At 39.5% G+C, this 72,089-nt stretch overlaps 1 protein-coding gene and 1 long non-coding RNA gene across 2 annotated transcripts in view; one reads left to right on the top strand and one right to left on the bottom strand.

Annotated features, from left to right (window-relative positions):
- Positions 1-12,627: 12,627 nt before the first annotated feature.
- On the top strand, positions 12,628-51,158 carry LOC122178004. The gene is made up of 5 exons (XR_006178217.1): positions 12,628-13,158; positions 13,254-13,635; positions 36,272-36,505; positions 46,334-50,368; positions 50,559-51,158. It is a non-coding gene; the product is annotated as an uncharacterized LOC122178004 (long non-coding RNA).
- A 20,495-nt stretch (positions 51,159-71,653) lies between these two features.
- The window catches only part of MYO16 (myosin XVI), a 258,883-nt gene continuing 258,447 nt past the window's right edge, over positions 71,654-72,089 (bottom strand). Inside the window, exon 34 of the mRNA XM_042867357.1 lies at positions 71,654-72,089. This exon is cut by the window's right edge and continues 208 nt beyond it. Within this exon, the coding sequence (XP_042723291.1) occupies positions 72,064-72,089 (26 nt within the window). The 3' untranslated portion in view covers positions 71,654-72,063.

The raw sequence follows: 72,089 nt of genomic DNA on the forward strand, positions 1-72,089 counted from the left end.
CCGATGTCATTTACCTGGACCTGAGCAAGGCCTTTGACATGGTCCCCCACCACATCCTCATCTCCAAATTGGAGGGAAGTGGATTTGATGGGTGGACGACCCGATGGATAAGCAATTGGTTGAAAGGCCGCAGACAGAGGGTGGTGGTCAATGGCTCTATGTCCAGGTGGAGGCCGGTAACAAGTGGTGTCCCCCAAGGGTCTGTCTTGGGACCGGTGCTCTTTAACATCTTTATTAATGACATCGATGAGGGAATTGAGTGCACCCTCAGCAAGTTTGCTGACGACACCAAGCTGAGTGGTGAGGTTGATACGGTGGAAGGAAGGGATGCCATTCAGAGGGACCTCGACAGGCTGGAGGGCTGGGCTCGGGTGAACCTGATGAGGTTCAACACGGCAAAGTGCAAGGTTTTGCATTTGGGCCGGAAGAGCCCCAGGCACCTGTACAGGCTGGGAGGAGTGGTCCTTGAGAGCAGCTCGGCAGAGAAGGACCTGGGGGTCCTGATGGACGAGAGACTGAATATGAGCCAGCAGTGCGCTCTGGCAGCTCGAAAGGCAAATGGGATCCTGGGCTCCATCAGGAGAGGGGTGGCCAGCAGGGACAGGGAGGTGATTGTCCCTCTCTACTCGGCTCTTGTGAGGCCCCATCTGGAGTACTGTGTCCAGGTGTGGAGCCCTCAGTATAAGAAAGACATTGAGATTTTGGAAAGGGTCCAGAGGAGGGCGACTAAGATGATCAGGGGGCTGGAGCACCTCCCCTATGAGGACAGGCTGAGGGAGTTGGGCTTGTTCAGCCTGGAGAAGAGAAGGCTGCGGGGTGACCTCATTGCAGCCTATCAATACCTGAAGGGAACCTACACCCAGGAGGGGAGTAAACTCTTCAAAAGGGCTGATAACAGCAGGACTAGGGGAAATGGTTTTAAGTTGAAGGAGGGAAGATTTAGGTTGGATGTTAGGGGGAAGTTCTTTACTAGGAGAGTGGTTAGGCCCTGGAACGGGCTGCCCAGGGAGGTTGTGGATGCCCCGTCCTTGGACGTGTTTAAGGCCAGGTTGGACGGGGTCCTGGGCAACCTGATCTGAATGTGTATGTTTGGTGGCCCTGCTAGGCAGGGGGGTTGGAACTACATGATCCTTGGGGTCCCTTCCAACCCGGGTGATTCTGTGATTCTGTGATTCTGTGCATTCACTCCAAGCAATGTATCATACCAAAACACGCATTGCAGAGAAGGCTGCAACCCATTCTTGTAACTGAGATGATAGTCCTTCCCACAATGTCAATAAAAGACAACCTGTGCTTGATGTGCCATGCACAGGTTCTTCTTATCTACTTAGATAGTTTGTTACTATCAAGTAACAGAGGGGATGCTGTGCCAGCTAACTCATATTCCCTGCTCTGAGGAAGAAGACAGAAAACAGTGGCAGCTAGTGCTGACATTGCTGGATTACTGTGTCACCCAGCTCATGTTCAGACCCTTTCATTCAGCCTTCAGTTGGGGATGTGGCAATGGATGGTTGGGGAGATGGTGCTCTCTCTTACTTTCAAGTATTTCCAGAACTCCAGTGTTAGATCATATGGGTTTTGGCTCTTAGCCCTATAGTGATGCTGGTACACTGCTAATAGTGTCAGAAAGTAGACTCATAGACCACTCTTCTCTTCAGCTCAAGGAACATTTAATTATTCTGCTCAAAAAGCTTGAATAAAAGTATTTAAGAGCAGTCAAAGAAATTAAGCTTATATTATAGAAAACATGCAAAAATTAAAATGAAATGCTAACAGGTGAACTCTTAAATGGATGTTTGAAAGTTTCCTAAAATCAGAACAGGTTATCTCTGCCCTTTACTTTCATTTTTATAAAAGAGAAAAAAGAAAAAATATTTTCCAATCCCTGAAAAAAAGAAAAATTGCCCTCCAGTACATGAGGGGAGCATACAAACAGGAGGGGCAACAGCTGTATACGAGGTTGGATAGTGATAGGACAAGGGGGAATGGTTTTAAACTGAGACAGGAGAGGTTTAGGTTAGATATTAGGAGGAAGTTTTTCACACAGAGGGTGGTGACACACTTGAACAGGTTGCCCAAGGAGGCTGTGGATGCCCCATCCCTGGAGGCATTCAAGGCCAGGCTGGATGTGGCTCTGGGCAGCCTGGTCTGGTGATTGGCGACCCTGCACATAGCAGGGAGTTGAAACTAGATGATCATTGTGGTCCTTTTCAACCCAGGCCATTATATGAAAAAATAGTTTTCCATTCAACTGTGGAACATTAATAAAGCCTTTTCTTTGTTTACATGAGCTAAATAAAAATTAACATTATTTGCACATTGACATATGAAAAGACTCCTGTCTCTTCAGATAAGCGTTTATGCTAGCCCCCTACCTGATAACTATTTAGTAGCTATTCTTACGAAAGAATTCTGTTATTTAAAAACACAGCAATGCATCCTTTTTGTGGTCAGATCCTTCAGGAACCTGTTCTCTTTCCTTTATAGCAAGGCAGCCTTGCTGGCATTCATTTTGCATCATGGAGAGGATGCAAGCTGTCCCTTCCAAGAGCCAGAGACTGCTGCAGAGGTATAAAGGTTTACCCCTACCCCTACCCAGGAGCAATCACTTACAGGACTGCTTTCATTCCCCTCAGACAGAACCAACTCATGGGCATTTGTTTCTACCTCAACCTCATTGTGAACTACCTGGCACTTGTATCCAAAACACTTCAATACATAGCATTATTGCTAAACTTTATCTGTGGGTTGGGTAATGAGGCTTTGCTGCACTGCAGTTCTCTTTATTTGGATACTGAAGTGTGCAGAAAGTGGGTTTCTGTTTCTAAGTCAGATTAAAGGTTAAAGAAGATTTTCTTATCCATCCCTTCTTGGCTTTGAGGGCTATTCACACAGACCTATTGTCATACCAGTCTCTCTGATTATTCTAGAAAATATTTCTGATGAGGTTGAAATGGCCATTGGTTTTCAAGTCATTGTGTTACAACACTGCTGTTTAGCAAGACTTTGTTATTGCCATGAAAGTGTGGGAACATCAGGAAGATCAGAACAAAGGCGGATTTAGAACAGACTGCAGATATAAAAATCTATTAAAGACCTTCTCTCTCTTTCTTCTTCAGAGTGAAAAATCAATGAAGTGGTATAAGCCAGATAGCACGAAATGTACAACTTCTAGACCACCAATTTATGCACAGAGTGACCTTGACCTGTATACATCTATTTAGCAATTTCCTATCACTAATTTATTATGCACCTCTCCTAACCACATAGAAAAACAAAATTTCAGGGATGGATATGCTTCGCTTCCTTTCTTTTAAAGAAACAGTTTGAGCGCCAAGTAGAAGAATGTAAGTTATTACTTACAACAAAGGGGGAAATAATTTTGTTCACAATTCATAGTCTGACTAAATAATGATTTACTCTCTAGGAGCTAGTTGGAGAATACATTTAGGAATCATATGAGTCTGAGCTTTCTGAAAATGTTATTACAGTCTGTACTTTTAGACCTTTAGCCTCACGTCGTTTTCTGTGATATTTTCATGCACATTTGATCATAATAAGGAGAGGAAAAAAGAAAATACGAAGATAGTTTGCCAACCACATTTAGTTCTGAGAGAAGTAAATACATCACAGTCTCAGTTTGTCTATATATGAAGTGCAATCAGAAAAAGATATTGACTTCCTTTTACATGAGCCAGGTAAGAGACAAAAGTTAACCATGTTACTTAGGTCACACAGTGGAGTCACAGCTGAGTCTGAAGTAAACCTTAATAAGAGTTTCAATGCTGGTTATAGCGAGCAAGCTTTTAGTAAATGTATGGGGGAAAAAAATGGGAAATCCTGTTTTCCTAATTCTAGTCAGGCCTTTCCTGACTTTAATGACATGAGCAAGATCAAGTTTGCACAAATGCTGTGTAAAACTCTCTCGATGCCCAGGCACTAGTCCAGTCCATTGTTTTCCATGGCTTATCTAGTCCTGCAAATTCCTCATTTTGTTAGAATCTACCTTTATTTTGCCTGTTTGGAGTAGTGAGATCTGTCCTCTCAGTAACATATTTGTTGTGGGCCAGTTTTAGTCAGTAATGAAACCATTCTTTCCTCGAAGAGCTCTCCAGGTGACTGAAAATACAGGGAGGTATCAGCTTTCGTACATAATGCATTGAACAAAAAAAATGAATGGAGACAAGGATTTAAATCCATTATTCTTGTTCATGGCCAAGTGCTCTACCCACTGGAAAAAGGCCTTTAATTTTTTCCTTTTTCAGTTGCATTCTGGGCAAAATAGTGGTTGAGTATCAAGAGAAAAGGTATACATAATTTTCATTCAATACAAGCAATGGCCTGTAATTTAGGAAATACACTGGACTTTCGGAAAATGATACTTCAATACTAACAGATTAACTAGTGCCTGAAGTCCAGAACTTCCTACTTCCAGAATGAAACATGCTCAGCAAAAGACAGAAATGTCAAATGTTGAGAGATGTTGAAAGGTATTACTTCTGTCATACAACCACGCAGGCGAGCAGACAAGTTTTCACCTCACCCTTTTGACAGACTGTAGAATCTGGGAAATTCAGTTCTCACAGATTAAATGTTTCCTCACCCTCCCCTACAACATCCACTCTCTCCCAGGGACACCTGCCTGAGATAAGGCAAAGTTTAAATGAGGTTGCTTGGCATACTGCCCTGTTCAGGCTATTCTGCTAAATACAGTGTTATGAACTTACAGGAGCTCTGGTTAAATTTGAATATCAAAACGTCTTGATGTTATTGTGTCTAAGGTAACAGAAGCTGGTATTTATCAAAATCAATTATATTTCGAGTGTGAACACTAAAAATAACTGCTTGGGCTTTATCACAGAATTATAGAATCATAGAATTGCTCAAGTTGGAAAAGACCTGAAAGATCCTCAAGTCCAACCACATTTAACATTTTTCACCAAACTGATTAAGTAGGTGGTGTAAAACACAATGAAAGGCACTCATTGTAAGTGCAATTCCTTCCCAGAACAAGTTTTCAAAAGTGTTTCAAAATCCCTAGTAAGAAGTATCTCCAAAAATAGCTGCCTGTTATTGATCCTCCATGTTCTAAATTGGGAAAGATTCCCCCCTGCACAGGTGCTACGGAGTCTCTGATGCTTGGGTGCAGAGTGTTGAGAACTACAGCTAGCTTCAAGTATCTATCCCTTCTTAATATCCCCAAATCTGCTTGGAGGTCTGCCCTCAATTTCAAGAGGAGCAGGATCCAGCTCCCTAAGGCCTCCCGAGAGCTGCCCTGAACTTTGTGTACAGTGTGAGTGCATTCATACAGAGCCCTGTCACTCCTATTCAGTACCCTACACCAAACCCCAGGGAAGTTGTTTCTGGGTCAGTGTTATGTGCAGTTGTTCCAAAGTCCTGGCCAGGAGTACAGAGGGGACAGATTCAAGACTTCCCAAATATTTTCAGATTCCCCTCCTTCTGCATGCAGGTTAAAATCTGGAGAGGTTTTCTACCCCACAAGCTGCCACAGCTTCTGCTGCTATTGATTGGTAATCCCCTGGCTTGGGGAATCTAAAATCCCACACACCTTCCACTTTTTCTATTCAAATACAAGCAGCATGTAAAAAAGATGATGTCTCTTTCTGCCTGACCCAAATGCAGTTTTGCAGGAAGAGCAGCACCAGGCTCACACTGCTTACATTTTCATGCCAGCAGAATGAATGTCATAAACTAGTTCTCTTCAAAGCTAACCACATGCAAAAAGCCAGTCTGCATCGGCTGACTGGAGACAACAGGTATAAATAACCTCCCATGCCCTAGAAAGCAAGAGCCAGGAAAGGCTTCTTGGGTTGTTTTCTGCACATCAGCCTATGAGCTGAGGGTATTTTAATGCTCTGTTGATGCCACAGGAGCTGATAGAAGTGGGGACAGATTACACTGAGAAGGAGGTAAACAAGTTGTTTACAGCTCAGCAGGGCTGCAGTGTATCCTCCTTACATCAGCTGAAAGACAGCGAGAGCATTGGACACTGGGCGGCTGATGGGAAAGGATCCCTGGAGCTGCAGAGCTCTGGCTCCAGAAATGTCTGTGGGGCTTCAATAACAGGAAATCACGTGTGCTGTCATTATCAGCTGCCGAGCGAGACAGATGCACCCAGATCAATATCAGTGTCCAATATCAAAGAGCTATTGTGGCGGTACTGAGTGGTTTGAACTAAGAAGAACAACAAAACTATTTTAAATGATTAGGCCTGGCAAAAATCCCCAGACTTTCTCCTTTCTGTTTTGTTTTTGTTTTTCCTTTCAGAGGCAGTGGATTCATCACCATTAAAGGAACTGAAAGTCCTCTCTGCCCAAAGTAGCTTTGATCATTATTGATCTAATTAAACTCTGTTTGCTTAAGGTTGCACTGGGAAAGGGCTGCAAATCAGCAATCTTCCTGATCTCTCCTAATGCGAGAGTATCTGTTCGCTCAGCTTGGGAATCGGCATGTCCTTCAGCACAGCTGAAATGAGACTAAGCTTCTCCTATTATGCTGTCTAAAAATACGATTTAGGAACAAAGCAAAACATCTTCAGGGCTTTTCTTCAAAGCAGGGCTTGGTGAGCTGAGAAATTCTGTACATGGACACATGTGCTCCCCTTGCTGACATCCTCATGCTTCCCCTAGGCTGTAGGGGTCTCAGTTGCACGAGCATTACGTGACACTGCTGACTTCTGCAGGGGGCTTTCTGTTTCTTGTCATTTGAGTTGTCAAATAAACTATATCTGTAAACAAGCATGCCATTTTAGCTTTGTTCAAATTATATACCAAGAGATGAAGTCTGGCTTAAATGGAGATATCTCTCTCTGGATATTTCAAACTTTTTATTTATTTATTTTGTGTGTGTGTGTGTGTGTGTAACAGCTAGTAGGTTAGGATATTTCTGAAGGATCATCTTCTCCCATGCCTTTGAAAACATCGCAAACTGCTGCAGAGAATTCAGTTGTTTTCAGGTTAGGGCTGTTCAATGGAAATCCACAGGTAGAAACAGGGAGCCTATTTCATGGCCCAGAGACACTTCTGTTACGCAAAGACAGCCTGGCGGAAGGACTCCTAGGATATTTTGGCCTCTTATTTCAGATAGGGAAGAATCCGTGACACACGAGAAATGCACTGAGGTGAATCACACACTTCTTTCCATTGCTTCAGCTGAGTGACTACTGGTACCTCAGAAATGAGCCAACAGTTTAAACAGATATTTGTCTTCTGCCAGTTCTGCGGGTAGCTCATCTGTTTGCATTACACACTCTCGCTTGTAATTGCTCTGCAGTACGTTTGCATGCATGTGTAAGCTGCTCACATAATCCCATATATTCCAATAAAAGCACTGTATAAGGATGAGATGCATGCTAGCCCATCCATACATTTCTCTTAAGTGCCAGTCAGGTACCTGAAGGGAGATAAGCAGGTTTGCAGCAGGAAAAGGCCCAGCTTTAACTTTATTCTGGGCTGGGGAGAGGCACTGGGGGCAGCTTGTAGGTGTCAGTCCCTTTGGCTTTGTGGCAGAAAAACCATGCAAGAAAATATTTCTCCAGGACTGGGAGGGGGCCCGAGGTGCCAGCAGACCCTACAAAGCCTCTCCACCATTTGTTAAGACTGTGTCCTCAGCAACCACTCTGATTCACCTGCCTGTGAAGCAGCCCTGCCCGGTTTTCAAACAGTGCGCAAGAGCAGCTCTTGCCCCAGCGTGGAAGGAGTTAAGGAGCTGTATTCCTGATGCCTGCAGCTGTTCCTGCGGCTGACAGGGTACGGGCCTGCTCCCGGAGAGCCCCCGAGAACAGGGCCCGGCTCGGCTCCTGTACTGGGGAAGAAGAGTCCTTCATGCAATTCGTCCACTGCCCTGGGGAAACACTGTGGAAGAAACCAACGGGGCGAAAAGGCAGGAAGGCAGCGGAGCCGGGCCGCGCCTCCGCCCGTAGTAAACAAGCGCACATGGGGCCGGCCCCCCCGCAGCCCGACGGCCGGGCTGGGCTGAACTGGGCTATTTTTACAGCCGTCTGACAGCCCCGGCTTCCTCTGGCAGATCCGCCGCTAATGCTATTAGCCGGCAGAGGAGAAGAGAAATGAAGCTGCTAAAATAACTGTGCAAGGCAGAAATAGATGGAAAAGGCATTTTAGGTCATGCAAGCCGTGCCCTGGCCAGCAAAGGTTGCTCCCCGCAGAATAAAGCTGAGCGCTGTGAGATCGGCTTTGTATTGATGCCCTGTGCTCCCTGCGGGAGGACGGTCCTTTTTCAGCCCAAGTTCTGGCTCTGCTTTTTGGCCGCGAGGAACCTTGACCCAAAGTCATTGTGGTATAAACTGGCACAGCTTCACTGTACCGTAGTAACTGCTTACCCGGGGCAAAATGTAGTCCCTTCTCCTTTTCTGACTGCTTTTATGACATGAAATCTTAACGCTCCATTATAGAGAGATGTTCTACAAGGGCACTAGCACAAAATGTAATAAAGCAGGCTTATTGTTTCCCAGACAAGTTATTCTTTTTCTCTCTGTTTAAAGCACTGTCTTCAATGTGTTCGCTTTGGCGAGGTTCAACTGTGAAAGTCACACTTGAGTCTGGATGCCCTCTTGTGATATTGGGTTTCAGGCCATTCATGTCTCAGAGCTTCCCAAATGCTGGCATAGCCACCGAGTGACCCTCTCATTCCTGAGATGCTTACATAGTCAAGTATTCCCAGGGTGACCTTCAGCATGTATCCTGCTCTGCTTCCCATTTATTTTCTTATGTCTTCATCTGGGAGGTCAGGGATGAGAACGGAGCCGGCCAGCTTGGCTTCACCACAGAGCAGCATAGCTGGGATGCCCTGAACTGGCCAGAGAGTTGGAAGGAGAGGTGGAAAATAACAGCTGAAATCCTAGGGTTGCTGAGAGTCCCTGCACCTCAGCTGAGGCAAAACCGTAACTGTAGCTACACCTGTATTACCAGATCTGAGGGCATTTCCACATTTCTGATCCAGGGTGTTTGCTCTTGTCGTGTCTTAACTCCTAGTTGCATCTAAGCAAGTAGGCACACCAGCCCTCTGCAGCCTGCTTCTGTGTGTCACAGAAATGAAGCCTTGTTGTTGAGGGCTGGCTGGTAATGATGGGACAGTCCTGGTAGCACTCATCTACCAGAAAGTCTTGGTATGAGTTTTTTATTTTGTCCCTTCTGTGGAAAGGTGAACAGATTAGCTTAGAATTGGCTGTTTAAGGCTGTTTGACTTCAGTGAGAAACAGAGGAAGAATGCATGCAAACTCAAGAGAAGGTAGGAGATATTTTTAAGAAGCTGTGCTTCTTAGCTTTTAGCTTTTAGTTAATGGTTTCTGCCTCCCAGCTGAAACAGTGCTTGACTATGTCCAAATTTTGATATGGTAAGACTGGGTCAAACAAAGTGTGCAAAACTTTATTTACACAAGGGTTTAAATCCTGTATCTTCAGCAGAGGAGGCAATTTCAAGTAGATTATAAGAAGCACACCTGCCATTTGAGGTACAGTGAATACACTTTGCTGCTAGCACATTAAGGTTATAGTAGCTATGCAGACAGAATTTATTCTAAGAGTGCAACAACAAACATAGGTATATGCTAGAGTATTTTACTCATGGGATAAGTTTTGCAGCTGTGAAATAAAAAAAAAAATAATAATAATTTTTTAATCTAATCATGTTTGTAAATGAGATAACCCTGTTGGGAATATTTTACCATGGAGTTGAAATATGAATTAAACGATTAGCAGTGTCAAACAGAGTACATTTGAATGATGCTTCATAGTATGAGATCTATGAAGTACGTAGAAAATGTGGGAAGGAGACAAGAACATTTCCAATGGGTGAAGATGAGAAACAGGGGATAGCACAGGGGCTCCAATGTCAAAGAGAAGGTTTTGATGAAGCAATTATGGACAGTACCAAGATGTTTGAATGAAGGAGAACTAAAAAGCAGGTAGAAGGCAGGGTGGCCTGAACCCTGTTTGGACATGAAAAGCAGAAAATTGAGGCAAGAGCTGTAAACAGCAAGAACTCTGAATGTCAGAACATGCAGAACATCAGGAGATTTAGAAAAGGATCTGGACTTCAGCTAAAGAGGAGAGAAACACTGAGATAATGTCTATGCTGAACTTATCAATGAGAAGTTACCAAGGTCCAAACGGAGAGAGAGAGCAAAGATTGAGGAGGCTGAAGGCAAAGAAGTGTATGGAGACTGGAACAAGGCAATGGATATTTGTTGCTGCTGCTGTAGGTGAAATGATGAAATTTTATTAGTACAGCAGAGGAGAAGGTGCAAAGGCAGTTCTAGTGGAGGAAACCATTGCTGAACTCCAGTATTCTTCTAGTGGCTCAGCATGTGGCAGAGGAGAAAATGCATATTGCTGATATTTCCTATAAGTCTTGTTCAAGATATCAATTTAACTGAAATGAAAGAATCAGACAAATATATGTATTTCTGTCTTTTACAGCCATTTTATCTATTAAAAGAGGGACTTTTGCCCTTTAACAGCATTCTAAATAGCTACTATGTCATGGCTCTTGCAGGCATCTGCTCAAACTGTATCCAGTTAAAAAACTAAATCTAGGAACAAACTGATCCCAGTTTCAGCTGGCTGACAGGTATGAATTCTACTTTAAGAAATGCCTAATTGCCCTCCTCAGTTCTGTTTATGGCCATCAAGTCAGGAAAACTATCATGTAACTTTCAAGCCATATTATAGCCTTTATATTTATCTAACCTTGTTATCTGCAAATACAATTAGAACAACAATGTCGAGCAGCAAAGAGAACAAGAAAAAGCAGCTCAGAAACCTAAAGTATGTAAAAAATATAGTAACAGACCTCATTACCAAATACTACCAGGAGTTATGAGGAGTTAAGTGTCTTGCTTTTCATTGGTTTGGCGGATAAACTGTGTTGTTTCTGATATATTATTTTCAGTAAGCACAAAACAAATATAAAGTCGCCGCTCGCAGTGTTGCTTCCCACCTCATCAGATCTTGAAGAAGCCTTCCAAGCTTCTGTCACTTATAAGCCATTCAGCACAAACACTGTTAGCATCAGTACAGGACAGCAGAATATGTGAAGGTCCAATAACAGCATTATGGTAGCATTTTTGGTATTGGGCAGTCCACTCAGAAATATGTTGCAGGTCATTTTAATCTTTCAACCTCCCAGCACTTTTGCAGGGGCAAACACCACAGGATGAGCAGCAGTATGCTGAGGAGTGCTGAGATTTACTTCCATGAGCTTCATGCATTCCTGCTGAGGAACGAGGCCAGAACCCACCCCGAGGTTGCTGCAGGGGCCTGGGCAGAGTGAGTGCTTCTGGCTCCTGCTGCAATATACAACCTTATACAGCAGCAAGCCTGGCATTCAGCGACTAAGCATCTCTAAACACTGTGCTTTTTTAAAAAGGTTAGCCAGGAAAAATAGTCTTGCTTGGAAAAGAGAGGCATTTGAAATAGAGGCCCAGTACCAAAGTTTTAGGTAATGACTCACAATGTCAGGCCAGATACATTTATTGTAACTGTCAAATAATTTCCAGTTCTGTATCTACTCTCCATTTGCCCAAGGGGTTGTGCGTGCTGCCAGACTCACTGGGGCAGAGGACCAGGGAAGAAATGGAGTGTTGCTGGAAGGAGAGCAGAGACCCTCCTGTGGGTGCTGCAGACACCATGGCACCCATCACTCTGCACCCCTTTCACTAGTTGGGCCACAAGTGCACCAGAATTTGTATTTCCTTTTGGAAAGCACAAGGCAAAACTTAAAAAATTAGGTAGGAATGTTTCTTCCTTAACTGTCCTTCTGTTTTTAATGTTCTCAGTGCATAGGTGACTAAATGAATATATAAAATAATGGATGTGTTTGTATTTTTTGTGCTGTTAAACATGATACAAATGGATAGTTGATGTAACAATATTCAAACATAGCATTGTTTTATCTGCTGTTGGCTTTCCTTCTGTTTTTTACATGCTTTCCTAGTAATTTCTACTCATAGCAATATGATTAAGCACCCGTTTCCCTTTGAAAAAGGAATGAGTGAGCCTGGTTTCCTGTTAACAACTACATAATTATAAATGCTTTATTAGCGCATTCCTAGAGTTGTACACATAATTTGTTTCCTCCATCCATCAGTGCCAAGTAAGCATAGTATTGATTAGTCTTTCGATATCAGAATTAAAGAATTCTGTTTAGCTGCACTTTATTTGATAGGTTGTAACTTAATGTTTCTGATAAGCTGTGGATTGGAAGTCATATAATATAAGAATGAAGAAGGCAGAAGAACAATTATTTTAGACACTTCTTTGCAGGACTGAACAGCTGAGGACACCATTAAATCTAACATAGTTTTGCATGAAAAAGGACTACATTAGGATCAGATGCTACCAAGCCTCCATGAGGGACATGACTATGAATACACATACTCAGATCCAGGACATACAAATGCTGCTGTGAGGAATTCTTTGTCACTTGAACTGCTGCATGCTGTGGATCCCATATTGGGGCAAGAAATGTGTCTATTTATATACTAATTAGATAACGGACCACTGGTAAGCGAAGCATAGTAACTCCTGTATTTAGCAAACCATTTTTCATGAAACCTGTCCCACTCCTGGCCTACTCTGGCCACCTCCCTCCCTGTGGATGGTGGCAAGGAGACTGAGCACAGCACTGCTGAGCCCCAGCCCCTTGCAGTGTCAGATGGGGCTGGAATGCTGCAGGCATTTAGGTCAGGAGTGAGCTGGAAGGGAAAGAGGAAGGATCATCTGCTTTGTGTGATAGGCCATCCCCAGGGCTCATCAGTGCCCCAGGAGCAAGAGAGCCTTCTGAGATCTTAGAGATTTCCTGGGTCGCTCGCTCCATCCTTGGCACAGTAGTGGGTGCCACTACTGTAGTGGGAGCCACCAGCAGTGCAATATTGGCATGCCTTGCCCTCACCATGGCATGAAGAATGGCAGTTCTAGAGGGCTGTGTCCTCTATTCCTCCTCCATGTGTAGCAGTCATGAAACTCCCACCCAGGCTTTCATTCACATGCTTATGGTGAAGTCAATCATGAAGATGGAGCTGGCTTCCAGTGTCCACGCTGTGCTCAGAGGAGGCTGCTCACACACAGGAAGCTCCCAGCTGGGACCAGTGCACATTTCTGTGCTGATTTTCATCAAGAGGTAGGTGCCGAAAATAACTTTCTAGCTGGGTGCCCATGAGGACAAGGTAGGAAGCCAGTCCATAAATCAAGTTAATACTTTCACCCTCTTTGCAGATTTATCTCATTTTAAGATATCCTGTACTGCAGAGACTACCTTAAATTGATCAGTGGGAACATCACATTCCTCTGGGACAGGAGCAAGTGTCTCATTGTTCCTTCACTACCGGTCTGCATCACTTTGTGAAAATGCAGTCTTGACTCTCAGCTTCCTGAAACTATCATGTACTGTTTATCACGTGCTCAAAGTAAAGCTGTGCACCTGCAAATTGACCTGAAAAGGAACAGAATTTTCTTTGCTAAGGGAAAACACAAGGAAGCCCATGTAACACTCACGTTAACCTGAGAGAAAGAGATCTGGTTAAACTGCAGACAACAGCCATCTTCTTTTTACTGAACATATTTTGTGCCTGAAAACAGACCTATTTCTCAGGACTCTGTAAGTACCAAGTAACTCTTTAAATAGCTACTGATCTTCATATCATGAGTTTCCCGTTCTGAAATCTGAAATGCCCTTTAATTATCCAGCTGTAGGAACATATAGGATGGCACTAAATTTTGTTTAAGTACCGACCATTGCCAAAAAGGAAGTCAAAATACATAATTAGGTTGGCATTAGCATTCTATAGCTGTGCAGTATCAAACCTCAGAGTGGCTGGGACATTCTGTGAAGGGCAAAGCTGTCTGGGTAATGTAGCAGAAACACTTATCTAATAGCGTGCCCTCCTGTGCCCTCTGTCAGGGCGCCAGCACATTAGTCCTATTATCAGCCAGCAAATACTGTCGGCTTCCACATTGTGGCTGCTGCCAAAAGAAACAGTCTTCCCTGTTACAGGAGCAAATGTCTGCGCACATAAATGAAACTGAAGAATAATTAGATTGCAGTGTTTCCACTGCTTGCTAATTTACATTAATAAAGATCCCACTATCTTTGAAGAATGTTTGGTTTATTTCACAGGTCAGGCATTTTCCCTAACACTCTAAGCAGACTATTTCAGTCAAATAGAGAAGAAATGTTGAGACAACCTCTCCTAAAATTATTTTTAAAAGTCTTACTTATCTTTTCCTTCTCCCACATTATGTATTTGTTTCACATGGGGTTATTACTTCACAGATTATGGGGTTTTGTTTGTTTCATTTTTGTTTTACTCAACAGTTTGAAAGGAATAGGTAAAACAAAAGATAAAAAAAATAAGACATACTTATCCAACCATCAAAAAAAACCTAAACCAAAGCAAAACACAACAACCCGATCAAACCAACAGTAAGGAAGTACTTAATGTATTTAGCTCCTTTATTAGAAACATATCACTATAGTCTTTCACCATATAAGGAACTAGACTTTCATATGGAATCTAAAAAAAATAACTAGATTTCTTGCTTTAATTGTTTTTAGTAAAGCAAATGCCAGAATGCTCTTTTCAGGAATAAATCCATCCACTTATTGATGAGCATTCTCATCAACATTGCAGATTAAAAACATCTGTTCACTGGAGCCAATGTAGCTGAATTTATGTTAGCTTGTGTAAACAATCTATGTACTATTTCCCCCATCACAGTAAAAATAAATCAATCACTGATCAAGGAAGATAAAAGCCAAGGGGGGGTGAATTTGATACATATTTTAGATTTTGCGTTTATAAAATGCCAAAATACTTGCCTGAAACTTAAAATAGTATTTATCTCTTCATTATTTTATAATTATTTATGACTCTTTATTACTTGTAGAATTTGCGCATGAGGAAAGATCACACAAAATCTTAATGTTTCACTCTTTTGAATTAAGTGCTGCCTATAGCTGTTTCTCTCCTGTGAGAAGTTCCTGGAACTGTTTGTGTGAAAAGAGGATTGTCCTGTGAATGAAAGCTGCCACATATCAGTCTACAAATTCCTGCTGCTTGACAGAAATTCATTCTCAAGTTCTACATTTGTGTCGAGAAAACTTTCTGGTTCTTTTGATGGGTTTATTATTTAAAAAAAAAAAAAAAAACACATTTATTTACAATGGTGAATTCTCTTCCAGCATTTTTATGAAGAAAATGGATTTTAAAATAGTTTGATACAATATTGCAGCTTTGTACACATACAGTTATGTTGTGACTTTAATAACATTTCTTTTATATGGTTCTGAGCATGTCACTACTGACATTACAGTTTACCACTACTGCCTTGCATGTATGTGGTTTCAAACCTGCTCTCACTAAAATAGCTGAGAAACATATTTTGACTTTTTGCTCTAATTTGCCTCTCTAATGTGAGCAAGCTGTGGATATTGGGAAAAAAATCCTCTATTTAAAAGTGTTTTCATTTATTTAGACATGAAGATGACTTGTAAAATGTCATAAAAGATTTAGCAATAACTGTCAAACTTTGCTAACATCTGGTGTTTTGGAGAAAAAAAAATGAAAGATGCAGTGAATTTCTGGGTAAGGGTAAACTCTCCTGAATGGAAATCTTGGGACGTCTTGCTCCCCTTGCAATACATACAACATCTTCCAATATTTTCTAAGCACAATGCACTATTGTTACTTTCCCATTAGTTCCTTTGTTGCCTGGTACAGTAACTATCTTGCTGCCTCTGAAGAAAGTCTGCTCATCAGAATTCTGTAGAGGTTGATAACTTCAGCTTTGTTAGGATAGCAGGCTAAAAACATACTTTGTTTATTTTTCCTTGGCGGAATAAATCTAGGAAGAAATCTGAGGTCTTTGTCAATGAAGATTCCATATTCACTAAGAAATCACTGGAAATGTCATTGAGAGGGGTAGTGTGAGGTCTGAGTTAACTCTTTGTTCTGCCCCAGACATTTGAAACATCCATGGACTGGCTATTTAATGCCAGTTTCCTGTATGAAACATGAGCATGAGAACAATTTTATGCATGCCATACTGCCAGTATAGCATGACATAATGTGCTGATGTGATGGGCAACACATCAGTGGAAATACAAAGGGAGAATGTGAGATAAACAGGTTTGTATTAGAGTATAGGGGAAAAATGAGAGCAGTAATTTTATTTTCTGAAGAGGAACTGAGTTAATATTTAGGAAAATCTATTTGCAAACAAGTATGTACAATCCTGTTATGTCCAGGCTGTTGATTTTTCCTCACCTATGAATATTCACGCAGTCAACTCTTATGCACCTGGAAAGGTGCTTTTATCAGAGCAGAGATCAAAAACCACGTGTGGAAGCAGGATTTCTAGGCAAACAAATGAAAGCCACACTCAGACCATCCCCACCTGAACACTGTGTACTGGCTGGTTGCTGGGTCAAGGATGCAAATGTCCTGTGATCAGGAGAGGAGAAAGAGCAAAGTGTGAATACCCATGGCTTTCAAAGCACCTCATGCACATCAGCCAGCTCAGGCAGCTGGTGCAAGGAGAGGTCATGTAACATAAGGACAATGCTGATGGAGTAGTAAAGTCCACACCTTTAGTACGTTTCAGCCTCAAAAGGCAGTATGGGCTTCCTGTGGTTTGGGACAAAACATCAAGAGAGGGATCAGCTCCTGAGCACAGCTGAGAGGGACATTGTGCCCCGAGGTCTTCACTGATCTTTACACTTTTGTGCCTCTCTGCCTGTGGGGTGAGATTGCAGCTAGTCCTGCATTATTGAAAGGCACAAGGTTTTGAATTCATCTCGTGTAATTATGGGATTATAGAGGATGCCTAAATTAGGAATGTAGCCACTTCACACTCCCTCCATGGGCTTCTCTGTGAGATATAGGCATTGTCTGTGGGCAGTCTGTATATGCTGCTTTCTTTGCTCTGTATCGTGTAGCATTTTTTAAGGACACTCTTTTAATCTCACCCTCATGCAGTCCACACTGAGGATGTCAGCTTTCATACTATCTCTTGCTTTCTCCCATACTCCCCAGATCAGCGTGTCTTCTTTAGGCTAACCCAAAAAACCTATTTTCAGTCTTTGAAAACCTTGTCTATCAGTAACTTAGATCCTGAAACAGCCTTGTGTTCTGCATATTTGCTTTAATTTACCTATAGAAACAATCCAAAATCTTGTGCCCTGTATGGTGCTGGTGTTTTGTTTGGTCTATTGCTTTGTCATGCCCCACACTTACTTGCCTGTCAGAGACTCATTCATAAGCTCAGTGAGGCAGAAATTACAGCATTTATGCATGTCACATATTTGTTAAAACAGCTAATGATGTGACCGGTCACACACAAGACAAGCAACCGAATGGTGAAGGGAGGAAAAACACTCTGAGACCAGCATTTGCACAACATCCAGCTCAAATATGGCCAGGATTTTCATTTGTTAGACAATTACTATAAATCCATAAAAATCAGGATCACTTCTTGCATATAAACAGCTAAAAGAGGCATGTCTGATATCTGTTCAGAATGAATAGGTTGACCAGCTGCAATCTCAAGTGTTTAGATTGGAAATCAAAGGTAATGTTGTGACCATGTGTAATGTCTTCAGATTTGTGTTTAGAAGCTGAAATTATGCAAATTTAAATGAGATTTTATGTGCAGGTTATAATGGTGTGGATAATCAATCATGAGCACAACTTTCCAATGGACTGAGTTGTTTCTCCGTCACTTGTTTTCAAATTGGCCATAGACCTCTTTTTTGAGCAGTATATCCAAAAGTTCAAAAGTTATGATTTAGATAATTATGGATCATCCAATCTGATTTATGCAGATGGTCAGAGTAAATTATCCTGATAGGTATTTGCAATCTGAAAATCCAGCTTTGGACTTCTTTCTCCCTTTTTTTTTTCCCCCAAAGGACTGTTATTTCTTGTCAAGTACATGAGCCTCTTAGAAATTAGAACATATGAAGAGGAGGTTCACATTCCCATTACTGAGTGATGCTCCATTATAAAGATGTATCCTATGTGCACTTCATGAATAAAAAGATAAAAAGGTATTTTCAGCAAATTGTCAAATTCTTAAGAAGAAGAGTCTTAAGAGCTTTTTTTTTTTTCTGGAAGCTTCACAAATTCTTGCAGCTTATGACTACAGGTAATTCTCATTGCTTAGCTGAATGAATCTTCTAAAGGTTCAGTATTTCTTTTCCAGTCTTTCTCCAGGTTATCTGTCTTTGAGGACTTAATGTGATAATGCTTTGATTTATATTGAAAATAGAGATTAATGCTACTGCATTAAAAAAAAAAAAAAACAGGGAAAGGAATGAAAAAAGTATATCTAAAATGTACCAAAATGCACATTAACTTCCAATGTACAAAATTATTTTTAATTTCTAGAGTTTGAACCAGAAGATCCTTACACTTGGCAATAACAAATAACAGAAATAATTATTTTTTATTCCAGGACTCAAAATATTTCAAAGAAAACAGAAAAACAACAACACAAGGATGCATTTCAGTGCCTCCAGCCCTAGAATTCGAGGCTTTTTCCTATAAACTGGTTGTTTTGTTTTTATTTTTATTTTTGGTGTTTTTTTTGGTTTTTTTTCTCCATATAACTGATGTAATAATGTCTTCCAACCACAGTTTCTAACACATTTTAATCATCCTTAAACTTTTGCCATTTTCTTGGTAAACGTGTCGCATGGGAGATAGTTTCCAGTACTGATAAATTTTCAGATACGGTATACAAGCTTGTCATTTTTTTTGTTACTGTAAGGACAACCCTGGCTTCTCATTTGGAGCTGGTATTTGACATTTCTAGTACTTTCTAATCTAAAATAATCAGTACAGAAAAATTTCTAAATGTTGAAAGTTTCTTAATTATACCAACGTGCTCTTGGCTGATCAAGGCTAGTTAATGGTATTCAAACAGGTAGTGAAAAGTTTTCATTCATTTCATTACCAAGTGTAAAAGCTGACAGAACAGCTTGGAGTTCAAGCTAAGAGTAGTTACCCCTATATTATGATGTTATTCTGTTCTTGCTACTATCTACCCTACAATGACAAAATCCAGACAAACAATAAATATTTGGAATATCTACTTTTTATGTTCACTATAGGGCATCTCTTTCCAGGAAATGTATTTTAGAAACCCATGACTTCAGTAGGCCAATGGAAAATTTGCCAAACCAGTGAATACATGTTTTCTTTTCCTTTCATATGAAGAAGCTGAGAGGTGTATATGACTTATGGTTCTTATGGTTGCAGTTAAACTAAACTTCATTTTAATAATACACATGCATTTTAAAAAGTTTTATTTCGCCGGAATTCATTCCCCACTTCAAAATCCATTACAAGTAAAGAAATACACTATACATAAGTAAGTCCTTCTCTATTGAAATCAGAGAAATATTGCAGAAATACCAAAACAATACTGCAAGAACATTTATTGCATAACAATTAGACTTTTCTAATAGAGCATTGCTTTTCAGAGCTTGTTTGCCTTTTAGCTTGACATTTGCAAGACATTTCAGTACTTTTCACCCAACAGCCGATTTTCTACTGAGAAGAAGACAGAACTATATATACCTTTCTTAACATTTTCTTAAAATAAGTTTTAAGGTGAAAACCGTACCATTTGTAAGTCGGAGAAGAGAATGCTCAAGGGAGCATTCCAGTAGTAGCCTTCCAGTACTTAAAGGGAGCTTATAAACAAGAGACTGTTTACACGATCTGATAGTGACAGAACAAGGGGAAATGGTTTTAAACTAAGAGAGGAGATATGTAGGTTAGATATTAAGAAGTAATTTTTTATTCAGAGGGTGGTGAGGCGCTGGCACATCTGTCCATGTAAGCTGTGGGGCTCCATCCCTGGAGGTTCTCAAGGCCAGGTTGGATGGAGCCCTGGGCAGCCTGAGCTGGTGGGGGGCTGGGACTAGGTGGACTTTAAGATCCCTTCCAAGCCTTTCTATGATTCTATGAACTAAAGTAACATGAATCTATTTTAAGACATGGATTAGTTATGTCACTTACTCAAAGCTGTAAGCTATAGGTCTGGTGAGAAATGCCTGCAGAAGCATGACCTAATGTCATTTTCCTCCTTTGTACAGGTAAATAGTTCTTATTAGTTGCACTGAAAGTAGTGGTCTAAGCCCTGAGGCTTTTGCTCTGCATTTAATCAGTTGTCAGTCAGGCAAGCCCCCTGGGAAGTCAGTGGGAGTTTGCCCGGGAAATGACAGGGAAGGAATTTATTAAAGCTCTTGAAATTGAAATACATTCATAAGATTTGCGGGATCAGGCCTGCAATTTAGCATGAACTATAATTGTTGATGTAAAGATGGCCATTCAGAAAAACTGCTGAAAGGTTGTTCGGGGGCAGCCACAACTGCAGGCAGTGTGCACCATGTCCCTGTGTGTTCTGGGAGCAGCATAACAAGAAGTGACTGATGCAGCTTGACAGAACGCCTCAAAATGAAGCAATGAGCAGGATTCAGTGAAAGGGTAATGGACAGATGGCTTTCACTTCCAGAAATTTAATGGTGATCTGACGTTCTTGGTCATTAGATATCTTGTTTAAAACTTTATTGAATGGCGATATTTTCTCTTTCGTGTACTTTAACAGAACAATAGTCCTGCTATTCTGCAGCCAGCAGAGCATGCCTAGGAAAAACCTCTGGTTTTCAGCTGAATGACTGAAAGAATGAATACTTTCATACCACATACACTTATTTTCAACAAAGGAGTTGCATGAGGGGAGGATTGTTCTTTTTTTTATTTTATTTTATTTTACTTTCATAAATATAAAATAAAGTACATCTTGAAACCCACTAGTGATATGTCTACTCACAATTCTGCAATAGTAAATTTGAATAGATATCCAAACTGCTACTATAAAACTATTTTTCCAAGTGACAAGTAAGTAAACGTATTCTATTTTCTCCTGAAGCCTCCTATTAAAGTATTTAACATATGAAAGGAAACTCTTTTTTCAAATAGACTTCTAGAAATGAGATAAAATGTTATAAAATGCATCCAATTCTTTTTTTCCAGAATGACTCCTCCCCCCATAGTAAGTTCACTATTCCTTTTATACAAAGAGTAATGTTCAAATTTATCCAGTTTCCTGTCTGAAATTTTAACTTTACCACAAAGTTCAGGCTACAAGATGGAAGAAATGCAGATATTTATACATTTGTATTTCTTTGTGTTTATTTATTTCAGCTGCTAGATAATCAAATGTTAGCATACTCCCAAAGTGCTCCTTATTTATATTTGTTGTCTTTAGATTTCATCTGCAGATTTCTGCTGCCCTATGGGAGTGCCAGAATATCAGCTGCTTTTCACACAGAGCAATCAGATTCAGAAGTTGGTGGGTGAATGAAATATCTTTCTTTCATGAAAACAGGAAATCCCGCTGCTTCTTTCATAAATCACGTTCAGAAGGGACTTCTGTATGTTGCTTGAAGTCTGAAATTGCAGTTTTAGTGAGTAACCTGAAGTCCTTTTTCAAAACATGAAAAGACATATTATTTCTGTGGTTTCTAATGAACTGGCAAAAGTCCGGATATGAATTTGTTTTTTATATCACTTTCTGATTTATGCCTTCTTTATTATTCTGCAGGATAGCTCACAACTGCACAAATACTAATATTGAATTTTCTCATTTTCCTCACTAAATCAATGTTGCTTTATTTACTAAAGAAAGATAAGATTGCTCCAAATACGTAAGTTAATATTATGAGATCTACCCACTCTTACAAACAGACACAAGAATAAAAGTTCATGTCTGTGGCCTATTGACTCTGGTAGAGTCTTTTTAAAGCATTATTTTTTACCAATGGATTCACGCCATCAGGCTCATTCCACTTCCATTACTTATAAATGGGACAAGGCTTATTCCATGACTTATTTATTAAGATCCCATGCTGTTTCTTGAGTTAGTAAGTGTTCAGGTAACTTCTGGAGCATTAAACAAAAGGGCAGATTATCAGCTCCACTTAGCTCCCCGACTTTCCCTGAAATACATCAAAGCCTCCCTCAGGGATGAGGCTATGGCTGTCTGCAGGCAGGAAGCCCTTGATGCCACAAAGATTGCTTCTGCCCTCCTGCACTGTGCACCCCAAGTTAGGCAAGCTGTCAAGATTAAATTATACCCCAAGAGTAGAGATCCATCCAGGTCAAAAACAGTCATGCAATAAAGCTCACTGGTATATGCCAGCTTTATCACCTGCTTGACAGAAGTTAGTCAGAGCCTGCTTGCTGCTACGTGTATTGGAACCAAAGGGTCAGCATAGGAGAAAGATTTCTTAGTATTAGGAAGAAAACATTAAAAGAGAGGTCACTGCAAATTTTAGAGGTTTTGAAGTACTCCCTTATAATTTCTGGTGATTTTTATTTTCCTTAATGATTTGTTATGGCTTCAAAGATACCATTACTACTTATAAAATTTAATTTTATTATATATATGGAAGCAAAGAAAAGCATTAAATCATTATTAGTACAAAGCTTAGCTCTTTCACTTTCACAGTGAAAGGTAAACTTTTATTTATTTCTTCATGCTTTTGTAAAATGCGTATCTTCAGCCCTGACTTGCAGGATTCATTCTGTACATCTCTTCTGTGCTGCCTCCTGCGAGGCTGGCAGGAAGGCTGCCAAAGGAACTGCTATTGTTTCCACATAGCATGACAACCTCTTCAACGGGAATAATTGGCTCAGGCCAAGAACTTGTTTCATGTATATGGCAGAATCACTGACCCAGGCTGGATGTGAACCAGCAGCCATATGATTTAAATAGGAGATGAACGCTGATCTCAAAATAACCTCAGCAATCTAAGCCAGGGAAGGTACAAAAGGTTGAATGCCTAGCACTGCAGAAAAATAAATATCCTGTTTTAGAAAGCAGACCTTCTCCCAGGAACCAAGCTTTTGTATATTGTCTAGTGTCTTAAGCTGAAGGATGTGCCCCTGCTAGTAAATACAAGGAAAACAATAAAATAGATTCTTTAATAAACCTTTGCCGTAACGATGTGACCAGAACTATTGCTGTGAGAGCATAGCCCTTCTGTAGTTAGACTGATGAATGCTGATTATGACAATGTCAAGGATATCAAGTGACTTATCATGTTACAGAGAAAGGCCAGCTGGAAAGGAGTTCTGGGGTAATACAGGTCCAAAACATGTAGTCCTCTCTTTAGCTTGTCTGCATATATATGTAGACATACAAGCATGCACACACTCATACACATATATGTATACTGGAGATCTACATAAATATTTACTTAAATACAGACTTGGGAGATGTGGCACACTGCATGTACACATTTACAATATCATGTATGATGTATTACAAATCCTATATCACATATGTAATGTGTTATATCCCCCAAGTTTAGCAAGTAGTCAAATCTATCTGCACCAGTATTTTTCTGAAAATTGTGTGCTTTGTGGAAAGCTGGGGCCTTGAGCAAAATTCACTTTGTAGATGGATTAAATTCAGTCTGAGGAATGGTTCCACATTCCAGTAGGCAAATAGAGTCAGAGGGGGAAAGCCAGCCTGCAGCCTGCCTGTTTCTGTGCACTAAGATGTAATGCTGGACAAGGTATGTCAGAACAAGGTGTTCCAGTAGTTTGTTGCTGAAAATTCAAGGGAGAAGGTATTTTTCTCACAGCCAGGTTTCAAAAAGGCCTTTGAATCTTAGAATCATAGAATGGTGTAGATTGGAGGGGACCTTTAAGATCACCTAGTTCCAACTCCCTGCTATAGGCGGGACACCTCCCCCTGCTAGACCAGGTTGCTCAAAGCCTCATGCAACATGGCCTTGAATATTTCCAGGGAGGGGGCATCCACAGCCTCTCTGGACAAACTATTCCGGTGTCTCACCACCCTCACAATAAAGAACTTATTCCTCATATCTAGCCTAAATCTACCCTCTTCCAGTTTAAAACCATTTCCCCTTATCCCACTGCTACCTGCCCTTATAAAAAGTCCCCCTCTGCTGCAGAACAGGAATTTCAGAAAATCTGCCCATGTGAGAAGCTTTTTATCTGTGGAAAAGAATATGTTCGGCTACCAGAATCCACTATATAAATTTCAAAGAAAATAATAGCTTGAGCTAAATGCAAGCCCAAAGCCCTTTCCATCTACTAATCTACTAATCTACATGTTTATAGTACAGGTAATATGTAAGTGCTTTTCAGAGCTAATCCTGTCAGCCATAGCATAAATGCGAAGGCCAATAAGATTACTTGAAGATGAAGCATGTTAATAGCATCACACAGTCAGGGAGTAACCAGATTATGAAAGGCAGCAACTGGCATTGATTTTATTTGCAGCTTGGCCCAAATGTCCCAAACTTGATGAGTCTTGTAATCAATCTTGTTTGAATTTCATATAAGATCTGATCACATCTGGAGGATAAGCAAGCATACAATTTCAAAAATTGGAACATTTGAAACACAAATGATGAAAAGGAAGAAGCCACAGTGTAAAACTTGATAGCAACATCCTCTTTGCCAGTCCTCAAAGGTATCCAGTAGGGTTCAAAGAATGAATACGTGGAAGAGTTGTGCAACAGACAACTACTTACAGAGAAGCCAGACTCCTCACTGAGTGTTTAGCCAAACACTCCCAGCTTCTCCATCAGTAGCTTGATTTTCTTCCTGTCACTACAGAACATGCCCAGTGAGGGCTGCATTGCTTTCTTGTTTTCAGTACAACTTTACATCTTTGGAAAGAAATCTTCCTCCCATGCAACAAAACTGCTTTGCAAATCAAAATGGAAGAAGGGAACTGAGGAAATAATCCTTCAGAGCAGCACTGTTGCTTCAAACCAAAATACTAATGTAGAAGGTGGGCGATTAGGTCTAAATCATAAACTCAGTGAAATTAATGCCCTGATTGCAGATCTGTGTGGCCTTTCTAACAACTGTCACACTGTGAGAACTGTTTCTCATTTCTATAATACTGATGTGAAAGCTCTTTACAACCTGTCTAGAAACAGAGAAGTATTTATCTGCAAGCTGGATGTTTTTGGAGGGTGTAGGGGAAGTGGAGATCAATAGACTGCATAGAGCTCTGATTTTCTGCCACATAAACCTTGAGTGGAAGAAAGCACTCTGTTTGATGAAGCTGGCTAGCGGGTCTAAATGAACAAGAAATTACTATATGCTCCTTTCACTGAACAGAAGCAGCTGACACATCCCTTGCTACAAAATTTTTCTCCTCAGACTTTTCAATCACGTTCACATTTTGTCAAAAAACATACGAAGTGTATCTCTTGAGATAATGCTATGCCTTTCTTCTGGTATAGCTACAGCCTCATATTTCCATGGTATTTGCAAATCCAATAGATTTTAATAACATTTTGAGTCTGTTCAATTTGAAATTCAACACTTCCCTTCTATTCCTGCAGCTAGATAATTTGTTTCAGTGATAATCAGCTTTTACCTAGAGTTTATACCGAATCCACCACTGCATTCATTTTGTTTGGTTATACTTCTATTTCATACTACCAATCGGAATGAAAGGGCAATTACATTCCCCTTAGGTTAATAACAGCAGAAACAAAAGAAGCTACCACATAAGAGTGTGCAGGGACTAAATAATGCAGTTCAGCAAATACCCTCTAGTGCTATGAAGTAGGAAGGATTGGTAGGATGTGAAAGTGAAGCACAGCAGAAGCGTGTTGAGTGCAAATAGAGAAATAGCAGCATGAAGAAAGCAAGAAGAGGGACAGGATGCTGGTGACACAATCATTGTGAGCACTGGGGACATGCTTCTGAAGATCCTCATGGGAAAAGTGGAGAAAGACTTGCATCTTGTGACAAAGCAACTGCAAACTGCTGACCATACAATGGTGTTGGGGGATATTGGTCTGGATGAACTTTTTCTACCTATAAACAGGTTTGAATAAAAGAAATATCTAACTCCATAATTAATTTTTCCTTACACAGAGAGACCTCAAACACTGAGTAACTGCTGGGAGTAATCAAGCGTTTATGCCAGTGTTCTCCAATTGCAATGTGAGCCCCCACTGTCTGCGCTCTGTCTCTGGAGCCACTCCCTCTTACAAAGGAGTGGCACAGATTTGGTATCATTCAGATTTGCAAGAAATTGCAAAACGTAACTTCCACTCAAGCATTAGCTCTTAATTTCATAAACACCTTTGGACTTCTCAGCTTTCTCCCCTTTTTGAGTTAGAACACCTGTATTTTTACTTACCTTGAAAACACTCCCAGAACAGGTGTTTAAGTTATGGCACACACTTCCTACAATTTTTTTCCCTCACTCTATTTTTGCAATAGATCCAAAAGTTTCATTTCCAATGAAACACCTTTGCATCATCAGCTCCTCCATGTCACACACCATTCTGTCAGAGTGCCCCTCTGCTGCCATCTGTCACATGGCAACAACGTGTAATGAGATATTGGTGGGAAGGTTCAACCTCTACTGCCATATTACCAACATCCACCTCTGACATTGTGGGCCAAGATCATAACATAGGAGGCATAGCTTTTGGAGCAGCCCTCATGTTATACCCAGTGCCTCTGTTGTAAACACTGGGGGAAATCTGGGACAGAAGGGGTCGCTGGATGCTTTAACTGTGACTGCCACCTTGACTTCAGTGTTTTACCAGTGCTCTGAAAAGTTGTGAGTTTGTGCCCTGAGGCATGTCAGTGCTGTAATTTTAGTTACACAGTTTTACAGAAGCTTTTCACCACTGCTACTTGATTTCCCAAACTAGTTTTGAGAAAACAGAGCAGAAAAAAAGAAAAATAGCCCACAAAAATTAACCTCAAAATCCACTTTTTTTTTTTTTCCTTCCTTTCAATTCTGAGGAATCATTTCATCACCTATCTTACACCCATTTAAGGAAGGCTTCTTCAAATACTTTTATATCTACTCCCATCTGACAACACAATAATGTGCATTATTTAGAGAAAGCAAAACTGCACAGAACATGGTACATGGGCCTGTGATGATTTCTTTGTTTCAGAATATAACTGCTTCTGAGTGTTTTCTTTTTTTGAGTGCTATATTAGAATAACAATGCTGGGACAGACTTTAGTGAAAGCTCAGGAACAAACTTATTATGTAGTTCTCTACTGAGACTGAATTTAAGCCACAAGCAATAATCTTCATATGTATTTTAAAATAAAGATAAGCATTTTGAGAAAAACAGAAGCTTACATGCATTTGATCTGTACTTTTACTGTCTTCTTTTTATTTCCCACAACCAGGAAAACATAAAACATGAATAATAAAATATTAAGTATAGTGTAATATTTCCACTGAATTGAAAAGCACTGGAAATTATATCAGTGAATTAGCATTTATATGACATCTGTACACCCAAAGTATTTGCTTGAAAACAATTAGCATATGCAGACTAATACTGGAAGCTCTAAGTGTAAAAGTCTCATGGGACATACCAGGAAAATGCAGAACAGATGGGCGGTGCGCCTAAAGAAAATCAGGTCTCCTCATTTCTGGATGTGCATTGAGCAAATTTTACCAGCAAATCTTGTATCCATTTCTGAAGCTGAAAGTCAATCCAAAATGCACTAAACATGGAAGAACAAAGATAAACGAGATTTAGGATCACTTTAGGATTAAGTGGCTGCTTAATGAAAGGAAAAAAAAACCAACCAAACTGATTTCCACTGCATTTGAATTTCAGGCAAGTAATGTATACAAGTTATTTACATATTTAGCGTTAATTTTTCCTGAATTACAAAATAAAATTTTACTGATAGAGGCATGCAGATTTTATATTGCAAAAAAACTATAAAAACCATTGTCAACAAATTCTTTTGAGATTTCTTGTCTCCACAGATATAAAATTCCTTCTTAAAATATTCGTATCACACAATTAAAAAATTGCCTAGGCTGGAGGATACTCCTGGAGGTCACCTTGTCCAATCACCCTGTCCAAAGCAGGATGCCTAGGCCAGGATTCACTCAGATTTTGAGTATCTTCAAGAAGGGAGCCCCCCAGCCTCCAGCCAGCATGTGCCAGAACTCCATCACCTACACAATACAGGGGTGTTCAGAGAGAGCCTCTGTGTTCTAGTGTGTGCTCGTGGCCTCTGGTCCTCACATGGAGAACTGTCTGGTTTCCTCATCTTTATTGCCTCTGTTAGCTATCTAAACACATCCATAAGATCCCCCTGAACTCTCTCTTCTCCAGGCTGAACACTTCCACTCTCCATCTCTCCTTGTCTGATGCACCAGTCCTTTCATCATCTTTCTGGTTGCGTAGGCACATGGTCTTCCAACCCATAGGAGGTATACAGTCATCAAGGAGCTGTGCCACGAAGTAAAAGAACCTACAAGTGGAGTTGAACAGATATTGTAGCATCAGAGAGAATGAGAAATGAGAATGAAAAACCAAATTTATCTTCCTGAAACCCTACAGCTTCAGGAGACTGAACTTTCATCTGCAGTGTAAGGGTAGGTCAAGTTGGAAAGTGAAATTCCCTGCCACAATGAAGGCTGCAACATGGTGACTTCTCATTCTTGGAGGAAGACTTCTACCTCTCCTCATGGTTTACATTTACAGAATAGCTTCACTGCTCTTGTAACCGGTGATGAGCAGAGAATGATGTCAAATGGAATACCTCTGGTGGTAGAACCTGAGCCATTTGTGACCATTACAATGGAGTGATGAGTGATAGTGAGTAGAAGACTCTAATGTGAGGGGTAATGATCCCTATCTGCTGTTATGATGTGTCATCTTGAGAGGTTTCTTGCTGAGGACTCATATTTCAGATCTTGCACAGAGGGTGCCCAGGCTTGTTTGGCCTTATGTCTAACATTCCCTATTGCTCTTGTGTGTGGGCAAAAATGATACTACCAGAGGTGATATGGAAATTGAGCATTGTAAAGGGGAAAAGATAAAGGGCATGAGGGTCAAGATGGTGTCCTCCTTGATACTTTTGATGAAGGAGAAGGCTCTGTGGCAGACACAATGGATCCTGTAGGTTAATAACTGCACTATTGGTGGTGTTAGCAGAGTTTTGTATTTTGACCATAGCACCCTCTTAAAACCTTTAATGCTACTCTACAGGATCCATTTGATCAAATGAGGAAAAGATAACTTTGCCAATAGGCTGGTCAGCTTGGTAGGAAGAGTTTTAAAATAGAAATAATAGGAAGAAATGTTTTGTCAGAAACTACAAACAAGGAAGGACTGTTCTGGGGCATGAAAGCTGAATGCAGCCTCTGCTGCATTGGCCATGGGATGTTGGCACTCAGGATGCCAAGAGGAGAGAACAGGGTAAAAAAAAAAAAACAAAAACAAAAACACAGCCCTCGACTTCAGGAGGGCAAACATCAATATTTTTAGAAATATGCTTGAAAAAATTTCCACTACAAAATGCATGTGTGGAGAGGAGTCCAGAAGAGCTGACTGATACTCAAGAATCGCCTCCTCCAGGTTTAAAGAAGGTCAATCCCAACAGGTAGGAAATTCTGCAAAAGTATTACAAAGGCCGCCTGGATAGGCAAGTATCTTCTAACTGAACTCAGTTCTTGTACATTTCCAATTTATGTCTAACACCAGGAATAGGTAACCAAGAAGGTTATAGAGTTGCTTTCAAATCTTGCAGGAATTGGGTTGAGACAGCTAAGGCTAACCTGGAGTTGGATCCTGCAAGGGACATAAAGGGTAGTAAGGAATTCTGTACTCAGACAACAAAAGTCAGAACAGGAAAAGTGTGGACTAATTGATAAGTGAGGCAAGGGACCTAGTGCAAAGGACATGGTATTGAATACCATCTTTGCATCACTGGGTTACTACTGAAACTGGCCTTTAGGAATCCCAGGCCTCGAGACCAAAATAAAAGCCTGGAACAAAGAGGACTTATTTGGTGGAGAAAGACAAGGTTAAACAGCACATAAACTGGATGGAAATGAATTCATGGGGTCTGACAGTGTTACCTAATTTCTCCTCTAATTTTGTAGTATCGCATGCATCTGCAGTATAACTTGTTATATTTAGACTACGTTGTTGAACTTCTTGAAGGGAATCAAGATCTCTTCCATCTAATGCATGTTTGGTGAATACTGCAAGATGGATTTCTGTAATGCATCTTTAAAAATTATAATGAAAAAACAATCCAAGAGATTTTTTTTTTTTTTTTTTTTTTTTTTACAGCCACGTGTGTGATTTAATTACAAAAGATTCAAATTGTCATAGTAACTAAACCAATGTTATTTTCTCCCTCTTATACTGCCACAGAATATTGTATAAATACAGTACTTGTTCTTGGGAAGACATGTTTGAACAACTCTCAAGACATTTTTGTCAGAATATATATTCTATAGATTACATTCAGATCTTTCCTCATTTGGATCATACATTCAAATCAGCTCCTCATCTTACAGTCATTGCTGATCAAGCTTCACTTTAAGCACATGAATATACTGCTGGAGTACAAGACTCTACTCATTGGTGAAAAGTTAAATGTGAATGTAAATAGTCAAAATACAATAACATTTAAGTTTATATTTTAAATTAAGCATGTACAAGAATTAATGACATCAATTGCTTCACCTGACCTAGGGCCCGAGTCTTCGCAAAGCCAAGCCTTAGGACTGAATTTACAAACAAATCAATAGACCACCAGCAGGTGTAGGTTCCTTATCATCTTTGTGAGGAAACATGTTTGCTATAGAACAATACACTGATACTACAGCGCACTGTAACGTACTTTTTCCTTGAACAGTTAATCTTTTTGCATCCTTAAACTCATAAGGAGTTACTCAGAAGTACCTAATTTTGCTGAATGTTCCTTTATATTTACATTTTACCCCATAGAGAAAAACAAAAACAAAAATGTTGTAAAAAACTGATTACAAACCTGGCAGTCCATGTCTTGGATTTTGATTGGGTAGAAAATCAGTCATTAACCCAGGAAAATCAGTCATTTTCCTGCACAGCTGCTCAAACATGCTGGGGCATTTAGTATGGGAAGAAAGAGGGGGGAAAAACATTATCACCATTGTAAAGAATTGATTAGAGTTTATTACAAAAATAATTACATTTAATCAATTCACAGTTAACAAGTGCTTTCTTGGGGATTATTATTACCTAATTGTTATTAAAGATCTGACTACAGATGGCATATGCAATTCATTGCTTATTATTACTTTTACAGGCACAGATGGCATAGTATAGCCAGTGAGATGAGCAGACAGTGATATTTTTCTAATATAATAACAAATGGATGTGCTGACTGATTTTTCTAGTTTTGCTCAAGTGATGCAAAATAACTAATGGACTCAGTTCTTCAGATCGTTTTGGCTCAGCAACAATTCCTATAGATTGCACGTAGAAACCTGTTCAAGATATGCACAAATTAATGTTACAGACTCAAAATATTTGTGTTATGATGTTCATTCCAGCTTGCCTGAAACCACCCTTCACATAAGGATCATTTTAAATTGAACTTTGTGAACCCTACTGGCAAAACTTCAGAAGCATCAAACTATCAATATCATACATACAAAGAGAGAAAGAAGTTAATTCAAGAGCATTTTAAGACTGTTTAAAAATAGAGTAATAGCTCTTTCTTTAGAAAAAAAAAAAAAGAAGAAGAAGAAATAAAAAGAAATACTTATGCAAAAGCCAACAAAAAATATAATTTTAAACTAGCAGGAAGTAATTGTTTCAGTGAAAGATGAGAAGTTTGCTCAGGAAGAGAAACACAGTGTGCATGTGAGACATTCTTACCTTCCTTTTTTGGGGTCCTATATGATTTGGTGGGACTTTACTGACTGACTGGTTAGATTAAATTGATCTGAAAAGCAAGACGAGCATGCTGTGTTAAGTATAATTTAATTATTTTGGCCAACTCTATCCAGCAATTATGTCTTAGAGTTATAATACTCCTCCAGGTCTCCATCTTTAGTAAACAAGCCCAACATTTCATTAATGGTTGAAAGGAACTACCTAAATATCTAAAAAGTTAGACTCTTAAGACATAATTATAGTACTCCTGCATGAGTGCTTTCACAGTCAGCAGCTGCACAAAGCTAGAGCATGTTTTCACTACCCAATGTGGGTCATATTAAAAATGTATTGTTTGTTCTCCTTAAAAATAACCTAATCACATCTCAGAAGCTATCAACATTGTTAGATGTTATTATTAGAGAAAAAGTATTGGAATACTTCAGTTTTGAAATAGAATGAAAAATACATCCCATTACAAGGACAGTAAACATCGCTTCACTACAAAAATGGATAAAGAAAATGCTGATTCATATACTAAAATTGAAAAAAGTAATCAAATAATAAATGGGTTGAAATGTAAATTAGTAAGTTATTTTTTTCCAGAAGATGTATGTTATCATAGCTGTATACTTAGATTTGTGGCAAATAAGAAGACTAAAGGTAACTAAAGGTTTTCTTATTAATACATATGTAAGCAAGTTCTGCCATTCCACTAATTCTTCCATGCACTAATTGTGTCTGTAACCTAAGCTGCAGCTCTGCTGTTGAGGAATGGTAACTCTAACAGGATTGTTTAAAGACAACATTCTCTATTTTCAGGCCTCTTTAAGTCTGATTTAGCATACCCAGGCATCAACAATAACTATAAAATGTCAATCTTCTCAATAAAGTTTTTAATAATGGGGTCAAACTCTATGTATGGTATATTCACAAGGTCAAAAGTGATTTAATTACCTTGTCTTATTGAATTACTCCTCAACAGCAGAATTGTGGTAACAGGTAAAGTACACACCTTAGAAGAGTCCATTTGCTAAGAAAATTCCATTAACTTAAACCACTATGAAACAGCACGTAAGAAAATCACCATCTAGGAGTTGTGGTTGAACAAGTGGTTTGTTCTAATGTGTTTTGCTTTGCAACTGCAACAGGCTAAAAGCTATATACAGGTCTCATCACAGCTTGGCAGAGAAGTAGCAGCTTGTTTAGCCACAATGACATGATTGCTTCCATTCTACAGCCATTTCCTTACAAGCTTTCCATTAACTTCAATGAAGAAGGGCCTGGTTGTACCTGTCTTATGTTAAAAGGGTGCTTTTCAGAATAGGCATACCAGAAAAGCACCCAAGAGTAACTTCTTCCCCTATCAAATAACTTTAATAAGAAGTAAAATAGTCTTGTCTTTAAGGCTCTGAGGAAAACAGGAAATAATATGGGCTCTTAGGTGAGTGGAAAATGGTAGATGTCAGGTTGGAAGACTAAGTTAAGGTTTGATGTCAGCAACTAGCAGAGTATCCCAGCATTGCTGTTTAGAATGTCCATCAACATCCTGGTTAACTTTGTAGTGTATTTTCAGTGAATTTAGAGTATTACTACCAGAAAAAAGAGTAGACTCTGATAAGGTAGAGAACTAGAACAAAATTCAGCAAGTTCTGCATAGAAGGTGCAATAGTTCTGTGCAGTAGTACAGTCTGGCAACCAAGTGATTGAGAAATAGTCCTGCTAAAAGGGACCACAAACAGAATGTGAACCAACAGTTTACTGTCTTGATGAATAAAGCAAATTGCATGCTGAGTTACCTGAGCTTGTGTATGGACAATGAACATTGATCTACTCCTTTCACACTTTGCTTGCTGCTGCTAAGGTTGCATCATCCGTAATGTTTTGTCTTATTTGGGTTCTCCTTTTTGAAGGGAGATGAAACTGAAAAGGATTTAACTGCAGGCTTGTAAGTAAATTTGAAGTATGGTAAACATGACAAAGGAGAGGATGAAAGGTCTTGCCTTCTTTAAGCTGTTTAAAAGGTGATCTAAATTAATTGGTTATGACTAACTGAAGGTTATCTACTCTAAATCTACCATCTTCCAGATTAAAACCATTTCCTCTCATCCTGTTGCTACATGCCCTTACAAAAAAAGTCCCCCCCATCCCAGCTCTCCTGTAGGCCTCATTCAGGTACTCAAGCCTCCCAAAACACAGAAAATATAACACATATAATATGGCACACATGACTATGGCTTCTGCTGACCATGAGTCAGAATCAGTTTGATAGCCCAACCTTCCCCTGAGGCTATCAAGCATCTGGACAATAGAACGGAACCAGTAGGTTTCTGTAACAGTTCAAATAATGTCACCCTTACTCAAAACATTAGCCAAAAAGAGTAATTGCTGAGCTATAACTACAACCAAAGCTTCGTTGCCACAATCTAGCAGTGGCAATTTCATTGGTTCTTCAGAGGAAAATGTTTTCATCCTTAGCGAGATCCTACAAAGTGTCTTTTTATTGTTGCAAATGTGGCTCAGGATCAAACCCAGCCTTCAAAAAAGTAATAAAGAAAATGTACATTTGTTAGAAAAATATTTCAAATTTTGTGAAGGACTGGCGACAACATGGTATTTATTGGAAAGTGAGCACTCCTCAAAGCGAGGATTTCAATATTCAGATATTGTTAGAATGTAAACCCATCTTTTTCCACTGTTCAAGTATTTCTGGAACAAAAGCTCTTTCCCTGTGCAACACAAGATTTGAGCCATTCAAGAAGTGACCAGAATCCCACTGAAAGTTTTTGGGTCTCAAAACCTAATGTAAATTGAGAATCGTTAAGATAAAAAGTAAAAGTTTTTTAAAATAGCCATGTAAAATAAAACAACACAGAAGATCCCTTTGAAATAGTTTTTCCGACATTAAAACTAATGACCTGGATTCCTAGCACATGTATGTATTTAACAAGAAACAAAAGAAAGTGCATGTGTATGGCTCCACAGGCAGGCATGGCAAGCAGTTTTATAGGACTGTTTGCTCAGGATTTGTTTTCTTTTAATGAGTTTGCTTCAGCTGTTCTTTTTCTCCCTTTGTATTCATTTTCAAAAAAAAGTAGGGGTTGTTATCATGCATCTTGGGGTGGAAGCTGCCAGAGTAAGTATTACCAAAACTACTTGACACATGAAAGAGTATTTGTGCACTCCTCTAATCTGAGAACAGAAACAACACCATATGACTTGTCTGACCAGTCACAACTAATCAACACAACTAGAAAAACAAATATCAGACATTGCATAAATACAGAAACTGTTCACAAGCAGTCTCAGCATTACTGTTGCATAACACGTACTTATGAGCTGCTTGTGGATTGATCATAAGCACTAGGAAAAAAAGAGGCTTGTGAGAAACATTGTTAGCTTACTTCTGTTTTCTTTCATTTTCAGCATTGACACTTAGAGAAAAACGGCTCCCTTCTTGAGGTCTTCTCAGTCCGCAAAATAATAATTTTAAGATAAGTTCCACACTAAGCTTCTCATTTCATTTTACTACAGTGTTCCTTTGCATTGGAAATCACCTCGCCCAACTTTTCTCAAGTCCTGCTTTTCAGTTTAACTGTGTATCCACGGTACACGCGAGTCAATACACTAGACTTTGTGCAATGTCCAGAATTACAACATAGCTGCAGCTTTGCCACAGTCAGTGCCAGGAGTTCTCTTTTGAGAAAAGTGGATTCTCATGAGCAGTCTAAAACCTGTATGGTTACTCAAGTCTTCCTCCTGGATGTTGAAAGTGAGAACAGAAAAATAAAGAGACTATCCGAAAAAGACCAATAACATATGGAAACAGTGCTTTGTTTGTTTTAAAATGTTTTGCAGCTTTTCTTCTCTTTTCTTGGTTGCCCTTTGATTTGATCTTCTGTATGTAGATTATGGTACTATACTTTTGTTATTCACTTCATGCTCAATGTCAGTTGCTCCACTGGGGAAATACGTACAAAAATTGTCTTCAGGTGTATTTTTCCCCAAAAGGAAAGTCTTCATAAAGTAAATCTAATACTAACACCTATGAACCAGATGCTCACTTCAGAATAAAACTGCCCTTTTCCTAAGGTCTCCTTCCCTTTGAGGGAGACGTATCACAGATAGCTCAGGAACTGAGGATCTGGATGTTTGAGGGAAAAGGGAAAAGACAGAATGTCTAGAGAAAATCTCCTTCTTAGGTGTTGCAGCACTGGAGCTAACTGTTCATCAAAGGGAGGCACTTGATACCTCCACCTTTCCTCAAGGTCTATGATAAGTATTTTTACAGCATTCCTGACTCTCTTCCAAGAAGGGAAGAAAATACTAAGGTAAGAAGTCAAGTGATTGTTGCTTTTACACATGCAAGTTGCTGATTCAGAGCTGTTCACAGTCCAGGGAACTGCCAGTGGCTCATTATCATTGAACACATTTAATATGACTCCTTTCTGCTTCCATATCTTTATACTCTCAAAGCAAGTTTATCAACTTGCAGTTTCCTATGTTTCAGGAACAAGTAACTCAGGCTTCTCAGTGTCTCCTGCAGCCAAAGGAAACTGACAACCAGTTCAGAAGGACCAGAACATCAGCAGACAGAGATCAGAATGAGAAAGCCAGCCTTTCAGCACTTATTTCTGTGAGAACATGCACATTAATTTCAGCAAGGAACTCGCCTAAGTGTTTGGGTTTACAGACATCACCATCTTGACTAACATTCCCTGGGATTCAAGATCTAAATATCCCTGTATGTGGGTTTCATTATGTGCATATTTTATAGACAAGCTCATGTCTTGCCTAACAACTCTAACACAACTAATAAAAAACAAGTGTTTTGAGTTGAAAGCAAGAATATTTAGGATAAAATGCTGATTAGAGCATTCAGCAATAGAAAGCTTCAGAGACTGAAAACTAAAACCTGTGTTTTCTATTTAAAATAAACAGCAAGCTATGGAGCATGTGAGAAAAATATACGCAGCCAAAACCATGAAGGTAATGAAGTTATTCGGTAGAAACCTTCAGTTAGGTATGAAGCTGAATGCTTAATGCTATATTCACACTCATGTATCTTGATTTGTTAATTAATATAACTTTAGTAAATAAATACAGACATGTAAACTAATTTATATTGAATAGTGATATATTTACTATCTGCTTTCATCCCAAAATATTTCTTTAGGCCTTGAAGTTTACTAAAAATGTTTAAACTCTGACAATAATATTTAAGTAGACTACAAATAACATTAGTTTTATCTTAGTTGCTTAGAAGTTGTGTAAGAACTGCTCTACTCACAGAGCTAGTATTGAAGCATTATTTATTGAAAAAAAGAAATAAAAACTGTGCTTTCAAGAAAGCATTTAATTTTGAGATAGCTACATTAGATTTCTTAGAGAGATTTTTTCCAGTGTAAGTCAGTATGCAAACAATAATCTGTCTTTCTTTCTTTGTATTTTTATTAGCATTTCCTTTGCCAGAGCACATTCAAAATATTTGCAGTCTCACTTGTTTCACAGGCTTTAATTTGATAAACCGTTTTGTTGGCAAAAATCTTTGTTGAAGATATTGAAGAGTGAACTGAAACCATCTTATTATTTCTCCCTGCCTAACTTGGCCCTAGGATTTTAAAAGCGAAGCAGAAAAAGCATGGTCAGTATTAATATTGCACTCCCAGTGACCCAGGGTAAACGTAGTGAAAAGACACACAAGAAGGTGCTGTTTTTGTATACTGAGTGTTCACAGCAGAACCACACTTCAACAGTTTTAAAGAAAGCGTTTACAACATCTTTGAAATGGAAACTCAAATCACAGAACACACTGCACATTGAAAGACATCCATCTTCAGAACAATGAGTCGGCGTTCTATTTCTGAAAAACATGAGCAAAGGAATGGCACCATAATGCATTTATTTGTAACGAGTAACAACTAGTTCTGGAGATAATTGCTAGGGGTTTGTTTACCAAAATCAGTTTACTGAATACATTTTGAAACTGGCTAATAATGTCACTACTCCATCTGTATCACCTTCAAAAAGTTGTCAGTTGTGACTATGTTCACACATCATTGGGGAAAAGAAGAAAGTGGAAAAAAATATATCATTTATTCATTTGAAATTTTTAAATGTTAAAAAAAACCTGACTACTACCGTGATGAATTTAGTCTGCTATTTCAGGGAACTCCATTGTGCTCTCTAAAGCATTTTGGATTTAAAAAAAGGGTGCAAATTACACAGAGCACTGGGACAGAAAAGCTTCTCATGTCTGTTCACTCCTTCATCACAACATACACATTGCTGCAGCCGTGATTTCCTTCATATACCAAGTGGTTTTGCACTTCATTATGAAAAATGCAATGCTCTCACTAAAAGCCAACATGCATTTCTAACCTAACTCTACAGAAGCCTGCTCAAGACATAGCTTTCTAATGTTAGTAAGCCTCTTCCCTGTATTATAGCACACTGTGCTATTAGGCAAAGACTGGGATCTCTAACAGGTCAAGGATCAGTGAAAACAGGTAAATCCTCCCAGGAGCACAAGAAACTTACTACACTAGGGAATGTGTATTCAGAGCAACAACAACAAAAACTAAAAGGAAAACATTTTGCTTCCCCTTTTGAAAAACAGCAAGAGATATTATTCATGTGTTGGTCAAATAGGCATTTGGTAAAGTACAGAATTTGTAATACTACAACCTGATAGAAAGTTCAGCAACAGTAGCAGGGGAGCACAATCGTAGACTGCAGCAAATGAGAACAATCTCACAGGCACAAAAATGAAGGAAAAAACTGCTTACCCTTGGAAGGCCACCAGAAAGCAAGGATCTCCAAAGAGATACCCTCACCTCCACTGCCAACCCTTGAATGAGGTCTGGGAAGGGGTGCATCCTGGTTCCACCCCTTCCAGTTACTTAGGTGCATTGCATGCAGCTGAGCTTCCCTGGGTTGGTTCTGCCTCCCCACCAAGTGCTGTTTCAGGCCATGACTTAGCACTTCTAGTACAGCATTGATAAACCTTAGAAAGGAATAAAGAAAGATGATTCACCTTTCCTCTCAATTTCTTTTTCCACTCTCATTTCTGTTGCTTCCTTCCATCTTTCTGTATGAGTGAGGCATTCAGTTCTTGTCATTCCCTCCATAACTTTTTTGTTCAGTCATTTACATTCCTAACAGGTAGGGGTGACATTTGCGTGAGCCTAATCACTGTTGCTTGCAATGCCCAGAAAGATCATAGTAGCTCTCAGTTGTTAAAATCTAGTTAGATTCAAATAGAAAGACTTTAGGAACACTGTATTCATATCTAACTTAGTATGCACCCACGTATAGATCTCTCAACTTCCTGTGGGCTAACAGTGCTGAGTTCTTCTCCAGTCACAAATGTCTTGTTCATACCCGGCATGAAACCCAGGCAGTGAACAAGATAAGATCCTCTCAGTCAGCCAGAAAGGAGCTCCTCTCTAGGGTTGGTTCATAAGGTGCAAGATCTGCCTACACATTTTTTTTTCTGCTCCACAGTAAGGATTGTGTCCTGTGACAGTCTAAATGTAGTAAAACTGGCTTACTTTCTGTATATGTGTTACTGTACTGTTATCTATTAATCTTTCTTTTCCTCTTTAGGATAATCATGCACCTTTATCTTGATATTTTCACTAACTATATAACTACTTGTTAGTGCCAGTAGCCCAATACATATTTTATTTAATTTGTTGGTTTGAACTGTAGAAAGCCTAAGGCAGTATTAACATGCTGCATGTATTAACATATACAACATGACTCTATGGAAAGAAGCCTTTAATGAGCTCAGGTCTTAACTGCGATACCACCACTCCAAGAAAAAGAAGAACATCCTTTTACTTTGGGTAGTTTTTTAATGCTGTTTTTCTTTTCCATTCTAAAAGAGAATAATAAAAATGAAAATTGTTACAGAATCATTCACTGATAACAACTTGTGCAATAACATGGAGATGAAGTCAGCCTCCAGAGTGGAATAAACAAATCCCCAGGAAACTAAATTTGACAAACATTAGTAACTTTGTAGTTTTTATACTTAATGTTAAAGCTTTCTCTTTGTGTTATTACCTGAGCCATGTGATTCAGTTTCATTAGTGAGGAAGACTGTAGGATAGCAAATATGCTCTCTCTCTCATGAAATATTTGAAATTTCAAAATATTGTCCATTCCACACCAGGATAAAAGCTATAACCTTTTGCCAATCCTCATTTAGGAAACAACATACCACTTTCAAGAGCACTCACAGTGAGATGAAGGCACAAATCACTTCCTTTATTTGGGATGAGTTATCAGCTTTCAGCTTAAAGACCAAAAGGATTGCTGTGAGCACCAGGCTATGCAATTTTCTTGTCTAGGAAGGCAGTAGATATTCTCTTCTCTTTCCACTGTCACCCCTAGCTTGGACTTTCTCTTTAAAATACTTATGTACATGTAAATATACATTTATGTGTTAAATATGCATTTAAATGCCAACCAGCTATAAGGAGAAATCTTATGAAAGGTTTCTTTAGGCCTTGTGATCCGTTCTTTTGCCAGTCTGTGTGAGGCAATATTTGTTTTGGGGTTTCTTTGCCAGTGACTGTTGGAGAAGGTATTCTTCGTTCAGCAGTATTATTGTTTGTTGTTGTTATTGTTGCGTTCATCTTTCTTACACTGTCATCTGGAAGTCTTCTAGCTAAGGATCTTGAGCATAAACACTTAGATTCAATAAGTCAAAAGAAGAAATGATTTACGAAGGGTAATGATAAGGAGTGGTAGTTCCCTACTGGGGAGTGGATTCATTTCTAAGAAAATAAATCTGTTAAATCATGGAGAATTCTGAAAGAGAATTACATTAGGCCATTACACTATGAACTATGTAATTACTGTTTTTCAAAATCTTTATTTCAGTCCTGATGAAAGCAAGCCCTGTAAATAGTCACAGAAATAAGCCTTATTCTTATCCCATACAAATCTATTTGGGATTCATGGCAATGAGGAAAAGGCATTTAACACCTTTTTTACTCTTGTAACTGTTTCTTTCCCACACTGAAATGAATGCTAACAGTGCAAATGTATAAGCAACATGCTACCACTAAGGGATCAAAAGAGGATATTGACAATCAAATACAGGGGGCTGATCCCATGCTCCAGGGAGTCCATGGGGAATCAGTGAGTGTCATGCTGGATGCTGCCACATTTCTTACACTCAAAAAAAGTAAAGGTAAAATCTTATGGAAGCATTTAAATACTAACAACAACAACAAAAAACCTAAACTAAACAAACAACAGCAACAACAGCACCGAAACACTGATTCAGTGAATGAGAAGTCAGTGTGACTTCTCAACTTGGCACAGTACCTCTTTCCACCACTCTATCTGGACCTAATCTTTTTTTCCTCTAGCGAAAACATATTGCACCCCAACCACCCTGCTCTTCTGTTTCTCTGTACCATACTTGTAGTATTTTTATGTTCTGTGATATCTGGGGATAGATTTTTACTAAATCAAATGTCCAAACATAGCTGTATGGTGTGTTTAAAAATTCAGCATGACATCTATTAATGGATTGGTAGTTGGGCAAATTAAACTTCCATAAAGTGAGATTCAAAAATAATACCTCAAAGTATTCACACACCAAAATAGGCCACAAGCAAAAAAGAGTTATGGATTATTGTCTTATTTTTATTTAATATTTTAATTTAGCTGGCTGTAGTCCCACAGTAAAACAAACAGCTCTCTCCCAAGTAATTCCTCAGAGTGAACAATGCTAATATTACAGTGATCTCTCACAGCATCAGTTTTTAGGTAATGAAATGATCACAGACTTTATTTTCAGAAAAAGGAAGGAGAGAAGAGAAGGCCATGGAAAAGGGTCATGGTTTTACAGCATAAATACATTTTTGTTTTTGGATCCAAGCTGATAATAATGTGAAGCCAAGTCAATTAAGAAACTTCACTTTGAAAAGCTGCTTCAAAATGGTTTCAGTTCCTCTTAGTTCCTATATGTGTAGGTAAATGTGGGATTATTTGAATTCTCAATGTCCTTCAAAATCATTGTTTTTCATTTGTTGAATGTCTGTGAAAATTCTCAGAGGACACTCATTGAGGATAGCATAACACTGCAGCACTTTTTTTTGTGCTGGGGCTGGCTTGTGAATGATTTCACACAAGCCCTCAGCTTCCTGTGTATACATACATATATATAAATGAAGAACTGACCTTTTGCTGATTGTTTCTCAGTTAACAGTCAGCATCTGAGGTGGGCCAGAAGCCAGTTGGTGCTGGGTGGAAGATGTCATGCAATTGTGAATAAATACCTGTTATGTTGGACAACACAACAGTTACTTTATCTTCAGTGGAAATAAAGAATACAGAGAGTGGGCTATTTCTCAATTAAAAACACATCTTTGACAGGAATTATGGTTTCTATACACCTAATAGGCAATATATCCCACACAATCTGGTACGCTATGGGGTTGATTTGGTCCCATCAATTTACCTGATAATAAACATGATATAAATGGCAGAATTTCTACAGATGTGTCCCCTTATTGCAAGCTAGATTCTGGTTAGTTTTTCTTTCCTAGTTCACAGGTCTTTATATTTTTGTCCACTTGTCTAGGAAGTTTGTTTATTTATCTATTTTCTATTTTTTCTAGTTTTTTAGTCTACCTTTATATTACTTTCAGATTAATTGCACAGTGTTCTGGAAGATACCTTGTTTATATACACAGTGAAAACACTTAGTTTTTCACATTCACTTATATTTGACATTTCTTTCAATATGACCTTTATGAAGTGTCGAGGAATCATTTAGAGAAGCATCTTAAGGAGAACAGATTGACATTTCCAGAAGGGAACTCATGAGTTCAGAATTTTTTCGTTTTTATCAGCTCTTCTAGACATGTGCCTTTTTAAGAGCCGCACCTAAAGAATGGCATGCAAATCAAACTAGATTACTGATATCTACAGAAAACATCACCTTTGGCACTCGTGGATCCTCCAATTGCCACACAGAGGCAGTGAAGCAAATGAGTTCCACTTTTTCTTGTATGTCTCACTTGTCACAGGATTTATTTGAAGTAGTTGCAGACACTGAACAAGACTTTGCCTCTGTCTCTGTTTCAGTCCATTTGATTTGGTGCCATCTTCCAAGAAAGGAAGAAGAGATTTGGTGAATGGGAAACTTGAGGAAATTTGCTTTAATCTGTGCAGGAATGCCATATGTTCCTGCATTCATTGGAACAAGCTGATGAAGTTTCTGATAGTGGAAATTCAGAGTAGTTTCCTATATATGTCTGCCTACAACTTCAGCTGACATAGAATAGTAAATAAAGAAAATAAAAAAGTCACCCTTAGGAAAATAAAAAAAATCTCTTATCATCCCTCAAGATGACCTTTCTCATTAGCAGACACAAGAAATGAGGACAAAGCACTACAAAATGCCTACATTAGTACAATATGATGTCTACCAAAGCAATCACTTTGCTTTATGTGATTGGAACAGTTGCTTGCAATGTCCAGTTTAGTAATCAGGGTAGTTACATCTTTATGGTAATATCAGTAATATTAATACCAAGATAACAATAAAAAGCAATTAAACAGAGTGTTGCAAACTATGAAATTCATCACATGGATGCGTTCAGAACAATTCCTAAGTATCAAGCGTACACATGTGCTGAAAATGCCCTAGAGCTCATAATTTGTTTACCATTATAGGAGAAATATACATCCCATCTTGAAAACAGTAGAGGTTCACAGTTTTTATTATTAACTTCATTCATTCCTGTTGCATAGAAGAACAAAGGGAGAGGGAATGTTGTTGGGTTTGTTCCTTTTTGAATTTCTATGTACTTTATTAAAATCTGCCTTTTTACAGTTGTTCATGAAAGACGTGTGCTGATGGCTTTTGCCTTCCCAAGCAGCCAGTACAAGTCCCTGGTTTGCAGACAGTCGCTGGGTAGCTGCCTGCCGATGGGAAGGACTGAGTGAATGTCTTATGGTGTTTGATCTGTAGGCACATTTTTTGCTTTCCCTGTCAAATTCACATTACCTCAATCCATAAGCCTTCCTTCTATTTTCTCTCCATCAGGTGGGAGAGGGGAATAGGGGGTGGGTGGCTGGCTGGTGGAGGGATGAACTTACCACAACCCTAATTCCTGCTCTTTGTATGGAATCTGGGGAAATAGAAGTAGAGAACACAGTCATCTGTATTACCTTTGTTCCTCAACTGCAAAACATGGGTATCCCTCAAGATATATTTTGATCTGAGGGAAATAAAAAGTATTTTCTGAAGTCACTGAGCTGGAGTTTATGACTACCGTGACAGTGGCATATCAAAGCTGGTTTTAAAGTTGCCAGCATGCATACACAGTTGCTGTTCAAATCCAGAGTAGGCTGAGGGCAGGTTAACCTCCCATTTGGTTCACTAACACCCTTGGGTTTATGGGCAGAGCAGGCATCCTGCCCTGAATTTCTCACCAGAACAGTTCTTCTCCCTGTAACTGAGCTACTTAGTTTAAAAGTGGTTGTAGAATACCATGCATGTGCATTTCTTATTCAGCACCAAATATACCAATGATAAAATAAGAATTAAAGTAATGCTAACTCCAAATAGACATGTTAAAATGCTTCTCACCTGAACAGAATTTTTTTTTTTTGCATTTAAATTTCAGAAAAGAAAATGTAATTTTCCTTTTTTTTTTTTTTTTTTTTTAAGGTAATGACATATTGACTAACATTGTCTTAATAATATGTATTCCCACAGTTAATAATTGACTACTGAGATGCAACCAAGTGGAAGCTGTGCCTTGTAGAGATGCACATTCACAAGATTTTTTCTGACTCATATAATCATAGAATAGATTATGTTTGAATGACCTTAAAGACATTCCAGCTCCAACTCCTGCCATGGGCATGGCTGCCTCTCACCAGCTGAGCTGCCCAGGGCCCCATCCAGCCTGGCCTTGAGTGCCTCAAGAGATGGGGCACCACGGCTTCTCTGGGCAGCCTTTGCCAGCACTTCACCACCCTCTGAGTAAAGAATTTCCTCCTGAAATCTAACATGAGTCTCCCCTCTTTTAGTTCAAAACCATTCCCCTTTGTCCTGTCACTACCAGACCATGTATATAGGCTCCCTTCAAGTACTGAAGGGTTGCAATGAGGTCTACTCAGAGTCTTTTCTTCTCCAGACTGAACAAGCCCAGCTGCCATGCCTGTCTTCATAGGAGAGGTGCTCCAGTCCTCTGATCATCATCATGGCCCTTCTCTGGATCCAGTCCAATAGTCCCATATCTTTCTTGTGTTTGGCGTAAAAAGGGGTTAGGGAGGCCCTCAGTTTGAACTCAATCACAGCTCGTCACCCTCAAATCATTTCATCATCAACTGTTGTTTCAGTTTTGCCAAATAATCTTATTACTTATTTTCTGTGTGTACTGTACTTGTTTTCTTTGTGTGAGTAAATTGTACTCACAGAAGAGGGGAAATTAGAGATGTACAAATATTCCTTTTCTGATGTAGGTGTGGGGATCCCTTTCCTCAAATTCCAAAGCTCATGACTATTTTTGTTTCTTAAGTAGAAAGCAGATGTGATTCCCTCCTCAAACCTTTTGATTAGGTTCTTTCTTCTGATAATCAAATCCATACTCAGCTAGCCTGACAGTTTGACTGGGATTTCTCAGTCTGCCAGTAAAGATTTGAGAGGTGAGGAGTTCTGAGATACATCATCTTGTTCGTCCTTTTACTGTTGCTCTAAAACTGATAGCACTACTGAATCAACTCTTCATCTCTTGTTATTTCCTAAGCACTGGGATCCACAAGTCTGTAAAAAATTAAGTTAATTTTGCCTTCTGTAAGTATGAAGGGGGACATTATTCTGTTTTTGTGGATTATTATGCAGATTGAGAACTCCCAGTTCATTTAGAAAGCACAGATTGTTCTTTACCTTTCAACAAAGGTATCTGAACTGGATTTCGTGTGTATGTTTATTTGGCTTGTATTTCATCTGGCACAGCAACCATTATTCATCTAGAGGTTCTTTTCATCTTTTGTGAAACAAATGGACATTTAGTACTAGTATCAAAGATAAGATCAAATACACAGCTGGCATAAATCACCCTAACTCAGTAGAGTTGCTCAATTACTACGGTCAAGGTTCAGATCTTAAACTCACTCCCTGTTTCCTTCTGTACAATGTTAATAAAAACTTAAAATAGCACATTGCCTTGCTGCCATTCCACAGAAGATGATATAGCTAACCAGCATCCGCTCTCAAGCAACTGACCATGAATGCTTCTTGACTGTGGCATGGAGTGTCATTGCTGATGTCTAACTACTAACATGGCACAAAGAATTTTGGCTGTTGGTGTTTGTCCTGTGAATTATGAGTCGCCTATTAGGGTTGGTTTCGAGAAACCTATTGACTTTGATACATTTAACAAGGAGTGGCTGTTAGCCTGCTTACAGGCTACAGAAAGAAGAGCTGGAATCACTGCAGAACAGATCCATTTTTATTTATTTATTTATTTTGTCAGAAAATGGAAGATTGTGATCAGTTTCTGTTAACTATATCATTTCTTTTCTTTCATAGAGGATGGTTTAATTAGGATGGTTTCAACTGTTAGAAGCTCCTTCATGTAGCTTTGAACCTTTCTACGTGAAAAAATACATGCATACAGTGTCATGGACATTAGCGGAAGTCTGATTTGTCCTGCAAACTTTCTCAACTCATGCCTGGAGAAGAACAAAGAGCCCTGAAAGAGGTTCCTTCTACCATGTACTTCTGAATTAGTTAAAACAGTCATAAACACTTTCATTATAATTTGTTTTTAGTTCATAAGGTTTTGCTTCCTCCAAATTGTTCTGAGTATTCCACGTAAAACCTAATACATAAGCAGATTTTTATCTGAGTTCTATGCTTGCAGTTAGAAACAAGGGCTTTATATCCAACTGATCTATATTTAAATGACCAATGCTTGTCATGTTTATATTCATGCCTTATGAAGATAAGGCATGAATATGCACACTGTAGGGATAGCTTTAGCATCTTCAAAAGTTGGCAGTAACATGTATATAGCTTGTATTTAAACTGAAAAAAAAATCTGAAATGCTTGGTAGTTGTAAGTAGTTAGTATGTGTACTATTAAATTTATAACTGCAACACTCAGAACTCTTTGTGGGTTAACTGTGCTGAACACGTACCCTTCTCCTTGGTAGCTCCTTGCATTGCTCTGGCTGGAACATTTCTATCTCAAGTAGACAGTTTAAGTGTAACTCCAGCATTTCTAGGCTATATTTCAATGACAGCATTTGTTGTACTACAGATGTGCCTTAAACTTTGTTCAATGAGTCCTCAGCAGCCCATTAGTAACACTGAAAAGATGAATGAACAGCTCATTATAGCTATATTTCCCCTTCTGGAAAAGACATTTCCATAGACAGAAAGTTACATCTAGAAGAATGAAAATACATAGCAGAAATAGATCATCTTCATTCCAGGTCCTGTGGCGATCCTAGCTGATTTGGTCTTCTCAATGAGACCTCTAGGACACTGTAAAAAGTACTGAATTGTTTTCTCTTTCCATTGATAACTTCAGCCATTTGGAGTCATAGAACTGGAGGAGGCTCATCTTTGGTTCATGTATACTCTACTTGACAGAGAGTGTTCTTCCTTGCCTATGCATTCTCCATTCATGCCAGCTGAGGTTCTGGCTTGTTGAGTTCCATATTGTTTTGATCTAGCTTGCTCTGCTAGCTGTGTACAGAGCCCTGGCAACAGCAACTGGCATAAACACCTTTTATCTTCTTGCCTGGTAATTCAAAACTGGGTAAGCAGAACAATAATTCTATGTTCCTTACTAAAAACTCTGAGCATGCATTGTAACTTTATGGGGAAAAATATTGCCTGCAAACTTTCAACAGCTGTAACAGGTTGTTCTAAGGGCATTAGCCACTTGAAGGTCTTTGCAGTGTATAACTGTGTGTTGAAAAAGGCACTGACATTTCCTGCTTTCATTTAATTGTTTATGTCTCTTATTTTCAATCTCCAAATCAAAGTAGTGTGTAAAAAAAACAAAAAAAAAAAAAGGCACAAGTTTTTGTGTTTTTGTGTGAAGAGTGCATTGCTGCTTTGATGCTTCTTTCTTCTGTTTTATCTTGTGTTTTCCCCACCCCCAGGTGGCTAGCTTGAGAGAGACCACCATTTCAATTTTTCCTGCTCTTTACCCAGTATATTCTGCTTTCCCTTTTTCTCATGTGAGAAAGATGACAATTGAAGTGGAGTAACAAATATTTAAGAATGGGACTGTGTTTTCCTCCCATTTTTGTGTGTGTCCATGATACAGCAGATGTAGGCATGCCTCCTGTGAATCTGAAATATGCTTATTAAAGGGAAGTAAATTTTTTGATACTTCAAGCTGTGCTTTTCAGGTTCAATTACGTACACTTATTTGACACATCTGTTACTGCTAGCACCAGGAGTCTATATAATTCTTTCACAGACTGTCACCTCTGTGTAATCTGCGTAAGCCCTGACAGGAATGCTGACCTTGTGTTGCCCTCCTGCATTTGTGCCTGGGCAGGTCCATGGTGACCCTTTACCTTCACATCAAGAGAAATGGAGTGGTAGGAGAATCCACGACATTTTCATCCTGATAACAAATGACCACAAGTAAGAAGATTAATTTCTTTAAGGAGGACAATTTTTTCCTAAGATGGAGCAAGACATTTTTTGGTACTCATGCCAGGAAACTGTATGGAGTGTTTCATGGCCAAATTCTTTGAGCTGCATTGCTTTCAGATTCCTTCCTAATTATTGTGATGTCAGGAATGTCATATCCTAAAGGTCACTTACACAGTCCTAGAAGCAATGCTTTCTCCCTGTCCTTCTCTCCCTAAGAAATCACAGTGAAGCGATCAGGGATCTATTCATATCTTTGCATCTTGTTTGAACACACTGATTGCTTGACTCACATTTACTAAATGGTCCAATCACTGGAAAATTAAAATAAACCAGAAACAAATGAACTCACACTAATTAAAAAACAAAACAAAACAAAACAAAACAAAACAAAAAAAAAAAAACAAAAATCAAAATGGACATCCCAAACAGTGTCCTTGACAACTAGAGGTTTAATTCAGCCAGCTGCTATCTGCCCTAGGAATGCAGTATTCTCTTTTTTATATATTCTCTGCCAGCTTCAGATATGTTTCTCTGCTTCAGACAAAAACATCTTTGAGCATCGTGTCAGTCTATTAATGCTGTAGGCAGTCTGCATGGGACTGTAATACGAGGTTTCTGAGAACTGACTGGAAATGGTTTTATGAAAAATTTAGCCAAAATTGTCAAAATGGTTACTGCCTTGGTAGCTACAGATATTTGGACATGAAAGTCATCTTTGTGCATTCAGAAATTTTGATATAACTAGAACAATATGAGGGGAAAAAAAAAAAAAAAAAGCCATTTACTATATGCTTTCCATCCATTTCTTTCATCTGTGAAAAAAAGACACTGTACCTTGGGGTTATTCGGTTGCATGAATGGAGGATGTTCTGAAAGGCACACTTCCACTGCTGCAGAAATGGCTAAAGAAGCTTCAAGATAACTTGCTCAGGTAGTGGTACTGGTCTATTATAAGCTTACAGACATCTTCTGGGAGGAGCTCAGATTCATCAGGGCCTCAGCAGGACTAGAGACTCAAATCATGCCCCTGTGCAGATAACCAGCCCTCCTGCAGTAGAACTGACCCCATCTACAACACAGCTAATGCACGGCCAGGCTGGGCTTCCCATCTGCAGCTGAAAGCAGGTAGATCACCTGTGTGGGTGCTCTAGGAGGCTGGGCAGTGTCACAAGCTGCTAACTGTTGTGCTTGGATCCAGGGTGCTGCATGAGAAAGTAAGAGGTGTGAATCATCTCAAGCAGGGAAGGGGATGGAGAAAGTGTCTCACATGAGCCCTATAAACTCTTAGCCCTATAAACAGTTGTGTGGGATAGAGATTGTGCAACCATTTTACTTTTTTTTTAAATTGTTTTAGAAGAACAGTGTTTAACCCATACATCTTAGAGAAATATGGTGTATTACTGTTACTTCAGAACTCCATTCTAGACTAAGCAATTCTTCCTCTTCCTGTGGCACACAGGGAAAAACTGGATGCTCTGGATGTTTGTTGGGAAGGGCACAAGCCACCTCAGTTGTTGTGCAACATGCCCAGGTATCCAGTCAATGCCTCTGTCTCCGCATGGGTGTTTACTAGGGGTGGTATTTTGTCCCTGGCTTCCTTATGTTTTTTCTATTAGGCTTCAGAAAAAAGAAGAAAATTCTAATTCTAAAAGCTAATATCTAGCTTCCTTACTTACAAGCTTCTCATGCTCAGAAGCCTCATGCAAAACAAAGAAGCAAGCCTTTCTCCTCATCCTTCTAGGCTCAGCTGCACCTCACGAAGGACAGTGCAGCCTGGGGCAGAGGTCGTCCTTGATCAGCCATGAAGGCCTTTGCCACTCAGGCAGCACCACGAAAGTCCACTGTAGAAAAACTTTTGGGTATAAAAACATCTGTGTACAAAGAATTCGGAAACGTCAAAAAGTGGTGTAGTTGTGTACAGAGAAGAAGCTTTACCTCATTAAGGTAATCTTAAATCTTTAAGACTTTTCCCATCTGCGCAAAGAATTGTTTTCATTTTTGTCCCAGTTTGCTTTTCTGTTTTTCTTTTACTTTCCTTCCCCTCCGCCCCCCCCCCCCCCGGCCCCATCCCTTTTTTTTTTTTAAGTGCACCAAAATAGCTAAAATAGCTCTCACATTGTTTTGGAACTTGCAGTACTTCTGTTATGCTGTAACTTGACTTAAAAAAGGAAGCTTGATTGGTCCAGGCCTTCGAGGAGCTGGAAAATAAGGACCTATGCTGAGCAGCATACAAAAGAGATCCAGGCTCAGTCTCATAAAGAAAAAACATCTAAACATTTATGTGATTACTAGGAACAGTATATTCTCCTGCACCCATGTGCTGCTGGATGCATTCCAAGATATTAATAGCAGTGTGGCAGGGCTGTACATTATATTGTTATTTCCTCCTTGGAGAGAACAGAATGTTAGACTGTGAGAATATGACATGGAAACTATGTGAGTTGGCTGCCCTGTTCTACTTTATTTACTCCTTCCTAGATCTTCTGACTTTGGGGCTTTTGCAATAACTTTAAAAAAGATTCATTTTTTTGCCCACGAAGAGGAACACTGGAATTTCTACATCAGATCATATTGTGGGCATTAGTCCAGGCTTCTGACTCTATCTGTCAGAAATACAACAGACCTGAGGACTCAATAACACATTAAGCAAAGGCTAAATCTTACATTTTGTTTCAGTTACAATGGTGACATACATTGATGCTTGCTGAATGTTTATGGAGACCAAATAGTGGATGTGAGCACTGGATGTGAGTGAGGCTGTGGGTGGTGCATTTCAGCAATGGTGACAGTGATGTGAAAGACAAGTCATGTTCTGGATGGTCATGCACAGCTGTCACACCACAAAATGAAGAGCATCTTGATCAGCTCATCCATGCTAATCAGTGGATTACAACCAGGGAACTGTGTGCAGAGCTGAATATTGGCTTCAATGTGTTGGAAATGATGATAGCAACACTGGAATATTACAAACCTTGCGCCAGTTGGCTCCCATGAATGCTCTCAGGAACAGAAAGAACATGTATACAAGTTTGTCAGGATCTACTGAACTAATATGAGCCAAAGGTGACAGTTTCCTGGTTCACATCATTACCAGTGACAAGGTTTGGTGTCTCCACTACGAGCCTCAGTCAAAATTACAATTCATGGAATAGCAACATATGAATTCCCCATTGAAGAAAAAATTCAAGATGCAGCTCAAAGTGGGTAAAGTGATGTGAGCTGTCTTTTGGGATACGAAAGAGGTGATCTTCCTGGATTTCCTGGATCCTGGACAAACCGTCAAGTCTGATCAGCACATTGCAATACTTACTAAGCTGAAGGCTCAAACTCCCAGAATAAGGCCAGAGAAGAAGACAGCCTTTCTCTTGCAACATTATAACATCAGGCCCCATACCAGTTTGAAGCACACTGCCAATGTTAGCTGGGCTATCCTGCCATACACACTGTGTAGTCCAGGCCTTCTGACATCCGCCTCTTTGGGCCAGTAAAAATGGATTGCATGGGTGACATTTTCCTAGTAATAATGCCATCACAGCAGCTGCGAAACAGCGGTCACCCCTGCTGGTGCAGACTGTCACAAGCAAAGCATGCAGACTCTTATTCATTGCTGATGAAAATGCAGAGCTAATCGTGGTTACTATCTTGAAAAACAGTGTTTTGTAGTTGAGAATTTGCTCTATCAAGTAGTGTTATTGTGCTCTTTGTATCTGGTGTAGTTTCCACGGAAATAAATAGGAGGCATTACTTTCAGAACAACATACAAGTTACCTTTCAGTTCTCCATGCAGAGTTCTCTGTGTTAGTTACCATACAGTAACTCTTTGAAGAGAAGATTCTGTGTTGCCATAAATAAGCAGTTGGATGGCAGTGGAAAGGGAGTATGCAAAGCTTTGCCATATTTCATTCCTCCCTCACACAGAACGGGAACCAACAGCAGCTCCTGTTCTCTGACAACTGTGTGTAATGTTCCCTGTGGGACAGATGGGATGAGATATGGCTTCCCAAACCATCTGAGAAAAGCTTTCTCCTGTGGAGGGATTTTGCTGCAGATACATACAAGATGCATGGTCCATCTAGCAGAAAGTCTAAGGTACCAAACCCTGTACAGCTGTGCTCACATTGCTTTTTGGAGGAGCTGCTTTGATTAACAGAATCCTGGAGGTCTTTGGTTAGGAGAGAGTGAGATGATTTGCTCCTGAGGAATGAACAGTGTTCATTCCGTGTGGGTAACAAGGATTTGTGAACTGAGCAGATTGAATTACTGGGTAGCACAGACGTTGGCTATGGGCACCCCAGTGTTTTGGGAGTGCTTTAAGTCCCATGATGTGAGCTGAAGTGGGCTTCTGTGTTTGAAATTTTTGACGGTCATGTCTACATGTACACAAATTCCTCACCCTTCTTTACTGGCTCAGTTAATGTAAAGAGGTAAGCATATCACTCGGGCAGCAATCTGTGGACATTTTCTTTGCAGCTCTGCAAAGGCTTTTGCCTGTCTATGGAGCCTGCCTATGGACTGTGGGGGCCATTGGTTTGCCATGGCTCACCTCCCATTCTTTTTCTTTCTGACCTTCTCTCATCATTCTAGACCCAAGGGCCTACCTAGTACCAATTGCCAAAGATAGTCTGAGTGGATCTTAATCTAAAATACTTCTGTTTTGTCTTGGCAATAGAAGATACATTCTGTATAGCAGAAAGTCCTACAAATACTCAACTTCCACTTTCTGAAAGCAATCAATTGAGCTCTTTGTTATTTCATTTACTGCCAGTGTGAAATCATCCTGAGAGTCCTACTCATGATTTATTTGATAAAACAGTGCTTCTGTTTCTTGTAAGACCGTTCTGCTATGCACTCTTTATTTTTCTGCTTGAATGAGAGTTGGATCCAGCTCTGTGATTGGAACTGAATTCTCCAATACAGTTTCTCTTTGGGTTGAATCATGCTTCAGATTTCTTTGCAGAGACCAGTCAGAGCCAGAAAGCTGAGTTTTGCATTGCTGCTGGAGCGGTTCAGATGCTTGTCATGGGGTAGTTTCGAAAATAGCAATAGATGTGCAGGTCTAACTCCATATTAGGTCTGTCTCAGTGTCAGGGGCTGCAGAGCTGACGTGCAGAGCAGGAGGGACCTCCGTGGCTCTGAAGCTTTCCAAAACATGCTGACAAAGGTGCCCATTGAGAAGATAAACCTCCAAAGGTCACAGTTTGATATGAAAAGAGCTTCATTTCTATAAGCAGGAAAGGGGAGCAACTTTTTACACAGTCTAATAGTGATAGGACAAGGGAGGGGATGGCTTTAAACCAAAAGAGAGGAAATTTGGGTCTGTTTGGGTGGAAATTCTTTACTCAGAGGCCAATGAGTAAGACCACCATTGCCCATGGTGTGGGGCTGTGTAGTCTGTGAAGTGCCTTCTGTCTCAAACCACTATGATTCTATGATCTCCTTCTATACTAAGCAGATTTGTGAAATGCTTGCTGCTGCAAGATTTAATGCTGTATGTGGCATTGTGGCATAAGGCTCATTGCATTTTTGCTTTCTTCTGCTTTACTTGTTGAATACAACAATGAATGAGGAATGGACAGCAAGACCACTTAATGACATGTATGGAATTTCAGTTTATTTGGTTTGGAGTCCTTCTGGTTTTGTATTTTACTTTAAATGAAGTGTTGAACTACAAATATGTCAATATTATATATATATTTTATAATATATAAGGAAGATTTTGCCATGGTACCTTCCAGCAAATAAAGAAAGATGCAGTGTCTCAGTCTGACACATTGAGCTCATCAGGAAGTTACTTGTGGAACAGCAGCTGCAGGGAGTGTTAATCTAGAGAACTGATAAGGAAACAGGATGGACTAACTCACTTTCCTGAAGTGCTTATCTGTCACTTAGGCTCATGTTGAGTATTCTAATAATGTGCAGACCCTCATAGCCAGAATCTGTCACTGAGGTTTCAGAGGAATCAGGGTTTGCATAACCACAGGGGGTATCCTTGCTATGTTTCCTTCTCTTCTCTTGTTCCCAGCTCTCCCTGTGTCTGCAATGTAAACCCTAAAGCCCAGGGCAAGGCAGCAGGTGAACCTGTGCAAGGCAGGTGGTCAGCAAGCAATCAGGCAGCAGCACATCCTCACACAATATTTCAGAGCACACACAACCATGCAGGAAGACCATGGCTCAGATGTTCAGTGAGATGAAGAGTGGGATGGAATCTGGTACCTGAGCATCATTTGGGCCTCTTGGCAAGGACCCTCGGTGCTTAAAATAGGCTGTTTATTCAAAATAGACCTCTGCTTTAAGGAGCTCCTTTTTCATGTAACCTGACTGTTCATTAAATGAGTCTTTGATGATGGCGCTGATGGCTGAAGTGACCTTCATCTGCACAATTCACGCTCGCCAATTCACCACATAGCCCTGTTTGACCTTGGAGGGTCTTTTTAATGGAAGCAGGATAATAACAGTCGCGTGACCATTCTGCTGGTTCACAGAAGTAAATGTGTTTATAAAACTGGATGAAATGCATTGTCTGTGATTACTTTTTTATTAAAAAGAATTCAGAGGCAGCTAAATGGGAAGAAGCCAAAAAGCATATGGAGAAAACAATATCCAAAAAGCCGAGGACGTGCTAGAAAACCAGCAGTCAAATAGGAACAATAACACAAAAATCAATAGGAAAAAAGGCATGTACTGAATCCAATTAAGTTTGCATTGATTATGGAGAGGAAAACAAAACCAATTTTGATGCATCTCTCTAATATTCGATCTTGAGAATGGTGTTCTTATTTAAAGCACTCTCAGAATCACTTTCCATGATATTCAGCTTTCTCCTCTGAGAACGTGCCACATTTCTGATTTGTGCCAGAATGAAACAAAAATAAGCAGAGAAGCCACTAAAACTAGATTTAAGTTTGAGAAGTAAAAGTATCAAAAGAACAATCAGAGAACTGAGAGAATAATAATTATTAGCAGTGAATATAAAAATCACATGCTCGGTGTGGGAGCTTAAATTCACATCACACCTAAGGCTTGCCCCAAATCTCTAAATAAAATTCTTTAGAGTATACATCAACACTTGGTGTGCAAAGGCATGTCTATTTACTCACCTAACTACTGCCTTGCTTCCTAACATTTCCAGGTGATCAAATAAGTTTACATCAAGAGCGAACCTGGATCAGACAAGTGGACGAAATGTGGAGAATGAGATAATGTTTAGATTGTTTGGGATTTGGAGCTCTGAATTTCATAAGCAAGATGATTAAAATCTATTTATGAGTAAAACCAATTCAGAGTTATAATGAAAACATCTGTTCTGGCTTTGACGTTATTTTATTGATTTTGAAGTTTCACTGACATAATCAAAGTGAGAATGGTTTCAGGATTGGAAGTAATTCAGAAATATTGGGTAAATTTCAAAGATATGGTTGTTTAAGTCTGCAATTTGGGGAAGAGAAAGGCCTGAGAATGCTCTTCCTTTGCGTCCTAATAACTGAGATGTATCCACAAAATATTATATTCTGCTGAGATGAACTCACATCTAACATCGAAAAGTGCAGTGTTTAATCTAGCACAGTTGACCAATCTCATGGTGATGTGAGCAGAAAACATCAGATGTGCAATGCAGGTATCTAAGAAGTTAAAATGAATTTCTTTCTAAATATGTTTGCCTCTCAGCCGGTGTAAAAACTTAAAGTGCTCATCTTTGTGTTAGGCAGTTAAATTAAGTGAGAGAAATCACAGCTTGATATCCAGATCCACGAAGGCATCTTTTATTTCAGTGGGAATACATTGAGAGATCTGGCTTTAACATGCTACAGTTTGTACACTGTAGTTCTGGGCACTATGATGAAAAACGCAAATCATGAGAATTTCTTGCAAGACACACCTGTGAAATACCCTTTCTTTCCAGTTCCTTCCTTCCTTCCTTCCTTCCTTCCTTCCTTCCTTCCTTCCTTCCTTCCTTCCTACCTTCCTTCCTTCCTTCCTTCCTTCCTTCCTTCCTTCCTTCCTTCCTTCCTTCCTTCCTTCCTTCCTTCCGAGTATTCTCATCACATTAAGATCTTAGTGTGATAATGTGGTACTTAAAATGCATTCTAAGTGGAAAATAAGCAGTCAACTTCTGCAGCCACAGGGAAAGACTGCAGGAAATAAATTTCATTTTCAATACAGAATAACTATTTTAGGCATCAAGAAAACACTCTAAGTTTTCAGAAGTGTGGAGCAGTGGAAAGGGAAGCTGAAATTGTAGCAGAATTTCATTTGCCAACACTGTGTAACAGTAAGTCACCTCACCATCAGCAAGGACCTATAGACAGGATCCTAGTGGTCCTGACTGGGTTCAGGGAATGAGAACTGGTCTTGCTGACTTCCAACCTCATACTATACAACATTGTGAAAAGCTTTATCCCTTGCATTAGGAAGATCGCTGAGCTTGCACAGGATACGTATGCCAAGGTCCAGCTGTGTTTTATAATTGCTGAGGGAGACTAGAGACTGTCTTGTTCACATGTGCCAGGACTAGAGCAGGGCTGCGCATGAACTGAGGTGTTACTCAACGTATTTGAAAGAATTTGAAGTGAAATAATGAGATGGGATTTAATAAAATGTGAGTAGCTGAGCAGTATCACAGCTTTCTATTTGAGTGACTATATGTTCCATGTAAGTCCTGTTTTTGATATGTCCTTCTGGCCCTGCCCGTGTTGTGGGATGTGAAAGTTCCTGCCAGCTTCTGCATCCCTGAAACTGAATCTGAGCATGTACCATCTGCTTTTCCTGTCTGGACAATGGATTTCAGCCAAAGAATATTAAGGCACACAAGAAAGAAGACAGTGACAGCAAGCTTCAGTGATTCCCCTGAATAAGAGTGAGGTCAGGTCTGGATGATATAGAGTGCTACTAAGGACACAAAGCACAGCCTAAGTGACCCCTCCAGTGATATGAGTAGAGACAACATATTAATTAATTCAGTGCCATACCATATTTTCTGCATGTCAGTAGTGGATGTTAAGGGAAGGGTATTCTGCCCATCAGTATAGATGCAGCCTCTTTGAATCTGGCCCAGGAAACTACCCAGAATTAAACATATAGATAAGTAAAGTTTCTGAGGAGGAGAAATGTTTTTAATCAATTTCCATTAGACAGAAATGTGCTATGGATAAGTAGGTGGTAAGCTTTGCTGCCAGGGAATTAATACATCTACTTTATGACCATCAGTTGTTGTCAGTAATGTGTGCTGGTCTGGAAGCCCTTGTTACAAATTGACAGTGACTGGCCAAGCTGAAAGCAGGTGTATCCATTTAAATCTATTCTGACCTTTGGTTCATGGCATACGCTTATGTCATGTCACATTATTTCATCATATCACAAAAGCTAAATGTCATACATCGTCTCAACTTAACCTAAGATGGCTCATCACCCCCACTGTTTTCAAATTAGGGATCCCATAACAAATGCACACATACACACACACACACACACACACACACACACACACACACACACAAAAAAAAAAAAAAAACCAAAGAAAAACCCAACATCATATCATTGATTATTTTAGCAAATAGCACTCCGATAAGAATTTGAAGACAATATTCAACCAAGAGAATAGCTACACCGCCATTTATTTAGAAACTCACTAGGGCTAACTTGCTGAACATTGTTTCTCTGGATCACTTTGCTGCTGGTTAGCAATTTGTATGAATAATTCCTGTCAATACTCAGAAACACGCACCCCTGGAAATCTACTGTTTGAGACTCCCTGAATTATCGTCATGTTTGAGGTGAAAGAGAATAGAACCCAAGGGCAGCTGGCTGATGAAATTGTCTTGGCCTTCTGTAGGGTTGTGAGATTGCCCAGCCTACCAGGCTCCTAGCATTCTATCAGCCCATGAGTCAAATCCTATCAATGTAATCAAGCATGCGATTATTTGTAAAGCTTATGTCATCTGAATGGGAAACTAGAGCAATCCCTCGTGACTTAGGGAACCAGCCACAGAAAACCAAGAATGACTGAACACGGAGTTTCGCTGCCTCAGGATGTAATTTGTTTAGACAAAACACTAGCAAACAAATGATACAAAGTTTGGAGAAATTATCGTCAGTCCACAGAAAGATCACAGACTGGAAGAGAAGGCAGGCAGAGGATACATTCATCATGTAAGTTAGTTAAGTGACCTCTCCAGGCCTATGCAGACCACATCATGCAATCCTTTGGCAAAAGCTACGTGTAATCAAAAGAGTAAAGGTTAAAGTTGTAAGGACAATTAAGTTACTGGATGGCTGGGCCTTAAAGGTCATTTTGAATGGAGTTAAATTTAGATGTCAGCCAGTCATAAGTGGTGTTACACAGGATCAGTTTTGTTTAATACCTTTATCAATAATACTGATGAAGGGACTGAGTGTACCCTTGGTAAGTTTTCAGATGATACCAAGTTAGGCAGAAGTGTTAATCTGCTTGAGGCTAGAAAGGCTTTGCAGAGGGATCTGGATAGGCTGGATCGATGGGCTGAGTCCAATTGTGTGACATTCAGCAAGGGTAAATGCCAGGTCCTGCAATTGGGTCATAACAACCCCATGATGCAGTAGGTTTTGGGCTGGAAAACTGCCCAGAAGAAAATGACCTGGGAATGCCGGTTGACAGCTGGACATGAGACAGCAGTGTGCTCAGGTGGCCAAGAGAGCCAATGGCAACCCAGCCCACATCATAAACAGTGTGGCCAGCAGGACAAAGGATATAATTGTCCCTCTGTATGTAGCTCTGGTGAGACTCCACCTCAAGCACCATGTTCAGTTTTAGGTCCCTCACTACAAGAAGGATACCGAGTCACTTGAGCATGTGTAAAGAAGAGCAGCAAAGCTGGTAAAAGGACTAGAAAATAAGACGTATGAGAGTGGCTGAGGAAACTTGGACTGTTTAGTCTGAGGAAGAGGAGATCTGAGGGGAGACCTCATCTCTACAACTTCCTGAAACGAGGTTGCAGTGTGGGGGCCGTTGGTCTCTCTTCACAGCTGGCAAGTGACAAAAAGCCAGTTTCAGGTGGCATTCAGAAACAGTTTCAGGTAGAATCAACAAAGTTTAGATTGCATGTCAGGAAGAACTTCTTAACAAAAAGGATTGTCATGCAGTGTAAAGGGCGGTCCAGGAAGGTGGTGGAGTACCTGTTCCTGGAGGTGTTTAAGATATCTGAATGTAGAGCTTAGGGATGTGGTTTAGCAGAGGACTGCCCTTCCTTCCATGCTGCATGCTGGAATATTCTCTTTCCTTATCCCTGTTGCATTCACACCTTGCTTACTGTCCCAAGCATGTGATGGGAAGCTAGCTGCTTATGGAATACTGGGGAGCTTTAGACTGCTTGCATACAGCTTGCCTGTTTGAAAATCTGGGTGCCATGTGGCATTTGGCAGAAAGGTGCCAAGGAGAAGTAGGTATACAGTAGGAAATGGAATTTAACAAGAGTTTGAGGCATCTGAAGTTGAAATCATAAGGACCAGCTCCATTGCATGCCAAAGCCTGCTGTGAGAAATGCTGAAAACAGTCAATCATCTCCTCTGTCAATGAAACTAAAAAGTTTTGAGGACTTCTTTCTCAGAAATACTTGGCTTCTTTCAAGACTAGATTTGTCCCATCACTCCCTACTTCTGCATCTTTCCACTGAAATGTCTAATACTTTCTAACTAAATAATTAACTAACTGACTTAGGCATTTTTACAGGCTCAGTAATTATAGCCCATGGTCATAATAAATAATATGGAGAGGGGATTTTTTTTGATTAAGAAATGTTTTTCCACACCTGTGTAGAAAATGACCTTCAATGTATAGGCCGTATTTCTTGTTCACCCTGCCACCCTGAGGGCACCACTTCCCTCTATATACATATAAAAATAATATTAATGATGCACTTGTAATCATATGGCTGCATCTGACTGAACCTCATTCCAGACTTTCCACAAAGTCTCTAATTACACAAGTTTGTGCAGAGCTACACCCAGTTGTAATCCTGGAGTCCACTAGTGTGAGTGATGGTTTGTTTGAGCATCTACACACCTAAGCAAGAGCGCACAAACAAACACGATGCAACTTTCAAAAGAAAAGCCTGATTAACATGACTACAGATTGAAACTCTTAAACAGCAATGACCTTTCTACAGAATAGCTGAACATAATTCTGAGCTGCACCTTAATATTGGAAGAAAACATGGTCTTATTTAGGTCTTTTAATTATGCAATTTAATGTAATTATATATATACACACACTTTTTTTTCCCCAATCACAGACATTTTAAAAATAACCAATTCAAAAGGAAGTTCTTCACTGATAACCTCATATAAAGGTCTGGGTCAAAGACCGACATCTGCTCCCCTACTATACACCTACTGATGATACCTGGATTGCAGGGGAGTAGCTCTGGATTTATACCAATGCCACTGAGAGCTAATTTGGCCTTCTAAATATGTAATTGCTCTTAGTGCAAAAAAACTACTAATCCCTCACAGCAGTCACTGATTGCGACATTTTAACAGTAACAGCCAGCATGATTGAGTATTTTCAGTGCTTAACTGACAGATGGTCATTGTGTTACAAAACAGCCTCCAGTAAATAATGACCAAATCCACATGAGAGATGGAAAATAGTTCTCTATTGTATGATCCTTTTTTGCTGCACATAATGAAGGAAAATGTGCCTTCGACTCCATTTTATACCGATACTAAAGGGCTAAAACTTCCATTTGAATGGAAAGTGGTAAGAAAATGAAAGCCCAAAGGTTCCAAGTAGCTTTTATTTGTTTTCTGGCCTATTTGTTTGCTTCTAACAAACCATCAGGACTTTGTGGTTAATATTCTTCTATCCTTATTTCATGGCATACAGTTCCCTTAGGGCTCTAATGGAGCTTCTCTTTAAAGATTGCAAGTAGACTTAAGGCAAAGATGTTTTACTGGTTACAATTTGATAGGACTAAAACTATGCTTTCTCTTAACATGATGAGTGTGAAAGTACAGTGTGCTAGGCTCTGTGTGCCTAGCAAAGAGATTTTATTCTAACCACACAGCTTAGAACTGTGTACTAACAGTTCATTGCGTTAACATTCACAGAGCTGTGCAATTACAAATGTTTATTGCTGCAGAAATCAAGTATACTATGTTAGAAAAGAATCAGAAATGCCAAGTGATACAGATACTTATATATAAATAGATACCAATAGATGCCTCAAAAATGTTATTAGTAGATGTTTTGTTGTTTTACTAGGAATAGTGTAGTTGGAATACTTCTTCATGAATGGAAGACTGGAGACAAATGGGAGAAACCAGTTGTCTTGCATCAGATTATTTTTAAATAAGTCTTGCACAGAAGCAGAGAGCCAGCTAAGCCAACCTTACTGCATGCATGCAGACCTACGTTTCTGAAGAACAGTTAGCTGTCTTCATTCCTGTTGCAGAAAGTCTCAATGATCCAACTGAGCTGAAGTGAAAAATCAGTGATGCACAACTGCAAGAATAAACACAGCATTTTTCTTTTTTAACACGTTGACTCTTGAGGAGTACAAAAAGTAGCCAAAATATTTTTTGTCATTAAAAAGAGCAGGTGTACCTACACCCATGGAAGGAATGGATCTATCTAATAACAGTGTGCCTGTCAAAACCAAACTATCCTCCAGAGCTAATTTTTCAGACCTATCTTACACATCCTACAGCAATTAATGACTTTCACTGAAGCTTTATCAGTGCTGAACCTGATTGCTCAACATTTCACATTTTCACTTCACTACATTTTTGATGTTTGATGTCCTTAACTGAAACAGCAAATCATGCAAAGCCACAGCACTTTGTCAAGAGACATTTTCAGGGCACACTTTGCACACAGTTCACCACTGTTGAGGTCAATGATCAAACTGAAATCAGAAACCTCCATGTCTCTGAGTGACCCTTTCCAGTTGCAAGTGCTCTGGGGTCATAACCTGCAGGTTTTATATTCTTCTATGTGTTTATATGTGTTTAAATTAGGAATTGTGCTATATTAGGTCCTGTGATTAGAAACAAGAGCAGTTCTTTTATTAGAGGCCACAATGAGTTCTCAGAGCTACTCACTTGACCCTGACAAGCTGTGGGAAAGATTTTCTTTGGTGGTTCCCACTTCTTTCTGATAGTGAAGTAGCCTCTTCAAGAAAAACTTAGCAAAACTAAGAGACACTCTTGTATAGAATACAGAACATTTACGAAAGCGGCAGCATGTCTTTTATCTTCTGCATATAGGACAACATTCAATTCTTAAGTAAGCTCTTATGCTACAACTTGTTGGCAGTGTGGAATCTGGTGGGGAAATGGCTTCCTCACCTGCTAGAGAACTACTGCAGCTCACCCCTAGCTAGCAATCTCACAGACATCTCACAGACCTTAACAGCTGAATTACTGTAGAGCTTATCACACTTTAAAGGTGCTAGCTTCTTGTCTAGGTTGCAACAATGCAAAACAGATCTTGTAATAGCAGTAAAGAGATGACTCCTGGTTTTGGGCAACTGTAAGACCTCTTAAATTGCCGTAATGTTATTTAAGTATCTCACTGTTTATAACTAAGAGGTATTAAAAGAAAGGCTTGTTCTTCTAATCAAAGCAACACTGAAAGGTAGAGAGAAAATAACTCATTTCTTCATTGCCATAGTTTTGCAAAGCTATTTGTACAGCAGTACCTTATAAATGCTCTCTAAACCTAAGTGAAGATAAATTTTGCTTTGTCTCCTGACAGAACTTCCATCCACTTTTTATTTCCTTGTATGAAAAGCAGAGGGAGCCATGGGTAGCATTATTTCTTCAAGTACATTTCATGCACGTGTTGCAGAGGGAAAGGAGGACATTTCTAACATCAGGAAGGCACATAATGAAACAGCCTTTGCAGACTCTGTCAAAGTAGAATTGAGATTCCAGGTGTTCCTGTAAGAGGTTTATTAGTAGGTATACCTATTAAGGATCAGGTTGAATATGCAAAAACAAACACTGAAAAAGACATGTGTGCATGCACACATACACACATTCACAAAATATGTATCTGTGTGACAATGCAACAGCGTTCACGTCATGATTCTACGAGGCTAGGATGATATGCTCACACCAACTCAGCACCTTACACACTGACTTCATCACCCCACACAGTTGTTTAAATATCTTCTTAAAACAAGGTTTCCCTGCCGTCTGGAGAGCCTTACTGTCCCAGAGACTTTGGCCATGCTTCTTCACTGAGCGAGAAAAGCACTTCTCATTTTCTTTCACTGTGGGTGACACTGCAGAGACAGACGTTCTATCTTTTGCAGTTGCACACATTTACTTCCACAACTGAAGCATTTTTCATGGCTATTGCCTGTTTTCACTGATTTCAGAACTTTTTGAGGTTTAGATAAGATCACTTTGGATTCTGCTCCAGCATTCTGTAAGCTCGTTTAAGTTTGGTGCCATCCTTACTTTAATAAAAGTGCAAGTCATCCACCCTACTAATAACTAGAACAGAAAAGGGTCTCAGATGCCTCCTTAGATGAGGTTCTGCATGGAATCTCACTTTCTGTCCAGTTATGCCAATGATTACATTTTTACAACTGGTTTTCAGCCATCTTTCTGTCTACCACAGCAACCCACAGCCCAGCTGATGAGATATGTGTGTAGGTTGGGTACAAAGCAGGTAAATAATTTGGCTGTACTACTGGTCCTAGAGCGTGAGACAAAAGCACGATAAGCAGCCAAAACCAGCGCTCCTCCAAGATTAATAAGGGAGAAAATACTCTTTCTCAATGACATGAAGAATAATGAAAGTTGATAGACAATAAATTCTGTGTATGTACAGAGATGAGGGGGAGTCAGTATTCCAGAATGAAGCTCCGGAGCACAGAGTTGCACTTAAGCAGACACAGGCAGACTGGGGAAATGAGCTGGTAGAAACTTAACATAGTTGAAAGCAAAATTGCAGCAGAAGGGGCTGGAGACTGAGTGGACAAGAAACAGACTTGCAGAAATGACAGGGGAGTCCTTGGGGACAAGAAGTTGAACAAGGATCAAGAGCATTGTCTTCATGGCAAGGAAAGCTGACCCCACATTGGTCTCTAGTAACAGGAGTGCAGCTGTTAGGCTTAGAGAACTGATCCTCCAAATGTCCTTCACAACCTTGAACACTGTATGATAGCCCTTATTTCCTGTCCTTATTTAAAACGTGTGACAGGATAAAAAATAAAATAACAGTAGCAAAGTTCTCCTTTAATTTTAGTAAGGCTTTTAATGTTACCTTATTAAAGGAGAAAAAGTAGTGAACTGACACATAAGGTTTCTGAGAACACCATATTTGCTTATCTTCTAGGTGTCTGTTATATATTTATATATATAGCCTAGTATTAGAATGGGATAAAAAATAAAATAAAATATCTTACTAGTTTACTAGAAGTCTGGCTTCTTCCCCCATCCCTTCCCCCTCCCCTTTTTCAAATGTTTTCGTATTTATCCTTTATGATGTTCCATATCCTCCACAAGTTCTAGCTGGCAATTGCTTATTGTTGTCATCATGCCGAGAAGTTACTTGTTCACCCCAAGAAAGTGTTTGTCTCCTTCTAGGACATGACTTCTGCCTGGGACTGTTTTCAAGAATACTGACTGAAATATACCTGTAGTCTCACTCAACACTCTCAACCAAAGGTGATTGCTTCTCTTAAACACAATGTCCTGTGCTTTCATAGAACACGGAACACAGAGATTTGGTAAATGCTGGAAAAACTTGTGGTGCAGTCTGAGAAATTCGTAAACTTTCTGGGAAGATGACATCTCTTTTCCCTCCATCTCCTCCCCTATTTGGGGATATGCCCATTATAACAGACAGCAATTCCAGGAGGTCCTTTAGACTGAACTGCAGTTCCTCCTCCGTGAGAAATGTCAGATGGAGACAGAAATGGAAGCCTAGAACAGGCAGCACAGAAACCCAGTTCTGTTATACACCTTTACAGGGACAAGGTTCTTGGAAGGCAAGTCTTATGTTAACTCTTACATGATCTACATTCTCACCAAATTATATCTGGTAAAGAAAAGTAAGAACTTCTACCTGAGATATCCAACATAAGGCATTGGTCACTGTGCCTTTTATTAACAGAACAAAATGCCTCTCCCTCACTGAGAAGCTGAGATCTAATTGTTGCAACCTCAGGAGACAAGAGAAGAGCGCATGAGGGCTGAACATAGGAACGCTCATGCTCATGCTCAGTAAGGACTCAGTGACTATACAAGATAACTACTTTTGGGTGCTTGCTCTGATCTTTGATAATGTGGCATCTACCATTTTAGTTACACTAAATCTAAAGTTCAGGGAACCCTGATCTTAGAATGGATTTACAAGACACATTTCAAATCTATTTATTCTCACTTTTTTTTTTTTTTTTTGTTCCCCCCTTAAAAATATGTTGTTTTTTTTTTTTTTTTTTTCCCCCCTTTAAAAATTGTTTTTGTTTTTTTTTTTTTTTTTTTTTGGTTGGTTCATTGGTTGGGTGAGTTTTTTTTGTTTTTTTTTAAATACTAAATTCTTATTACAGATTTTTAGACTTCATTAAATACAGTCTTCCACAGTTACTAAAATATAATTATGAAAACTATTACAGCAGTGATTTTTATTCTAGATACTCTTAACTACACAAACTGATAGGGACCAGATTCACAAGAAATCTAAACATCAGTCTTGCTGAAATCCAGCACTGTACTTTACAGCTTCAGGCTGCTGCTCATAATCACGGGGAATGTCATAATCTCTGGAGACTTCTAAGCATCTCAGATTGTCCTCCACAGAGATCTATCCTATCCTACTCTATTCTATCCTTTTTGTCCTGTCCTGTCCTGCCCTATCCTGCACTATCCTATCCTGTTCTATCCTGCTCTGCCCTGCCCTATCCCATCCTATTTGTGAGGTTCAGTCTGCTCTGTTAAGAAGGGTTTGCATTAAAATCAGATAAAAAGTGGTTTTAATTCAGAACACCCAGGTGAAACCTTTCCAAAAGGGTGCAAAATCAGCTCTCCTAATTTTTGGAACATTTTCCTGCTCACCACATTATGTCATGTTGAGAGGCAGAGGAGCTATAGATTTATAACCATTCATTTCAGCATGGACGTTCATAGCCACAGGTTCCTAACCTAGTGATTCAATTTCATCTGGACAGTGAGAAAGCTGTATTCCAATTCCCATTATCAGAAACATTTAAGTACTTTATATTAATCAATAATTAGAAAGAGCCTGGAGTACATTTCTCCCCCGTCCTATCTTGGATGACAGATTCAGCCCCCTTCACTTACTGGAGCCTAATGCTAATCAAGAGATGATAGGGGAGTAACATGTCCACGTAAATGGAGAAGGATCTGAAGCCCAGATTATAACAGTGGAGGCACAGGCATTATCCAATAGCTGTCACATGGGCACTGCTATGATGGCAATAAATCTGCGCTTTTCAAATTCTCCCTACTTGTGCCTCTAAGGACCTCAGCAGTTCCCTTGCATCTCAAAACAAATATACATCCGTGTGGTCTTTTCAGAGAAGAGTGGATTTATGAAGAATGATGCCTGGGAAAAATGTGTAAACTCGGAGTGTACTCAGCAAACAGCTCGAGCTGGAAAAGGTGAAAACATTCTGAAAATACTGGAATATTCTGTTCCAGTATTTTTAAAGTAAACTGTTTCACTAAAAACAAAAACCTTAAGGCTTTTCTGTAGTTTCATGTAACCCCTCCATCTTCTTAATCTTTTTTCTTCATTTTCAATAGAAAAGCCTGTTTTAAAATTCAGTTACGGTGATAAGAAAGGAAAGATGAAAGGATTAAGAGGGAGATTTACACACATGTATAAGAATCAAAACAAGCTAATTCTGATCAATCTAAATGCTTCTTGCTGATTCAAAATGGTTTTGTTTATCATACTGAAGAAAAATCTTCAAGAATTCTTTTTGATTTAACATCACAACATTTCTCCCTATGACATTCTACAGCAAAGTCTGCACTTCGGCCAGTTTCAGCATGCATCCATGCGGTCAGGAAAGGGGCCAAACCACAGACGGAGAGACAGCCAGCCTTTGCTAATGATCTAATTCTCACAGCCACAATATAAACCAGCACAAGAATTTATTTATTTCTTCTGAAAATGAAAATCCTGAGCACACAGAGAACAGCAAAACTGGAAGAAAAGCATTTCCTTACATGCCCCTGTGTTTTTTTCAGATACTCTGAGATACTTACGCTCATGTTAGGTTTTCTTTTTTAAATCTGCGTATTTAGAACACAAAGCCATGAAATGTTTAATACCATTCTGGAAAACGGAGTCGTACAAAATGTAAACACATGTATTGTTTAACAAGTGAATGGCAAGAATTATGTTAGGTTCCTAGGAGTATTTCAGATATTAGCAGTCTTTATGGTGATAAGAATGATGTGGCTACTAGGGATCTCAGTATCATAGAGCAGAATGTAAAACTACAGTGAGTATGGCTGCTACGATCACTTTAGAACTATGCTACATTCCACTGTGCTTTCTTAGCAAGTTAATGAAATTCTTTGTCCCACACACAAAGGATCTGCAATGAAATGAAGTTATTAATGAAAATAAGTCAACCTTTTAAAAGGAATAAAAAGGATCACTGGCAAAAAGGGAAGTTTAATTCACTTATTTGACAATCATACTATTTTGTGTAAACAATACAAAGTTCTAAAAGGATTATCATTTCATGCTGTACACAGATCATTCGTAAAATATCGGTGCGTGTATCTTTCTGGATGTCTAAATCAAGTTTTAAAAAGCAAATTTCTGCTTATAAACTGCAATAGGAATGTAACTACAGCAACTAAAATACACCAAGTGCTATTTCAGGAGTAACCAGTAAGATTCACAAGCTTTGAACATTTCTCATGCCAACAGCTGTTGTTTTTAGTTTTTATTTTATTGTGGTTTAATATGGTTTTCAAATTCCCTTGGATTTTAAAGTGTAAAACATACCTGACTCTTCTTACATCATGCTGAGAGAGAGAAGCTGATTTGGAATTAGTTTTGTTTGTTTCACATATTAAAAATTAAGCAATAAGGCACAATGTGGAGGAGCGATTATCTGATGATAACCCCAGCTTCCTGAAATTGCTTTATTGCAAATATAAATACCTTTTAGATTGCTCATTGGATATTAAGGGCATTAGCATGTTCATAGAGTTTAATATTTCCCCTTAGAATATTAAAATTGTAAGGTTTTTTTTTTGTTGTTTTTTTTTTGTTTTTTTTTTTGTCTACTCTGTTTTTTAATGTGTAAGAGAGGATTCCATATACTCAAGAAATACTGGGACTGGCTGGTGCGTACTTCCACTGGGGAGATTAATTTATAAGCGCTGTACAGTTTGCTAAAACTGCTTCTCAACATTTCAAAATGCCAATAGTATATTTTCCCAGCCCTGTAAACACACTTTGATACACAATATAAACTTTAATGGTAGTTTTAAGACACCTCTGAGAGTATGGTTATTTAAGCAATAAGACACAGTAGGGTGTGAATTATGGTGCAATAATTCCCCACCAATTGCACTGTTAGGCGTGAGGCCAAAGACCAAGGGACCAGTGAACATACGAGGTGTGAATTATGACATCATAAGTCACACTCCAGAGTGTCTTGCTGCCATTAGAGAAATATTTAAATGCGTTTTAACACAAATACTTTTCCGATTGTACTATATTTTACATGAACATCCTGAAAAACCCTCCCAAGTCAGAAGTTGGCCATCGCATACCCTGAAATTAGTAACAAAATTGAAGGAAAAAGGTCTCATCTTCTCTGCTGTTGAGTTTGTCATATCGTGCTGGGATTACGTGCTCTAAGGAAGAGACCTAGAAGAGATATTCCTTACACAAGTTGGCTAAAAACAGAACAAAGGCTTTCAGCAGGGGAGGCAGGATGGGCTCTGCCCTGTGAAGAACCAAACTGTCTGCATCAGGCTCATACCAGTTTCACCTGGGTAACAGCACTGCTGGAACTGCTGGCAAATCTAGTGACTGCTCTTCCACACTGCTCTGTGAGGATGCAATACAGATTTTGGTAGAGCACTACAACTGAGCTCTTGCAGCTGACGTTGTTCCTGTAACATCATTTGCACAACTCTATTGTAAACACCGATTGACAAGTGCATTCTCTGCCCTCTGGGCCCTTCCATGGTACAAATGCAGTGATGACAGCAGTGCAGTCTGGAGATACAAAACCTTACCTTGCACACAGCTGGCTTGGTGACTGGTAGCAAGGTCTTTGCAGTAGCAGGGATCTCAACATGATCTCAGCTGGCTTCTTGGGCAGCCTTTACAACTTGCCCTAAACGTACTTCATGCTGCCCTGGGTTGACTGCCACCAGCTGCCAAGCCAGCCAGTGGTCGTTAGAGGTAGCAGTGTGACAGAGCCTATGGGAGGGCTATTTGCCTATCAGAGCAGACATAAGCCTGATCTTAAGGTGTGCAGGATGGCTAAGCTAGCTGGGTAGATGCTCTTGTGGCTATGTACAGCAATGATGGGCTGGGCAGAGACAGCAATTTGAATCATGGAAGCTCTGTAGTACCCAGGCCAGGTTAATTAGCTTTCTTGCATCCAATTTGAGCATTTCATTTTGCTCTCAGACATGGATTTTTGTGTGCACCTGGTTATCTGAGCAAAAGGCAGAAACCACAACTCTTCCAGGCCAAATCTTGTCCTGCTGTGGCTGTTCAGCAGGTGAGAGCTGTTTCCTGCACAACACCACAGTGGTCCTGTGCTGCGGACATGGACATCAGCTGAAGGTAAGGTTCAGAATCCAGAATCCCTGCTTCTCAATCTAGTGTGTAAGAGAGCACTTCTGCTGTTGTTGCTGTAAAATTCTGTTCTGGGTGATATCCATCCCTAAGTATCAGAAACCAATCATTGCATAATTAATTTAAGAGCTAACCTGTTGTCTCCCTTTCCTTGTCTACTCAACATATCTGTTTTAATCTCCAGCAAGAGAAGGCACTTAATTTTGCCTACAGCTTGATGATACTCCTGGGTACAATTTGAGTTCTGCTGCTTGCCCTGTAAATAAAAACAAACAAACATGCATGGGATTGTTTTTTGCCATTCATCCTGCTTGAAGTGCCTGCCAAATACGGCAGAAGAGCCTGCATCTCTGTGCAGGCTGTCTTCCCTTCCCAACAACTTCCAAACAAGGTGAGCTCACATTTGCAAATCTTGCTTAGATCTTAAACATTTTTATATCCACTTGCAAAATTACAAGTACTTTCTCCTGGATCTGGATAGGAAACTGGCAAACAGCCAAGAAGAGTGCTTCAAACTGGGTGCACATGCTCCAAGAACTTAAAATACTCTGAGAAAATATCTCTGTATACACCTCAATCACTCCCTGTAGTTGTAAAGCAGTATTTCAAAGGCTGTTAAGCAGTAGCTAACAAGTTTCCGGTAGCACATTTTTCATAAATTAACATTCCTGCTCAGAACTCATGTTCTTCAACAAGTGTGCTTCAATTTCTGAAACCATTTCATTACACAAAATTCAAGGTATAAATGCATCACTGTGCCACTATAAGAGCATAATCCTTAGATATACCCATCTCAATGAAGCCTTCTGGCTTTTAACAGTAAATCACAGTCCTATTTTCATACCTCATTAACATTATGTATCTTCCCACTGACACCTGACCTTATGCATAATCAGGTATGAGTTTCAAACCGTACTTATAATTTAAATGAGTGTCTCATTATTTTATAAAACCAGAATGAAGTAAGATTTGAGATGTAACCATAGAATTCACAGTTCACCCATTCAGAAACATAAGTCCACAGAAAGAAAGTTATGCTCTCTAATTCTTGAGTGTGAAGACCTTGAAACAGCATGTGCAAATAGGAGCTCTTCAAGAATGTCAGGACTGGACTCTAGAAAGGACTTTGCTGGCTCTGAACAAATAACGCAGCGTTGAAACTGGCTGGTATGGTGTTAAAGATAAACTATGAAAGAAAAATGTGAGCGTTGAATTTATTACCTGTACTTTGAAGAAAGAACAACAGCACCAATTGAGTAAAGTTATAAAACACCAGTAATAAACATGTAAATAAACTTCGGGTTTGCAACTCCAATAGAACACAGACATCTACAAAGAAATATATATATGCATATATGTAATATAATAAAACCATTCATTAGGGAACAAGAAACATCATATTTTTATACTATATAAAACAGCTGTACAGTGTGCACACGGACTTTCCTGATCTCTCTAAAATGCCTGTCAGTCACTTCTCCCTGCCACCATTTGCTTGACATAGCTTCTTTGTTGTCCACAGGAGAACTCCTAAGTAACTGTTTTCTACCTTTATATTCTTCTAGTGCAGTTTGTCACCTTATATATATATATATATACACACATACATATATACAGATGCACAGATATATGCATATTTGTATATATATATATGTATGCATGAAAAGGACAAACACACACACGCACACATGACAGATCTAAATAGCTCTTCCATCCTGTGCTCTTGAAGGATTGCTTGTAAAAAAAACCCTGCACATTCTGTGGAGGGAAGGAAACTTGCTGATTGTGCAGACTGAAGGCATGAGATGATTTCACTCCCAACTATCTGCAAACACACACATTCCGATCACATGGTGGTGTCCCATATGCCTG

This window comes from Lagopus leucura, unplaced genomic scaffold (genome assembly GCF_019238085.1).
Source record: "Lagopus leucura isolate 7727_CA_CO unplaced genomic scaffold, USGS_WTPT01 Super-Scaffold_100001, whole genome shotgun sequence".
Classification (NCBI taxonomy): Eukaryota; Metazoa; Chordata; class Aves; order Galliformes; family Phasianidae; genus Lagopus; species Lagopus leucura.